This window comes from Nanorana parkeri, unplaced genomic scaffold (genome assembly GCF_000935625.1).
Source record: "Nanorana parkeri isolate BGI_ZX_2015 unplaced genomic scaffold, ASM93562v1 scaffold153, whole genome shotgun sequence".
Taxonomy (NCBI): domain Eukaryota; kingdom Metazoa; phylum Chordata; class Amphibia; order Anura; family Dicroglossidae; genus Nanorana; species Nanorana parkeri.
This window is the reverse complement of record NW_017306421.1, coordinates 903,151-975,239: the sequence shown is the minus strand read 5'-3', so window position 1 is coordinate 975,239 and position 72,089 is coordinate 903,151. Positions and strand designations below refer to the sequence as shown.

General features: G+C 41.0%; 2 protein-coding genes across 2 annotated transcripts in view; both read right to left on the bottom strand.

Moving 5' to 3' along the window:
- The window catches only part of ATG2A (autophagy related 2A), a 100,438-nt gene extending 77,202 nt beyond the window's left edge, over positions 1-23,236 (bottom strand). The window contains exons 1-10 of the mRNA XM_018554315.1: positions 22,960-23,236; positions 16,185-16,347; positions 13,413-13,565; positions 13,138-13,240; positions 12,048-12,170; positions 10,861-10,975; positions 9,520-9,616; positions 9,263-9,424; positions 7,626-7,783; positions 2,492-2,727 (exon numbers count right to left, since the gene is read on the bottom strand). Of these exons, the coding sequence (XP_018409817.1) occupies positions 2,492-2,727; positions 7,626-7,783; positions 9,263-9,424; positions 9,520-9,616; positions 10,861-10,975; positions 12,048-12,170; positions 13,138-13,240; positions 13,413-13,565; positions 16,185-16,347; positions 22,960-23,130 (1,481 nt within the window). The 5' untranslated portion in view covers positions 23,131-23,236. The remainder of the gene's footprint in view (positions 1-2,491; positions 2,728-7,625; positions 7,784-9,262; positions 9,425-9,519; positions 9,617-10,860; positions 10,976-12,047; positions 12,171-13,137; positions 13,241-13,412; positions 13,566-16,184; positions 16,348-22,959) is intronic.
- A 12,301-nt stretch (positions 23,237-35,537) lies between these two features.
- LOC108785280 (solute carrier family 22 member 6-B-like) lies at positions 35,538-67,122 on the bottom strand. The gene is made up of 10 exons (XM_018554335.1): positions 66,493-67,122; positions 63,712-63,815; positions 53,837-53,991; positions 52,198-52,366; positions 50,079-50,199; positions 46,466-46,581; positions 43,136-43,350; positions 41,558-41,666; positions 38,303-38,506; positions 35,538-35,650 (listed from the first exon to the last, which is right to left on the bottom strand). Exons 1-10 carry the CDS (start codon positions 66,784-66,786, stop codon positions 35,590-35,592), a joined length of 1,548 nt encoding a protein of 515 aa, XP_018409837.1. The 5' UTR covers positions 66,787-67,122; the 3' UTR covers positions 35,538-35,589.
- Positions 67,123-72,089: the final 4,967 nt, after the last annotated feature.

Sequence of the window (72,089 nt, the reverse complement as noted above, 5' to 3'; positions counted from 1 at the left end):
TTTACCTTAACATAAAAGCCGTCACTGCTGACCGATTCTTCTGAAAAGGCTACTTATTTGACAATGACCAGGAACAAAGTACATAGTTCAGGAATTGCGACTTCACACCTAAGCTGCATGTCTGTTGCAGGTCTTGCTGTCATGTGGACAATTGATGTGGTTTTAAAAAGGCAAAAGGGTCGGGGGTATTGGTTTTTGGTGGTGGCAGTGGTATTTCATTAAAAAAATAAAGGGTCAGGCTGCAATTGTCACTTCCTTCACAAGTACCATTTTCAGAAGGAGTTCAGCAATGGCAGTCTTCATGTTTCTCTCAGTACAGGTTTGCTTTAACATACTTTCAGTATTCACATTATAAAGCTATGTTGTTATCAGGCCATGCATTCTTGTTGGGCACGAGTCTGTATGTATCATTTAACTAATTTGATAATGCAGTCTGTACATGTACAAGTGGCTTTCACAATCCTAATGCAGTAGTTTTTACTTTTCAGAGTGTTCAGTGATAAGCATATTGGAAATCAAAGAGCTTCTTTTTGGTTTCCACTGGCATTCCTTTAAAAATGAAATCTGTTATTAAAATGAACTTGTTGTTATATCCACCACTGTTTAAACAAATAACATAAAGGTAAGGTGTAGTCATAGTCTCAACTTGGACAGAAGTGGAGGTACTTGGGCTGATTTACTAAAGGAGTGGATAATTTCCACTCAATAAATTGTATGAATAATCACTACATTTATCCAATCATGGGAAAAGTAAATTCCTGTTTACCAGTTTGCTTTTCACATGAATGAATAACTCCCCTGGTCCATTCCCAGAACACCCTTCATTCTGTAAATGAAGGCTTTTTGTGAATGGACAAGGCAGGAGGAGTGTGTGGGTGAACGACTCAATCCATTGCTGTATGAGTGCAGCCATTCTCATAGCCATCGCCTGGAGAGGAGTGCTGTGACTGGCATCCAGCATGAATAAAAGCAAGATTTCTACAGTAAACAGCAGCCATCTGGCTGGATACACATCATAATGGGATTTACCACTATTCCAAAAGATAAAACATTTCTGGAGTTCTGCTTTAATCACACCAAGGGGTCTTTTCCAAAAAAAAAAAATGTTACACAATATTCAACCAACATTCCCACATTTGCTAATTGAAATATGTGTGAATCCTGGGTAAAACAAAATGTGAGAAGCTTGTGTAAAAACATATCCACAAACATTAAAGACTTCTTTTGTGAACCTAGTAACCTAAATTTGTCACAAAAATGTATTTTCTGAAAAAATGATTGAGAAATAAAAATGTTTTACCAGTTTTAGACTGACATTAATTGAATTTATTTGCAATGCTCTGTAAAAGAAGTCATCATGAAAGTCCTAAACATTTTGAGGGTTATATACAGCAGGGTAAAGAGTTTGGAGAAGGCATGAGAAGTGAACAATCTAGGACAACATAGCTGAACTGTAAAGTGAACTGAATTGGAGAACGTTTCCAAATTAGCTATTTTGGCCTAGATTGTTCACTTCCTCAAACTCTTCCCCCTTTTGTGAATAACCGTGTTTGTTACTTTTGTATGTGGAAGTAAAACTGCTTTGAATTTTTTTAGTTTTGGCCTAATTTGCAAGTATGGACAGCACCGTAGGTTAAACGTGTGGCCTTCTCCAGCGTGTCGGATCGACCTTCGCACTGTCCCCCACTGTCACCATTCAAAATTCCTGATGATGTTACCCCCTCCATGGCATCCTGCCAATTCACAGCGTCTTACAGATGCTGTGAATGGGTTGAGTGTGTTCACTGTACAGCGCATGCAAGTGTACAGACAAAAATTTTTTAAACGCTCTTCTTCTTCTTCTCGAGAGAGAAAAATCCTGCCTCCCAGCGTTCTTCTACTTTCTCACTTCACTCCGCTTTAAAAGGATGTGGGTGAAAAAATACGAAACTTGCTGGTCTCACCTGTCATGTTTGATATGTGCTACAGTGTGGTATGTTACACGACCTGTACTTGTTACCTGACAATTCATTTGTATACATTAATGGAGCTCGTGTTGTGTCTAAAGCTGGTGATATGTTATTAGATTTCAAGTCTGACCATTTCCTTTATCCATGCTAAACAGCAAGGGTAGATGAATCTCCTGCTGCCGTTGATTCAGTCATTGAATTTTGACAAGCCAGCATGGACACACACTGTAAGAGTTTCAGCTGATTTCTATGAATCAGCCAAAATGCTAACAGTGTATTGTCGGCCTTAATACTTTTGTTGTACTCTTTTGGTTTGTAACCTATTCAAACTTTCAATAAAAATCAGAAAATCTAAAAAAAAAAAAATGATTAGCAGGAAGTTGCTAAAGGTCTGACAGCCAACAATCAGATGCAAACTTGAACAGAAAGCTTGACAATATGAATCAGCAAAAACGTTTTTTTCCATGTGCAGCTGCATTCTAAATTATCAGTATAATAAAATTAACTTCATACATCCCACCTGATCGCTCCTAGCCTCTTACCTGACATTGCTCAACTGACAAGCTCTTTGGAAATGCTCACGAAGATGCCCAAAGTCTCGTCCACTAAAAGCAGCATCTTTGAAGTACCCCAGTTCCTTAAAAAAATTACTGGCTGCTTCTTGACTGTTCGGGTCCCCCGCAGAACTGGCATTGCTAGGAATGTGGGGCACAGTTATGGTAAGGCCACCCACTGTCAACTTTAGAAGCATCTCTGATTTTAGAGGCTCCAGAGGAGACTGGGAAGACTGTTTTCCTGTCAAAATAAAAGGTAAAATAGTTCACAAAAGTAGACATGTCCATTATATTGTTTTTAAGCAACTCTGTCAAGAAAAAAAAATGGCATCAGATATAAAGTGCTGCTACTACTAAGCGCAAGGCCGTTCTGAGAAACAAAGCTCTGACATGTCCTAGTAGTGTAAAAGTTTGCATGCTCCGTTGCACCTAACAACCATGTAAGCAGCAGCATACTTATTTCATTTTTGTATCCATCTTTTAAGACTTTACAATATAAAGTGGAACCTAGGCTTTCAAACTTACAATAGTTATCAAAATAAGCTGAAATATGTGTTAGTTTCGAATTATATATTTATGCAGGAAATCCCATACCACCCAAATATATATTCATTTGTGTAGTAGTTGTAAGGTTGGGATTGCTTCTTACATCTCCCCAGTAATAAAATATGAATCACAATTCCCAGTTTTTCCTATATGATGGGAAAAAGGGCCAAATTATTGTGTCTGGCCCCTCTAAAAAATCCTCCATTATTGTAATTGTAGATAATGTATAGTATTTCAAATGTTGTAAAATACAGTATGAACATAAAAAGAGATTAGCTGGATGTATATAAGCTTTTCAATAATCCCATACTACCTTGGTACAGGTTTACTTTTATGAAGGTGGTAGAGTAAGCATATATTGGTTTAATATATGAAAGGCAAATAGGCTGTTCATTTTGCAAAGGGATTTTCCCTTAGTTCAATGAATGTGGTGAAAATTCACTTTTCAAAGAATACCCAATTACATGCAAGGAAAAAAAAATATATACATTTTTGCTTCCACTTGTTTGGATAAAGAAAGTCAGCAGAGCTTCACCTCATTCATTAAGCTAAGGGACAATTGACTTGCAAAGTGAACAGTCTATTTGGCTTTAGTAAATCAGTCCCACTCTTTTCTCCCTCTAGTGGCTAATCTACAATATTTATTTAAATGAAATATGCACTCAGGAAATGAAAGGGTATACAAAAACCCAAACAATGAACTTATTTTATTTGCTCCATTTAAATAAAACATAAATAATACATAAATATGGGTTATTTCAAAGTTACATTTGTATACTATTTAAATGAAGCAATAAGAGGAATTAATTGTTAGGCTTTATATACCCTTAACATTTGTCACTGCATGTTTTATTCATACCCTTGAAAGCACTTTGTTAGAACCGTTTGATAAGTGCAAAGGCATACCCGCTGTTTCTGCCAGAAATCTAGTGAGCTTCCTGTGCTCGCTGACTTTTATGTTAGCAGGCTTATCAGTCATGTCCACGACTCTTTGTGGACAGCAGAACATCTCACCCTATGTTATGGAGATAAGGAAAGTGGGAGGTGTTCAGTAGCCCTGAAACACTGCCTGTCCTAGGGTGACAACACTACTCCTCCAAGAATACAGTACGGTAAGTGAACCGTGCTACCTTAGGACAGGAAGGTTGTTACTGGCAGGACCACCAGGTGTAAATAAAGGGAAAAAAGCTTGAAAAAGGAAAAACACAGCCACCCCCATCGAAGGACTAGTAAGCTGCAATATATCACATTTTTTATCTTGGGTATAGATACAGTTTCCCTCTGTAAAATATTGAAGCTAGAGACAGTTAGGCAACTAGCATTTTCAGATAGTTTGAACAAGAGGATAGTCTGAACTCCTAACTTGAATTCTTGTACAGCTTAACCACTTTGATGACCAGGGTGTTTACACCCCCTTCCTGGCCAGGCCATTTTTCAGTATTCAGCGCTGTGGTACTTTGGCTGACGCTTATTCCGTCATGCAACGCTGTACTGAAATGAATTTTATACCATTTTTTGGGGGGACACAGAGCTTTCTTTTGGTGGTATTTAATCCCCACTGGGTTTTTATTTTTTACTATATAACAAAAAAGTACTGAATATTTTTTTCAAAAAATGGTTTTCCCTTTATTATTTTACCCAGTTTTTTGCTAAAATATTAAAGTCGGGGTCACGTCGGGTAAATAGACACCAAACATGTCAAGCCTTAAAATTGCGCGCGCGCAAAATCGCTAAAAGACACTATAGCCAAAATTAGTCAGAGGCGACGCTTCAAAAGATTTTACCACTCATCAGTTTAGTGTTATCAGGGATTGATGGCCCTAAAATTATTGCTCTCATTGCGACATTTGCGGCGATATGCAACATGTGCGGCATAATTGGAGCAATCGTCGTTTTAGCTTGTGGGCGCATCTAACGCATTTTTGCGCATCTATGTGGGGGTGGGGGACTTTAAAAGATTTTCGTGGGTTTTTTTGTTTTGTGTTTTTTTTTACACTTAACTTTATTGTTATCACATAGGGTGCTAAGAAGTGCCCTATGTGATAACAAATTACAGTGACAGGTCCCCTTTATGGAGACATCAGAGGTCTCTAAGACCCCTGTCACCTAGGGACCCCCAGAGAAGCTGATGAAGCACAGATCTGCTTAATCAGCGTCTCTCCGGTTTCAGTACCGGAGAGTGACAGAGGAATGCGGAAGTGACGTAATATACATCACTTCCTGCATTCAGAGACCGGGAGGAGAGCGGAGGGAGATCGGGTCCTGATCTCCCTCTGTTCTCAGTGCACAGAGAGACAACGCCTGGACCAGATGGACGCCCGGGATCGCGGGGACCAGAGGTAAGGAGGGGGGGGGCGCACCCTCACTTGTATCATAAAAGTGATCGGGCGTCTTTACAGACCCCGGACCGCTTGTATGTAAACGGCCATCGCTGGCCGTTTAAAATCGAGGCGGTTTCCCACTTGTGCGCAGCAGGGGGCGCGTGTGAGCGGGCACCCACCCGCATCAAGGAGACTCCTGTCTGGCCGTCTTCCAGCGATCGGCGGACGGGAGGTGGTTAAAGCTTTGAACGTTATAAAAAAAAAAAAAGTACAGGACCTGTTAAATTAAAGATGGTTCTACTAACTGTGTGTGCTTCATGGTAGCTGCACAAAATGTTAATTAAAACAATATTTATTTATTTTTTAAACACTAAAATCAGTATTTGCACACACAAATGCAACTTCATAACTTCTTACTAAATCTAAAAGATAAAACTGTATTGAGTTCACAAATAACAACTATTTAAAAATCTTAAATCTTGCCTTTATGCAAAACTGTGAATAAGCAACTTAAGCTAAAAACCTCAGCGTAGTCTTGACACCTAAGTGTTGTGGTAATGCACCATCACCAATTTGATGAGTGGCAGTGCCATTCTTTTTGGTGCGTGGCGGTGCCATGCATTTTGAATGGCACCCGAACGTACCTTGCCAGCGCTCCTTAATGCGTTTGCTTTTCAGCACATAATGCACAGATGGGAAATATCTGTATTGTGGTGCTCTGGGTTGGGCAAAAAAGGTTCATGTTTGTTTGTAAGTTGTAGTGCACTTGCACCCAATTTAAAATTAATGCGCTGCAAAACACAGTGTACGTTGATGAATGACACACACATTAAGAGACACTGTCACTTTGCCCATACAACTGCTAGAGTAACATGGTTTTTATGGCCTTGCAGGAGAGGGCAGTGACACTAACTTGACTACTGAGGCCCCAACGAATAAAAAGGTGGTGGATATTTCACCCTTCAACTGCCTATAAAAAAAGAAAATATCAGTTTTTGGGTGCAGATTGTCACCATCCATGCTATGCTTCCGTGTTTGATGGTATAGCATAGAGACTGTGTATTTTATGTTCCTCCTCTCAGCATAAGCCTATGGTCAGACCTCAGCCAACCTTTAGCCATAGAGGAAAGGTAAAGAAAACGTACATATGTACAATGCAAAGCTTGTGCGTGCATGTGTGTGTGTGTGTGTGTGTGTGTGTGTGTGTGTGTGTGTGTGTAGCATAACCTAGCAACTGGTACAGAGTTACATTGACAGATTTTTGCTCTTCTCTGCTCAAGCTGAGAGATAATAGGTACTGGGGGATAACTGGTAGCACTGATATCCACATGACTGCCAGTATTACCATCAGAGCACTAGCATATGAGAACACACACTGTATATTGAATGCACAGTATAGTGAGCTGGGTATGGTGTAATAAAAGATATACAGTACATATTCCATAAAATGACTGATCCCCTAATGTTGCTACAGCTTTCTAGACAGGGGGGAAAAAAGACACAATGGTAAAGAAAACTTGAAGCAATTTAGAACTTACCCTGGACCCTGTGAAGGTTTTGAAGTGTGAAAGCTCTATCTGTCCCTGAAAAATGGTATGAAATTCATTTCAGTACAGCGTTGCATGATGGAATAAACATCAGTCAAAGTACCGCAGCGCTGAATACTGAAAAATGGCCTGGCCAGGAAGTGGGTGAAACACCATGGCCTTTAAGTGGTCAAAACAAGAATGCTCAAAGTAAATCGCATTTCCCACCAGGCTCAGCTCACGGTCTTATGCATTTCACCCCACATCAAGGTTTAACCATAGAGGCCAATGAAAAGGGTTTTACACAGGTAAATATTTACTGAAAAACACTAAATAAAAAAATCAGTCTTTCAAGCTGCTTTTTTTTAATCAATATTGTTCTACATCTGGCCACACACTTAACAATCTGATGTACAATCTCCTCTAGAATTACAAACAACCATGTAAAGTAAGAGTCAACCTAATCAATCCATTTGGTTTTAAATGCAATTCCTCACATTAACTGCTTAAAAAAACTAAAGCAGATTGTATATTAAGAAAAGAAAGCATGTGGCCAACATACTGTAGGGAGAATGTATAACTCTAAACTCCATATTTCTTTAGACCACTTTCTTATGGCTGTGGGTGGGAAGAAACCACCAGCTGTTAACATAAAAGTTATCAGATGGTGGAACACTAAATGAAATAAATGATATAGTAGGATCGCATACATAATTATTAATTCATAACTGGTACTATCCTCACCCCAGGAGTAAAGGCTGGACTTTGAAAAGAATGACCACTGTGATCACTATAGACGGAGGAATCAAGGTCCACATCTGACAATTCCGTTGTAGACCGGATAGAAGTAACACTATTTGTCAATGCAGCCATTGAAAAAAACATATCTGCAAAGAGGAAACATACATAATCAAAATTCATCTTTTTACTACCAGCTGACCTGTCCTAAATGTTCATATTATCTCAAATAGCAATATGTGAGCTGCCACTGCTGACTTGTCTTTAAATGGTGTAGGCTGGCTCCACGGCTGTCAAGGTAACCCTGGCTTTACCCAGTAAACAATGTACTGGAACAAGAATGCAGCCAGTGAAGAGTGAAAAGTCTGAACTCTGAATACTTCTTCCAGATTAGTAACCCACTATATAATGAAGTCAGGGTAGGAATGACAGTGCTGGAGCCTGTGCCTTTCTGAAAAACAAATCAGCAGTGGTAGCTCCCACAATGCAGTCTCCGCAGGCATACTTTATAAAAAAAAACAGTGCAAGAACCCATAGACGCTGGATTTTAGTTTACTGTTGTTAGAAACCAGTGAAAAATTACTTGTTACTAAGTATGACTGCACTTTGCACTACCTTGTTAATCCAGTGGGGAGGTTATCACCATACTACCGTAATACACGGGAATTTTTTTTACACCTCTAGCAAATATTACCCTATGTTGAAGTGTCTTGTCTTTTATATCATTGCTCTATGGCAAGCATTCCTAAAATATCAGGCACAAAGGGCCTGATTTACTATGGGCTGGTTCACAGCACAAAGGCTGTGTTCCAGAGCATTCAGCCTCTGGAACGCAAGCTGGCAAGCACTATTTTTGCAAATCACACAGAACCGGAACACAGGCACTAATATGCCTGCGTTCCAGGTCCGGGCGATTGCACTGCGGGCCGGGGGCGTGGCTGAGGTGCCATTGACTTAAATTCACCGCCACGTCCCCTCCCGCCATCATTCTCATGATTCCTGGACATGTTTCCGAAAACAGTTTGCACATACCAATTTATCAGCCAGCGGGACTCCACCGCATACCCAACAGGAGTTCTTCTTGGTGTGTGTGTGGGAAGGCTCAGGCCGAACGCTCTGGAATGCAGCCTTTGTGATGTGAACTGGCCCTAAAGGTGTAGTGCATGTTAACTTTGTAAAGTAAATTTTCACTTAACTACCGTATATAAGGTGATAAGGCGAAGCTAAGTGAAATTCACTTTGCAAAGAATACCCAATCATGTGCATGGAAAATGTAAAAAAAAATTGATTTTGCTCACACATGATAGGATTATTGAGGTCAGCACAACTTCACCTCATTCATTAGGCTAAATGAAAATTCATTTTGCAAACAGAACATGTTCTACTACTTTAATAAACCAACCTCTAATTTCAATCCCTATCCATGTAACAGTACCTATGGGCTGCGGTGATGGTAAGGCAACAAAACGTCAGCCACAAAGGTTCAGAGTATGAAATGGAAGTGGAATACTTCGGTAACATCAGTGCCTCTGAGCACCCTTCCCTTCACAGGTTGACCAACAGAACATTACCACCAAGTCATTGAAACCCAGCTAGTGTGATTGAGGGATTTTATAAAGAAACCTCACCTCCATTCTCTAATGTCTGGAAGGGCACAAGCTCAGGGTCTGGAATGAAGAAAGATCCAGGCCCTGACTGCAGCTGCTGGTTCAAGTCTTGCTCAATCAGCTTTAAATCCTCCATGTCCAAAGGACGACTTTTCAGCAGCTTTTCCCTAATACTGCTTGATTCTGTAAAGCACAACAAAAATGCATTCAAACGATGTGTACACAAAAACAGTTACATGCTGATATTGCTTCTTACAGTGATCATCTTCCAAGCTCACCTGAAAGACTCAAGGCATCCAATAATTGCTGCAAGTTAGCTATCTGGCTTGGATTCAGGAACAAATGCAGAGACCCAAGTTTCCCATCAATATCGAGCTGCAAACAAAAATATTCACTGCAATTAATATTTTAAAGAAAAACTAGACTGATTTTGGGTCAATTTTATGTATTTTAAGATCATACATTTTAAACTGTTATTTTATATTGTTTTGAATATATGCATAATCCTTGTGTTACACATAAACATGTAATACAAGACAAAGGATTCCCAAATCACTAGGAACTAGTAAAAGAGACATCACAAGAAAGGAAGCTTGCTTTGCAACTTTCTTTGTCAGGCAAGCTGAGCCATGTGATAAGACACGAGCCACTGCTTTGACAAACCATAACTAGCTGAAAGTTGAAAAAGCTGCATATGTAAAAAGGAGATGAGGGCTACATCTGCTGGCTGGATAGAAGACGTTAAGATTAAAGTACAACTAATGGCTCCTATACGACAGCCTAAACAAGTACCAAATCCAGTTACAAATGGGAGGACACGGTTCTACTTTATTCATGCAATATTTCATACTTACCTAACACTATACAAAATATATCATGTCCCATTTGTATACTAGCTTCCCACAGCCTCATTTTATATTTTAAGTCTGCTTAAAATATAAAAGCAGCTATTCATCTTCTTAAGCAGAGAGGTATACGAGTTCTATATTGCTAATCTCCATCAAAATCAGAAAAAAAGACCAAAAAACAGAATATTATTTATGTAGATTTTAAAAGATTAGCAAATACTAAATTATATTTTTTTTAAATAATTATATCACTTGTTATTTTTGGAAATTGTTTAGACAGGTATACATTTAGAGAGTACAGCCAAGAAATGGCTATTCTTTAGGGATTGCCTGATAAAAATGACACATATCAGGAGATGCCTGAGAAGTATTTGTGGTTAAAAAAGATGCATTAATTATAATAAAGTTTGAAAACAGTGACCCCAGTTTTGCTGCTGCATGTACTTAAAAGTCTTTTATATTCCACACAAAGCAATGTTGACATGGGCTCTAATTTGTTAAGGATTACTGAATAAATGTTGACTTGTTGCTGCTACGGGTTACAACACTTATCTGATTTCCTTGTGTATTAAACAAAGGGCAGTGTGCATCAAAATATTAAATTACATACTAAGTTAATCTGAAAGTGTGTGTGTGTGTGTTAAGAAACATAGATAGATCACAAGTACACATATGCACATAATTATGCTTTCACTTCTAAAGTGTGACAAAAACAGTCTTTTATACTTTATTATTACAGGCTTCAACATGTTTAAAGACTTGGTAAATCACCTTTGGTCCAGGAAACATATCGTTCTGCTTTAATTTGATGATAAGTTCTGTGCAGCCAGAGCAGCTGCCTATTTGGAGAGTGGGAGAGCTGGGCGGTGTAGGTTGTGTAGGTCCACTGGGGGCCCCTTCAGGATGCAATGGATCTTGCACTGTGTGCTTTGTAGATGGAGGCGGGTCCTAGAAGGAAAAAAAGAGTGAGGAAGCTAATAGAGTTCTCTTTTATCAGGCAATCTTTCTGATAAGTATACATATAATATGCACTAACATATAACAAAACAGCTATTTGATTATATTTTCAAAATTAATCTCACACACATACATATATATATATATTGTATACCATAAATAATTATTATTATGATATTCTCAAATAACGCAAAGCTCTCTAACTGTAAAATTAGCTACTGCATAGGGGAACCCTGGATTGCAATGGTAAATAAATAATAAAGTTAATGCCGTGCCTCATGTATCAAATGGAAGTGCCTCTGTGGTGTCAAAAAGAACAGAGCATCTTTTATTTTATAGCATAGACTTGATAAGGGAAGCAGACATTTTCCTTTTGGATACTTTGCCCATATGAGCAAATCATCTAAAGCTAAACTACAGGCAGAAAGAAATAATAAAACCGATCAGAAGTGGTATTATGCCCTGTTCATGGTGCTGATGCCACTTGACAGGTTACTTTTTTTTATCTTTACCAATTCAAATTGAAAAAAAAAAAAAAATATGTTAAAAGGAAAAACAACTTCAGTTAACCCACAGCATATGATCTACAACCAGTGGTTGCACCATAAGTGGTGTCCCCAACCCATTAGTATAAAGTGAGCTGGGTGACACCCAATACAGCACAACTGTCTCCCCATGCTTCCCCCATAAGTCTAGAAAGTCAGACATTTTGCGCCCGCAGTGCTGTACTCCAAAACATTTAGGATTTCCTGTGTCCCTCAATGGAGGAGAAAGAAAACATTATGACAGCTGTTTGAATGTACTTGACACTTACAGGAATAGCTACAGTATCATAATGGGGTTTAATATGGCCATTCTAGAATTATATAAAGCTTGGTAAGGTTTACATAAAAATTATTTCTAAAGTGTCAGTCTCATTTATTTCTGTGGATATTATGCCGCAATATCACCCTACAGATACCTCAGAGACAGGTGCAGGTGAGCGTTCTCTGTTTATGAACTCTTCATAGTGAAGGGACACACCACTGAGCTGTAGAATCTTCTGGATGAATGCTGGAGGCTGATGGACATCCACAGGGAAACTAGGGCCCGAATCTCTAACTGCCTCATCACAATAATCTAGCCTGAGAGAAACAAGGTACAAGTTACATGCAGAGAATAGGACTGTAGGACTGTAGAACTGCAGTACGTTCACTTCACTGATAAAATACATGAAGGAGTAACACAAGCACCAAATAATACTAAAGGAAAAGCACTGAAAGGGTATACTAAAGCAGAGATACTACCACCAAGTGTATACAAATAACGGCATGTTTGCGCTCAGGGGGAGAGTTACCCTGGTTGCTATATATAGTATGGAACCTGATTGCTACCGGCTTGGCTCCCGCTCTAACGGCTGCGATCACTCCACTGCTGCACTATGGATAGGCGGATTGATCTTATTCCGACAGGAGGAAGAGACGGCTCTGGTCCGGTTGCTGGCAGGCCACGGACCGGTAATAATCCGCGACCCGGGAGTTGGGTACCCCTGTTAAAGCAGACATGTCCCTCCTGGAAATGAGTAGCTCCCTGTGCTAGAGTGACCAACCATTTTGCCTTTCAGCCAACTAGTCTCAACTGTATTGTATGCCTCAATCTGCTCCTGATGAAGTGGACTTCTCCGAGAAACGCGTTGAGCTGAATCCCATCTGAATATCCAGTGTATAACAAGCCACAGACTGGTATAACGTATAACAGTTCTCAGGAAATATTAAATATTGAGTGACAAAATAAATATTGACCACCGGCAGGTTGGAATATTATATTGAGGCCAAGTGGTTGAAGAGAGACAGTTTTTAATATGTTGTTGTTTTTAATGATTGTTGTAATAATTCTGTAATAAAATTTGATCTGATTCCATTTAACAGTCTCAACTGGGTGCCTTAAAAGTCTGTTATTTGTATGCACTTGTTGGTAGTATTGATTATTGGATGTGGCACCATTAATAGGTATTCCACCCTAGTCTTTACTAAAGCAGAGATACTAAGCCAGGTAGGAAAGTAAATACAGCCGCTATGATCAAGATAAAATACACCACCCAAAAAAACTGACCTTTTGATGTGTATTTCAAGAGCTGTTCCTGTGTCAGAGTCTACTGGCATATTCTCAATCCTGATAATAGTATCTAAAAAGGTCACCTTAATCCTCCGCAGCACTAAAAAAGATTGAAGACATGAGGGAACACAGGAGGGGAGGACAAAGTGATGTATTAATCTATCCCTCTCATTCAAAAGAGAGCCACCAAAAAGATAATGCACTATATGTACAGACATAAGGCACAATATACATGCACAGCAAGTCTACAGAACAATACATAAAGGTTTTACCTGTCTCTATGGTTTGTGCAAACATCTCCAGTCCTTCAATAGGCTGCGATGGTTCAGATGGCTCCTCTGCTTGTTCTTTCAGACACTCCTGGGCCAGCTGCATGCTGGTGGTCATACATGAGGACCAGCTGTGAGACTCTGGTCCACCAGAAGCTAGATAATAGAAAATATCACAAAGTACTATAAGAAAATGATGCATGTACTCGACCAAAATTATGTCAGTATACCCAAATGGGAACATCAAATGTTTTATTCTATATTCTTGGTTTTATCATCCGACAGATTAAAAGAACACAGAAAGAACTTTATTAAGCTGGTGATTTTGCAATGGTACTACTTTTAGCAATCGTCTCTTTTAAGTTTTCCTCTGGCTGATTAGAACTTTGTAATATGTGACAGTTAATGTAATTTACTAAAAGGCTTCCAAAAACGAATGCTAGCAAGCTATCACACTGTAGGCTCAATTCTAAAAGCTTGGGTGGTGATGGCTGGGGGAAAGTCATAACAAGAGAAGATTTTGGACAGGGGCAGAGCAGATTATAGTTATAGCTGAGGAGGAGGGAGGGGATCATATAGTGTGCAGATGCACTATTGTTTTGGGTAAAGGGTGCACCTATGTTTTTTTGCAGAGCATTCTGGCCTTTTCAAAGTGAAATTATAGTACAAAAAAGTGTTGTTTTTAAAGATGAACTCCGGGCAAAACTTTTATCAACTGTTGCAGTGGGGCTACCCCCACACTGAATGGGTCAACTGCTTCTTTTGGTCTAGGTGCTAAAATAAAAAACCCGAACCTCGGAGATGGCTGGCTGTCACAGTGCTCCCTCCAGCCTGTCTCCTTCTACCCTGCAGCGATGATATTTCTCTTGGCGTCATTACATCCAATGCACACTGTGATGACTCGAGGATCCTTGGACCGCTGCAGCGGAGGGGAAGCGAGGCTCCAGTGACTGGTCTAAGAGTAAGCCGACTCTGAGCATCAGGTGAATATAACTTTTATATTTCAGCACATAGACGAAAACGAGCCGTTAACCCTTGCAGTGCGGGAGTAGCCCCACTGCAAGGGTCAATAAACATTTTGCCCAGCGTTCTTCTTTAAGGCACCAACATTTCAGAAACATTTGAAATTCCATAAATCATAACATTTTATTCATTTTATCATATAAAAGCGTACACATCAACATTACAACAAGCAGGGAATCACCAGCACTCAATAATGAAAGCAAAATATGTCCCTTTAATGGACAAAAGCGTCATAGAATGCAAAAAAAGATCTTTTTTTTGCATTCTATGACGCTTCTGTCCATTAAAGGGACATATTTTGCTTTCATTATTGAGCGCTGGTGATTCCCTGCTTGTTCTATGTCTGGACGGCGCCATCCGTGAACCAATATCACTGCGAGCACCATCTTCTCTTGTCTGGCCGGGACTGCTGTGAGGAGTGCGGAGGGCTCCCCCAACGACCTACACATCAACATTACCACATTAACACTTTAAAAACATTCAAGTTTGAGGGTGAATACTACCTCCATTGACCACCTAAACGTCTACATCACACTTTTTATAATCATTACATTTGCTACAAATAACATCAGCCAAGATGTCTTCAACATAGTAATTCATGTTCATGGAGATTAATTTTGTTCATAGTGGAACAATTTAATCAACCGAACAGCCGACTCTATGCTGATTGGCTGGGAAGCGGGCTTTCCAGCCAATCAGTATCAAGCCGGCTTACCGGCTAATCAGGAAGCTGGGAGGCGGGTCATTACTCGCCGCCAGGCTTCCTGATAGGCCGGGAAGCCAGCTCGATGCTGATTGGATGGGAAGCAGGTTTCCCGACAAAGCACAATCAAGCCGGCCAAACAACGTGGAACTGGCTTCTAGGGCAATCAGATTGCCCGGGAAGCCATATCCATGCCAACGGAAGCACTGGTATCGGTACTCAGTATCGACAAATACCGAAAGCAAAGTATCAGTACTCATACTCGATGCCGAAAAAACAGTATCAGTGCATCCCTAATAATATTGGTATTGAATCCCCCACCCAAATTACTCCACTATGCATCCAGCGCGCTGGGGACAAGAGGCAGAAAGACGCATAATGGAGTGATTTGGGGAATGGGATATGAAATATTAAATGGTTCTAAAGTGTTGATGCCTTAAAACCCCCCACTTTTTTCTAATCTCTAATTCGGGGTGCATCACAAAAGTGTTGTCCCAACTCAACCCACATGTTTGTTATTGTATCATTTCAAAGGAAAAGCCTGGCACTGGCTCCCAACATTATGAAACGGTCTAACTTAAAATTCCAAACAGTGCCCCAAGTGAAGAGCAGAGGGTGTACTTTTTTGGACTCATTTGTGTGAGCGTCTACTATTAAAGTTTGTTAACAGCCTAGTGAAGAAAGGGTAAAACATCTTACAGCCTCACAAGCTGGCTTTGGCCATTATATAGGAGCCTACACTATTCCAGGTAACAGTCATCTTGAAAACATTCTATGATTAAGTGTCTGAATGTTAAACAACTTATTAGTAAGGTGTGGGAGGCTGAAACTGGTGAGCAAGCTTTGACACTGGCAGGGAGTGCCAGAGCTTTGCCCATCAGAATTGCTGGCGTTAAAACATTACAGTGGGGGCTTGGAAACGGGTTCAGGTATTTACTCAAACATCAAGGTGTCTGCACTTTACACCTGACAGCAGAGTTTCCTTTAATTTTTTGCAGTGAAAGATCATTCAGAGAAGAAACCAAAATGTAGGCACTGATGGCTCTTACCAGCTCGGTATTTTGGACGACAAGTAACCTGCAGTTGAGATACTTCCAAAGTACAGTTTTCGGTGACAAGGGCCGACCATGGGATTGTAACGGAGATACTGCCGATGAATCCATCAATAATCTCCAGTGGGGCCCCTGCTGAGTCCAGGAGTTCATTCACAGACTGAGGACATAGAAAAAAATAGAGACAAACTTGAATAATGAGAACCAGAGAAGGAGCAGTAATGATTAATAGTGTATGACAGACAGCAGAAGAAGAAAGAGATCAGAGGCAAGAAAAGCTAAACAGCAAGGACCTGAAACACTCATACAACACAATCAGAAAAGGTCATATGTAGACAAAGGACTACAAACACTATACAGGTGGCCCACGGTTTACAAAATATGACCCTTTTCTGGGAGTGTTGTAAATTATTATTATTATTATTACATATTATTATATTATTATTATTACATAGTAAATTAAAACTAAATATATAATGTATGTCAATGGAACGTGAGGGAGTTAGGTTCCAGGCCTCTCTCAAATCAAGCAATGGTTCTAAATGGGATCTGGTTTAAACTGAAACCCAGTAAATAATGGAATTCAGTGGAAAGTGAGGAAGTTAGGTTCCAAGCCTCACTCAGACATAACATAATACAGGCACATTTTATTTAAAGCTCCTTGTGTGAGCGCATGCAGCAGCTTTAACTATAATGTACCTGCATTTTATTACTTATGTCAATTTGGAGAAAGGTCTGGAACATAACTCCCTCTCCTCCCATTAGTTTACATTATATACTGGGTTTCCATTTACAGCGGTTTCTATTTACAACCATTCCCTCAGGAACCCAACCCCAGCGTAAATTGAGTGCTACCTGTATTTGGACCTGTGATTGAAGTGCATATATTGTTAGTCATACATAAATAATATAATCCAAATGATAGGCGACAACCTCCTAGCTTTCCATCTACTCACTGGAGAAGAATGTGTGTAGTCCAGCAACCTATTGGCCACAGCCATGGCATTTAGAAATTCAGGACTGTCCATTATATGTCTGTGTCAAAACAATTCTATCAAACATATTCCGGTAGAGGAAACTCCCTCAACTCTACCATAGTGCATAGAACGCAGAATCTGCAGGTTCTATGCAGCTCTACAGTAATAAAAACGCAAACGTTTAGCAAGCTGGTCACTAAATAGAAAAGGTGACACGGTCTGTCATTGTTCAGATGATGCAAAAAAAATGTATTATGTAGACGGGTTATACATTCCAGTGGAACTCCAGACTTAGCTTTTTCACCTAATTTTCACGAGTGGGGAATGGTTAGAACCTCCGACAGGTTTTAATCCCTGTGTGTCTAAACTCCAATTGAGGGAAATGTACCTTCACTTACCATACATACTTATATACAGTTAACCCACTTCAAGGTTCACTCAAAACCTTTTTTAAGAAGGATACTGTGAGTGCAAACATGGCTTCGCATGAATTTAGAACTTCTGAAAAGACAACTGGGGCCAAACCTTTTATGGCCAAATATTTTGGGTTACAGGAGGACATTTACTAATGTCCTCCTGTGACCCAGAACTCAGCATATAGCAGACTAGTGCCTGCTATATGCTGACAGAGCAGAGCCGTGCTGCAGTCGGGAAAGATTCCAACAATATTGTCAGGATCCACCCCATTGTCTGACTGACAGCTGGCTCTGCTTCCCCTCTCTGCCCGTCCCTCCTCCAGTCAGCGCTGGAGAAACGGAGAATGGAGGGGGGAATCCATGCGGGGAACGATGACTGACAGTCTCTGCAGGAGAAGATCGTGAACAGAGCGGTCAGCGGTATCTGATCGCTCACTTCCCGATCAATAGACCCGACGTGTGACAGCTGCGGTGTCACACGGTGGCTTTAACTATCGGCATGAGTACATTTCACTCTCCCCATAGTTCTCGCCATAAGTGTATAGAATTTATGCAGGAATCAGCCAAAATATGAGCTGTGGGTGGCCTTGCTGGCACCACCCACTTCAACGTAAGTCGATTTTTCAATCCACTTTTGTTGAATGAGCCAGGTGGAAAATTGTCAGGCAAACAGTAACTGAAGCTGATAAGCTGCAGTCACTGTTTGGTTATACAGAGAGCCGGCTGTCAGATTACAATAGCCTGACAGGGCAGATTGATGAGAGAGACTGTAAAGTGTATAGGTGCCCATACACCTTACGATTATCGAACAAAACTTTTCGTCCGACGATCGAATAGTTGTACGATTTTCGTACGGCAGCCCCATCCTGCCCCGATGATCGCAAGATTAATTTAGCCGTAATTAACAAAAAGCACCTGGACGAAATGCGGTAATGGATTTGCCGTATTTTCGTTAGCGCAAGCGCAGTGTATATCGTACGACTTTTGACGGACGGAAACGACAGCAACCTTACAAAAATCGTACGATCGAGCAAAGTTTTCAAACATGCTTGACCGTCAAAAGTCGTACGATTGTACAGTAATGTCGGCCGGACACTGCAATGCACACATACGGTTATCGGACGAAAAGTCGATAGCATGCGAAAATCGTCCGATAATCGTAAGGTGTATGGGCACCTTAAGGCCAGCTTCAAAGACACAAGACAAGGTTAAAGGAAATATCTCCAAAGTGAAACTAAATCCCATTGTACACAGCTGACACACAAACAGGTGTCCTCACAGGGAGATTTTATATCTACTCCACTTTGCTGACAACTGTAAAATTTTAGATTCCAAATGGAGACACAGACAGCAATGCAAAGCTTACAATGGTTGGAATCCCTTCCAGCTCTACCCAAAGCCAGAAACTTGAATTACTTTAATAATATATAACTATGTGCAGCATCCAGGCACAAAGCTCTAGCTCCATTCAGCAATGTGTCACAATGTAGATAAAAGCTGTAAAATGTCGATTTTCTATTGCTTTGTCCTGAGCAGTGGCAGCATACAATTTATTAGTAAAACCAATTTCTGCAGTGTGCCAATCTGCTCCACCGCAGTGGAATCTTTGCTCTCAGATTTTATATATGAGCATACCAACAAGGAAAGCAAATAAGGAAACAACTATTTGAATAGTAATACAATAATGTAATTGTATATAAGTGTCACCCAATCTGAAGGAGTTTAAAGAAGTGTGAGCATTGTAAAAAAAAAAAAGGGAGATAAGTTCTCTTGTTTTTATTTTCAAGGCAGAGAACCAAAAATGTGAGTTTGTCCTGGGCCCAGCACCAAGTTTTAGGAAGGGAGGGGACAGGGAATGATATTGTGTACAGCATAGCTGACTACGTGTTTCGTTTTCTACGCAGTGCTATTTGTCTTTAGATTGCACTGATCAAGTGATGTATTGTGCTCAGGACAACAGTCAGTCTCCTTATCAGAACATGTAACGTCAGCACTTGCTAAATAAAAAAATAAAAAAGTGATTTTTTTTTGTAGGTGAAATTGGTGGTTAAAGTGACACTAAACTCAGGCGTTAAATCTTAAAAATACATTTGAGCGCCTTAAAAGAGAATTATGGGGTAAGTGTTTTTCCCCATAGTTCTCTTAAGGGTCACGGGAGGACATATACTAGCGTCCTCCCGTGACCCAAAGCTCAGTATATATCGCAAGCTACAGCCCGCGGTAAACTGAGACCGCCGCAGCCGGGACAGATCCCAACATTACTATCGAGATCCACCAGCTTTGTGAGTGACAGCTGGCTCTGCCAATCTAGAGACAGAGCCCGCTGCTGTATCTGCCCCCCCTCCCCCGTCCGTTCGTTTCTCCAGTCAGCACTGGATCGGCGCGGGGAGGGGGGGACTCCCTGCGGGGAGCCCTGACTGACAGTCACCACTCTCTGCAGGGAGATGATCAAGAAGTGAGCGAGCGACAGTATGTGTTCACTCACTTCCCGATCTATTGAGCCGACGTGTGACAGTTTCATTGTCACACGTCGGCTCAAACTATGAGGATGAGTGATTTTCACTCACCTCATAGTTCTCCTTTAACTATTAACAAAAATGTATCTTATTTGTGTATCACTCGGCTGTATATCCTCAAATCATCTCTGAATGGTGCTGACACTGTCCATCCTCCTGGAGGGTTCCCCATGGTCCCTGTGTGTGTTGTAACGTAGTCACCGCTGCAAGGTCGCTCCTGTGATGGACTACAATCTCAATACAAATTAGTAAACTAATTGTGAGATTGTAGTCCATCACAGGAGCGATCTTGGATCGGTGACTACTTTACAACGCACACAGGGCTCATGGGGAACAAAAGTAGTCACCCTCCAGAAGGAAGAACAGTGTCAGCACCAATTCAGAGATGATTTGAGGATCTACAGCCGAGTGATACACAAATAAGATTAATTGTGAATACTTAAGGTACTTGAATGCATTTTTAAGATTAACTCCCGAGTCTAGTGTCACTTTAAGCAGTTGGTTGTCTTGATAAGCAGATCATAAGCAATGGTGCCCTTTGGATAGTGTACACAAATCATTTTCCGAGTTTATAGGGGAAAACTGACGAGGGAATGCACAGCACATTCTGTCCTCTGAATAGTGGATTAAGAGTGACAGCTGAGGATTTCCTGGATCTCGGTCAAGACTTTCAGGAGTAAATGAAATATTTTACTCAGAAGTCACCAGGACACTGGGCACGTTACTATCCTGATGTCATAACAGACATTCACTTCCACAAATGAGAAGAGTTATGCAAGCCACAGTGATGTAGCAAGAGGAAAAAAAATAGAAACATTCATGGGAACGACCAAGTTTACAATGTAAAATCAGAAACTTCTGTAGACATGACAGATTGAGATTAATAAAATAAAGGTCTTGAATCTTTTTAGCACAGTTTTGACATTCTATTAACAATTAATATACCCTTTTAGAGATTATATGAAAGCTAAACAAAAAAAAACTGTCAAAAATTTGCTTTCACAAACAAATATAGAAGTGACAGCCATAAGTAACAGGCATATTCATAATGCAGCGTGATTCACTGCAGGTGAATCAAATACTGTAATTTAAGAGATAAATGCGCTTAAGAACAGAGTATACTTATTCTTTTGGCCCTTTTAAGCTGAGCTGAGTGATCCCTCCCTGCCCCTGCACAGATACATACTTACCTAGATCCAACGGGTAGATCTGTGGTTTGTTGACATCTTGCTGCAAAAGGCTCCCTCTCCTAGCAGAGTATGGGGTTCGTCTTCCTCCGCCTTTCGGCAAGGAGTCGGCCCCCCAAAGAACTAGTATGCAGATAAGATGTTCTGACTTTTTTTTTATTTCCTGCTCTGCTTGGTTGTTTCAGGGCAGAAACTCAGAGGGTAAGCAACCCAGCTGGGCAACTAGCATGCTCAGAAGGCAGTCATGACAGGTTTCCTTTAAAGAAACTAGACAGATTTCTCTTGTGCCCGTCTTTCTCGTCTGTCAAGAGGTCCAAATGGTCTCTTGACAGCTGTTTCAATGCTAGAATTGACAGGAGGTCCTCTCTTCTTTACTGGAATGTGCCTGGCTGCCTGTGTTATTCCCAACAGCTGTTTAGAGGAAAGACAGGCCATAGCAAAACTGAAGAACGAGAAGAGTATCATGGGGGCAGCTGTCTAGGAATTGACCTTTTATATAAGTGGCAAATGAAATCTGCAGACCAGTGTGCTGTTCTCTAACGTTCACTGAAAGTGCCTTCAAAACACAGTCATCAGAGGCGCCTACAGTATCTCTGTCTGGGCCGATGATTATGCTGAAAGTTCTAAATTATTTAAATACTCGAACGAAGCCGAAGGCTGAAATCTATTTTGTGCAATGACCACACTGTCAGTACAAGGGCTCATGCACATGGCCGCCTGTGGATATACAGCGTGAATTCCAATGTATTTCCCCCCGCCAGGGAAGCGCAGGTGCTGAGGACAGCCTCCCATAGGAGTCAATGGCTCAGTGGCTGTTTGGGGCTACAAGCCAGCCCTGCATAAACAACACATGCGTAAGGGCGCAGACAGTCTGCATTGGAGTTTGTGCGCCCATACTCATATGCATATTTACTAATGATAATGAGTAGTGTGGGGGCTTGGTGCAGACCCAGGTGTCGCCCTTTGTGATGTGTAGTTACGGGCCGGGGATGCCTCATGCGCATATGATTGGGCCAGGAGGGGGGGGGGGGGGGGTCACAGTTTTGCAAGGGCATACGCAAACTCAGACAAACTGTTTTTACACTAAGTCCCCTTTCATCACTAATGTTTAAGTCCCTCTGGGGAGGTGTCAGTTACAGTTCTGTGCGAGTGTGGGTAAACTAAGGTGAACTGGCTACACACCAGGACCCCCACATTAATAAATATGCACATGCGTATGGGTGCACAAACCCCAACACTGACTGCACCTGTATGCATGGTGTTGTTTACGTGGGTACAGCGCATACCCACGTCCACTCATTGACTTTTCCCGCCCTCCAGCTGTGATGAAACTGCAAATCCCATAATGCATCTGCCTTCGGGAGTCATGCCTGTGGCTGTGAGAATCTCACAATGCCTTATGGGATTTGTAGTTCCACAACAGCTGGAGTTTGGCCACCCCCTGCTGTGCGCACTACCTGTGGGTCCCTGGCAGGTGAAGAACACCGGAATATATGTAGTAAGGCCACAGGCGGCCAGGCGCCCTATCCGAGGATTAAAACATCATCTCCTGGAAAGAAATGTTCTATCGTATGGTAACAAAAGACAACAAGACAAAAACAATCACTGGACATGTAGATTTTACGGTTGGCACCTTCCTTTCTGTTTGCACTAACGAAGCACTAGAGGAAAATTACCCAGATATCTAGATGTATATCGGTGAGACGTCCGCTTCCATTGTAGAGGTCCAGGCTCAGTTGCTCCAGGCTCAGCCTCTCCTCCAGGTAGTGGCCCAGGTAATGCTGTAGAAGGTACCTGCAGGCCCGCGTCTTGATGGAGCTGGACCATGGAAAAAGCCAGCGAGACATGCTGGGAAGAGAGCTGGGGCAGGGGATAGGGTGGGAGAGATTGGGGAAGGGACAAGGGAGCCACTCTCACCTCATAACCTAGTGAGTGATGGGGGCTATCTGTCACCAACCCTGCCTGACACTGTGTCCCCAGGCTGTCAGGTATGAGAAGAATGTCAATCAGGTAAAGCTACACCTCTGATGATTTAGGCTATTATTGTAGACATAGCAGGAAGTGACATCCCTATTAGCTGCCACTACATCAGCGTGGACTGTTTATCACATGACCCCCCTACACACAGCTGTCACACACTGCCCTCCGTGTCGCCTTTTGTCTTGTGACTGAATTGCTGTCATGTAGCCACCAGCAGCCCCTTGTCGCTGGTCAGATCCCGGTGTGCCCCCTAATGGTGTCTATACGTCCTCTGGGATGGGAGCTCTCCCTGCACCGAGTCTCCGTAAGCTTCGGGCTTTCCTTCGCTTTAATTGGGTCACCGAATTCCAGCCCAGGCACTCCGCGACGCCCGGTTCCGGGTCACTATCTGTTTTGCTTCTCTACAGAGCACCGCCCCTTCGTGCTGCGCATTGACGGCAGGGCAACCCGCAGCCAATCACATCGCGTAAACAAGTTCGTCATGAAGGAGGGCGGGGACTAGTGGGGGCGGCCATATTGGTACACCCAGAGTGTCAATGATAGCAAAAGTATACTGTGTTATGTTAAAACTGTGTTGGTTTATTTAAAGGAAATGTGTACTGACAGGGATATGTAGGCTATCACTGCTGATATACTTTTGAAAGTGCTAGTTGCTTGACTGTCAATACGTTTTAGGAGTTTGACCCAGGTCCTGTATGCAGAAGTCAGATAGGGTTGCCACCTTTTTGTCCATCCAAACACTCTAGCGACGCATAGAATTGTTTTTGGGAGATAGAGTCGCGGCTTATTCATATGTAAATAACGCCACCCATACATATGTAAATATCACAGTCGAGACTATTTTCCGTAAGGAGCAAGTGGCCCCTATCTTAATTTTGGTTGCCCCTGTGCCATTAGTATTTAAGCACTTCCCCGGCGTGCACCACGCCGGGAAACCTAGTGATTGGCTAGTGATTGGCTGGAGAAACATAGACACTCCCAATGTTCTCCCACTGGCCACCCCACTCTGTGGCAGGGTCACACCCAACCATAGGTAGATGCAGACAATAGCAGAACACCTAGGAATGACCAAATAATCGCAGACTACAACTACTACCTAAGCTTGGTTCGAAGAGCTCTATTTAGCTTCCTTTGTTCCAGGACGGTTGAGTGTTCCAGGCAGAGACTGTCACCCCTTTGGGTGTACCTGGAATGGGCCAGTTGTACTGTAAAAAAGAGGCGCTTATCCAGAGACATAAACACCACTATAATTCCCCCTTTACCTTACAAATAAGGTTACAGTTGGCTATACTCAACAATCTATAACTATATACGATATGCACAAAAGAAAATTGAAATCTATCTATCAAATCTATCTTTCTACTCCACAACTCACCCCCTCTGTGTCCGTGCGTGCCACTAATCGACTAACTGACATATCAGTCTGGATGTCACTTCTTAAAACTCAACCTTTCAAAAACTTAGTTGATGATTAATCCCCCCGTGCACCTTCCCCAAACTTTTCCCTTGAGATTATTAACACAAATATCCACCCCTCCCCTCATGCCAAGGTCTTAGGTGTCATCCTTGACTCTGATCCTCACCTTTCTTTCCCCACATCCAATCACTATCTAAATCCTGCCGCCTTCACCTTCGTAACATCTCCAAAATATGCACCTTCCTCACCAAAGAAACTGCAAAATTACTCATCCACTCACTTGTTATATTTCGTCTTGACTATTGCAACTCCCTCCTCATTGGACTACCACTACACAGGCTATCCCCCCTTCAGTCTATCATGAATGCAGCTGCTAGACTCATTCACCTAACCAACCGCTCAGTGTCTGCAACCCCCCTCTGTCAATCCCTACACTGGCTTCCACTCGCCCAAAGGATACAATTATAATATAAATTATAAATTAAAAATATTAACAATCACTTACAAAGTCATCCACAACTCTGCCCCCAGCTATATCTCAAACCTGGTCTCAAAAATATCACCCTAACCGTCCCCTCCGCTCTTCAAAAGACCTCCTGCTTTCCAGCTCCCTCGTCAACTCCTTCCATGCTCACCTCCAGGACTTTACTAGAGCCTCTCCCATCCTATGGAACTCTCTACCCCAACCTGTCCATCTATATCCCACTCTGACTGCCTTTAGGCGATCCTTTAAGACTCATCTCTTCAGGGAAGCCTATCCCACCTCAACCTAACCACTGAACTATCACTTTCTCAAACAATTCATCCCCACACAGCTACCTCCTCGTGTATCACTTGCCCCTCCCTTTTAGAATGTAAGCCCTCACTGGCAGGGCCCTCCTTACCATCTTGTCTTGAATTGTATTGTGATTGTAATGTCTTCCTTATATTGTAAAGCGCTGCACAAACTGTTGGCGCTATATAAATCCTATATAATAATAATAATTCTAGTCCTAGAGAGGACTCAGATCACAGTAGTCATAAAGGATTGGAGAAGCCAAAGCAGATATCCAAAAATAATTACATTTATTAGTCAATACAAAATCATGTGCATGAATAAAACCAATGCAGAGCCAAAGGAAATCTCACAGCTACAATTCCTTAGCCACCATCAGGACTCCCCAGGTGCTGGTCCAATGGGTGCGTCTCCACCTTGGAATGTAGTAGTATAAGAACGGACCGTACTATCCAGAGAATTCCAATACTTCAGATTTTATTGAAATTCATAGTAAATTCAGTATAACAGTGAATAAAAGTGTATAAAGCAACAAATGCCAGCACTGCATACCCCCAACCAGCTACAACCTCTCACATGTTTCACCCATAGGCTGACGAAGCCCCGGAAAAGTGGGAGGGCCGAAACGCGTTAACGCAATGCCTTGGGCTTATGACTGATTGCATGTCTGTCGACAAGTAACATGCTGGAGGAAGGAGACATACTTCACCCATGGAGGTCAAGCATCCATTCATTCTGACCATCATCAAAGAAACAAAGTAATCTACGCGTGCAGCAACACAGCTATCCCGTGATATACAGGGCTATTGTGTGGAGGAGACTGACAGTGATTCAGTATGCTCAGGCACTTGGCAGGGAACCCGTGTGAACCACAACTGTGAGTATCGATCCACTTGGTTCCAGGTTATCCTTGGAAATGTGCTGCCCAGTCATCTAAATAGAAAGTGTTTCTTTCTGTCAGAACTTCATGTTGAAAGGAACAAATTGTTTCATTTATCCCATGGGATTCTTCAAGAGGTTTACTTTTTGGGTTTGAGCAGTACTGGACAATGAATTTCTTGTCTGTATGAAGCAACAGTGCACGTTGCGCTTCAACAATTGACTTACTGAATCCATTCATTCCTCTAAGAGCTCCACCGGCAATTAATCAGGAATCTTATCAGCCTGCCCGTATGCATGATTGGTATGTGTGAGTTAAACAACGTTGTCTATTTTCATTGTTTTTAGATATTCGTACATGGGTGGGGAAAAGGTGCAACTTGGTTTTATTCATGCTCATGATTTTGTATTGACTAATAAATTTAATTATTTGGGGGTATTTGCTTTGGCTTCTCCAATCCTTGTGATCTGAGTCCTCTCTGGGACCAGAATCAATTTTCTTTTGTGCCAGTTGTACTGTGCAGGCTTGGGATGTGCATGTCTCCCTGCACATCTTGATGCTTGGATGTGTCCCTGTATGAAGTCCTAAGGAGGCGACACTGGGTGGCGGTCACATGATGATGTCTATTTAAATGGACATGAGATCAGTTAAAAGTCACTCGCACTCCAATATAACGTCCAGTCAATCTATTTATTGACTACATGGTGCAGCATTTCCATGCAACGTTTCGGAACCATGAACACTTTCTGTTTGCCTGATGAAGGGACCCCATGGTTCCGAAACGTTGCATGGAAATGCTGCACCATGTAGTCAATAAATAGATTGACTGGACGTTATATTGGAGTGCGAGTGACTTTTAACTGATCTCAAGTTATCTGCAAAGGCATCTGCTGTTGCTACTGCACCCACCCTGCAAGTTGGGTCTTCTCCGGTCAGGAGTGCGATGGGTTATCTTGGATTTCTATTTAAATGGACAGGTGCCAGTGTGACATGGGTCATATTCTGGTGCTAGAAAAATAGAGGCTTGTTTTAACAAAATACATTGCTGTCCCAGGAGCTAAATATTTACAAACTCTGTATTAAAAGCTGCATTTATGTTTTTATTTTTCTTAAAGGTTGCTTTCCAGCACATTTGGGGAGTTTCCAAAACCTCCTTCTTCAGGGCTTTAACATTTTGCTTAGAGAAGCTGCTGAAAAGAATAACTCTGCATTGCTTCCTGGTGACTGCTGGCAATTATAACACACGGCCGACACCAGGCTGCTGCTTCTCCAAACTATCTCTGCGCGGTGTCTGAATCTGCCAAGAACACTGTTTATGTTTACAGCTCCTTCTCTAGGCAGAATGTTATTATCTGAAGCAGTAGTATATTACAGTGCATTGCATTGTGCGCTGCAACACAGATGTGTTTCCTTGAGTCCAGCTGTGGTCGTGTGTAGGCCATCACAGCCTGTGTGATTACTGTACATGCGAACACTCCAGCCAGTGGCAGCTGTCAGTGTATTGTACAGCAGCTCCCACCCGCAAGCAGATTGCATGAGTGTCACAGAGGAATTTATGAGACACATATGACACAGGTATGTATGGGGCCCAAAGAGGAAAATATGAGGTCATATTTCAAATCCAAGGATCGTAATTCTGATATATCCCAATTACAAGTTTTCATTATCCCTTTTGGGTAAAAAATACACCAAAGAACCAAATGTATAGGGTTAGGAGAAAAACTTTTTTTTTTAATGAATCTGATTAATTTGAATCAAGTCTGATAATAGGGAATATGGTAAGAAGATATTGGACAGAGCCAAGAAACAGAAACAGTGAGTCAAGTCATCAAAACAAATGAAAGTAAAGAGAAGAGATTCCAAAAGAAAATGAGGGAATAGCTTATGGTCATAAATTTGCATTTATTACAGAGTTCTGTTAAGAAAAGATTTCCAAGAAACATTGACACATTTAAAGGGGGGATGACAAGCTGGTAAAGGGTTCCTAAAGAAATGTATGAATGAAGAAAGGGATATTTAACAGGGTTTCCACTGTAAAAGATAAGTTGGTGTACAGCTATATCACATGGATGTCTGTAGCCCCATTTTAGTAGCCACTCCACTTAAGGTGGTAGGGGCTACAGCCCTGTTACCTGAATTTAACAAACCCCTACCACCTTAAGTGAAGTGGCTACTAAAATTTAGTTGCAATCGTGTGTAAAATCCGTGCTTTTGGTGTTTCCTTTCAATATAATGTGTCAGCAACAGTGAAAACAAGTGAATCTTAAAGTCACTCTATAAAATCTCAAGACAAAGTCTAAAAAATTATGTGTCTATATATGTATATAGCAAAAAGTTTTCCTGGCACACTCACAAGCTAGCATGTAAAAAAACTTGTCTCACCACTAAGGTTAAAAACCTTTAGGTTTAGATACACAGATCTACAGATCTTCTGCAGAAAATGTGAAAGCCGAACAGCCGCTCCAAGGCACCTCTATATAGTGCGGTCCTAACTCTAAACTATGAGAGTCTCCATCTTGGAGCACATGGGGCAGAAGATAAAATTGGGTGCAGGTTTGTCAGGAGGAAGCCCATGTATGTATATATACGCATCTATGGCTATATATGTACATTTTATTTTATTTTTTTTTGTGTTAAAGTTTAAAATTAGATATGGGCTTATATGCTATTGATGGATTGAGGGGCAGATACTGTACATCTCAGCCTTGGAAAGACCCAATCACTCAGAAGCCATCTAGTGGTGAGGTGAGATTCAGCTGGTGTAGTCTATATAAAAAGGGATTGATGTCAGTGTGATCACTACCTTTTAAAAAACGAAATATATCAAGGAGGAGTTAACACGCTGATGTCATCACGCTAATCACTGGGAGAGAAGCTATATGCTAGTGAAGGAATTATACAGCTCTGCCTATTAAGCCTTGAATGTACGTTTTTAAAGAATTTATGATTAAAAGTCTTAAGGATTTTATATTGTGTGGCATCTACAATTTTTTTCCATGGGGCACTGAATGAGTTACAAGAAGAAATGTGCGGAGGAGGTTAATATTGGCCATTTAGAAGGTGGATTGACCAAAAAAACCCCCAGCAAACTGAAAGGAGATATTGGTTACAACGGAGGTCGCCAACAGCTGTCTTGGGAGAGAGGCTCGCTAAGGATTGTAATCTGAGTGCAGTTTGACCATTTAACAGTGGTCAAAGGAGTCTGGTGAGTGTATTGATTGCACAGAAACACTGAAGCTGGCCATACACCTTACAATTATCTGCAGATTTTCTGTGGTCAGATGGAAAAGGTGCAACAGATTCCTCTATCTACACTTAACTGTGTGAATGGAGTAATCTCCACCTGGGCCAAAGCTGTTGCACTTTTTCCATCTGACCACAGAAAATCTGCAGATAATTATAAGGTGTATAGGCACCTTAAGGATATCACACTAAAGGTGCCCATACACTGCCCGATTCTCGTACGAGAATCGGGCAGTGTATGGAAGGCGTGCGACCGTTTTTACTGTGCGGTCGCACGTCTTTTGTCTAAGGAGCATGTTCGAAAACCAGCCCAAAATCTTTTTCGGCTGGTTTGTGGCATGCTCGGGAGACAAATGCCGAGCGGGCCGGTGTGCGCACGCGCACACTGCCCGTTCAGCAATGCGGTCAGCATTGCGGAAGTGTATGGCCACCTTTAGAAATACCTTTTTGGAATGGAGAATAATTGCACTTTATATATTGCCGACATAACCTCTTAAGGTGGCCATACACTTTACAACCATCGCAAGACCTAGGTCTTGCGATGGTTGTAAAGTAATTTTAAAAACGTACGATCTGCCCATCTTGAACAGGCAGATCGTACTTGCGATCATCGCAAGCTCGCCCCGCTGAGGGCGGATGCGTACAGCAGAGGACGCCGCGGGATCGCAGGGACAAGGTGAGTGTCACTTTTCTCTGCAACCCCGAGTCTGGCTCGGGGTTACCGCTCCTAGCATGGAAAATTCACCCCGAGCCAGACTCGGGATTACCACCAGGGAGGTTAAAGAGACTTTTTTTTGTGTGATTGTTTTATAGAGACTAATTTGGGGAGTTGCACATGTGATCTGGATCACAACACATTGCACATGCAGTTTTGAGATTGTATTGAATGTAATTATTGGGGAGGTTACATATTGTGTTGGGACAATCACTAGGCACTTTTTTGTTTATGTATAAGCTGCAAGTTTTTTTTGTTTTTTTTTAGCGCAGTGACTTTGTCTTGACATACTAAAATGTAGTGTTGCTAGCACTGTAATCAGTCTAGCTGATTTGCAGTTTGACATTATCTGGTTAATTCCAGGTGTTCTGCTATTGGTTGCATATACCTGTGAGTAGCGTGTGACCCTGCTACAGAGTGGGGCAGCCAATAGAGAAACATTAGGAGTGTCTATGCCTCACCAGCCAATCACTAGGAGTTTCATGGCCAGTGGTACATGCTGGGAGAGTGCATATATACTCATGGATAGCGATGTGCTCAGGGCTTTTTTGATCGCATGCCCCTTCCCTGGCTAAGGATCTAGCCCTGAAAGTAAATGTCAACCCTCCAATCCTTTTTGGGGTTCCACCTTAGACCTTAGTTGTAGACAAAGAAAGATGAGCATGTGACCAGAATCAACCTGCAGGGTTCTTACTAAGGGACAGGAAGTGGGAGGGGAGAGAAGAGCAACAGGAGGGAACACAGCAGACTTTCTGAAGGGATTGAAATAGTAAGACTTTATTTTAAAACATAAATAAATGTGACTTTGGAGAATGTTCATTGTGTAGATGTGTATAAGGAGAAGAAAAAAAAGCTGTTTTGTGTTGCTTTAACCCCTTAAAGCAACACAAAACAGGGATTTATCCAGGCTATAAAATAGCTTTTCATTTTTCTTCTCAGCAAAAATAAAACTTAAAAATGCAAATGTTTATTTACTTGTTTTACCTTGTAGGTTTATAATGGTAAATAATGCATAAATATGGAGCATTAAAGGCTAATTTGGTTAAAGCTTGAGCTCATTTGTTTTGATAACCTAACAGTGACAAGTTAAATTCCTATACTGAATATTTATGCACATGACTGCTTGAGGGGTTTGCTGTAAAATCCCTGGTGGTTAATCTTAAACCTAAATATGGGTCTGGGCAACAAAATGTTTTTCTTATGAGGTCTGATTAGAACTCATTGAGGGGAATTTATCAAAACTGGAGCAGATAAAATCTGGAGCAGCTGTGCATGGCAACCAATCAGCTTCTCTCTTTCTTTCATTTTCAAATCTTAACTGAACAATCTGAAGAAAGAAGCTGATGGGTTGCCATGGGCAACTGCTGCAGATTTCATGTGCTCCTGTTTTGATTCCCCCCATTGTATTAAAGCATGATTTTGAAAACCTGCATTTGCAATAGCTGTCAGGTATTGGTCTTGAAGCCTAAACTCGCATATAAGCCAAAAAAGCATATTAAATATAAATAAGTCACTTGTTAAAGCTGAACTTGCAAGATCAACAAATATTGTCTAAATACCAGAGCCATGTGAGGGCTCTGGTATTTAGTCATAAAGACCCCTCACTGCTGCTTTCTCTTTATGCATCGTGAGTGGTCTTGTCTCCGCCCCTCCTGTAGTTTTCTGTAGAGGGTGGACCTGTTGGGTCCCTCATACAGCTCTGCTTTCTGTGTAGATTATGCGTCATTGCTGCTTTTACAAGGTAAATGAGTTTGTAAAGGCAGGTGGCGCACAGCAGTAAATTTATATAATTTGAGGTTATTAAGAAATGTATTTAAAGCAACATTTTTGTGCTCAGAGTTCATCTTTAGGCTCGGGAGTCACCCAACTTTCAGGGTTCTCTCCTTACCTATTGACTGTTAAAGTGTTGTGCATTCTTGAGACTTGCATAATCTGGCCTCAAAATGATGGAACCTGTGCCTATATCATGCACTACTGCTGCCAAACAAATCCCATTTTCTGTGAGGATAGGATACCCCTTACTGTGAGGATAGGAGGCTGGTAGTGTGTGTGTGGTCCTGCGGGTGCCTGGACTGCTCTACAATGTGATCATTTTTTAGCTGGATACTCACACCCCTTCTAAGCCCTTCCTCGCTCGCTTTGCACCTCCCTTACCTCCTATTTCTCCCACCATGATCCAGCAGACTCCTCTTATATGCTCAATGTCTACACTGCTATTAAAGTGACATTAAACCCTCAGATTTTTGAACATAAAACAATAGTGTAATGTGCGCCTTACTGTAATCCATGGTAGTTTCCCTTCTCTTTGCTGCTCTTCCTTTTAAATCTGTATCTGTTATAATGCTCTGCAGAACTTCTGTTTTGCAGCAGACTGCCTTGTCTCAGGAATGGATACATGGTGTCTGTGTATAGGTTTGTATAGGCTTGTAATCTGAGCCAGCACTACAGGAAGAGGCCCTGAGCTGAAAAGGGAAGTTCTCCCCATGCATTTCTGGGCAACAAAATGTTTTTCTTATGAGGTCTGATTAGAACTCATTGAGGGGAATTTATCAAAACTGGAGCAGATAAAATCTGGAGCAGCTGTGCATGGCAACCAATCAGCTTCTCTCTTTCTTTCATTTTCAAATCTTAACTGAACAATCTGAAGAAAGAAGCTGATGGGTTGCCATGGGCAACTGCTGCAGATTTCATGTGCTCCTGTTTTGATTCCCCCCATTGTATTAAAGCATGATTTTGAAAACCTGCATTTGCAATAGCTGTCAGGTATTGGTCTTGAAGCCTAAACTCGCATATAAGCCAAAAAAGCATATTAAATATAAATAAGTCACTTGTTAAAGCTGAACTTGCAAGATCAACAAATATTGTCTAAATACCAGAGCCATGTGAGGGCTCTGGTATTTAGTCATAAAGACCCCTCACTGCTGCTTTCTCTTTATGCATCGTGAGTGGTCTTGTCTCCGCCCCTCCTGTAGTTTTCTGTAGAGGGTGGACCTGTTGGGTCCCTCATACAGCTCTGCTTTCTGTGTAGATTATGCGTCATTGCTGCTTTTACAAGGTAAATGAGTTTGTAAAGGCAGGTGGCGCACAGCAGTAAATTTATATAATTTGAGGTTATTAAGAAATGTATTTAAAGCAACATTTTTGTGCTCAGAGTTCATCTTTAGGCTCGGGAGTCACCCAACTTTCAGGGTTCTCTCCTTACCTATTGACTGTTAAAGTGTTGTGCATTCTTGAGACTTGCATAATCTGGCCTCAAAATGATGGAACCTGTGCCTATATCATGCACTACTGCTGCCAAACAAATCCCATTTTCTGTGAGGATAGGATACCCCTTACTGTGAGGATAGGAGGCTGGTAGTGTGTGTGTGGTCCTGCGGGTGCCTGGACTGCTCTACAATGTGATCATTTTTTAGCTGGATACTCACACCCCTTCTAAGCCCTTCCTCGCTCGCTTTGCACCTCCCTTACCTCCTATTTCTCCCACCATGATCCAGCAGACTCCTCTTATATGCTCAATGTCTACACTGCTATTAAAGTGACATTAAACCCTCAGATTTTTGAACATAAAACAATAGTGTAATGTGCGCCTTACTGTAATCCATGGTAGTTTCCCTTCTCTTTGCTGCTCTTCCTTTTAAATCTGTATCTGTTATAATGCTCTGCAGAACTTCTGTTTTGCAGCAGACTGCCTTGTCTCAGGAATGGATACATGGTGTCTGTGTATAGGTTTGTATAGGCTTGTAATCTGAGCCAGCACTACAGGAAGAGGCCCTGAGCTGAAAAGGGAAGTTCTCCCCATGCATGAGAAGACATGAGGATTTAAAAGGAAGAACAGCAAAGAGAAGGGAAACAACCATGGATTACAGTAAGGCACACATTACAGTATTGGTTTATGTTAAAAAATCTGAGGGTTTAATGTCACTTTAAGTACATGGTTTCTTTTAAAGACACTCTGCCACAGCCGCTTCATCTCCTGGAACCTAAATGGGGGATGGAGAGCCAAAAAAAAGTGGATCACTCTGTGTCAAAGGCCCAGTTGATGAAGTGTCATGTTCTAAGTAGTCATTTTCTAAGAGCAGTAAATTGGTACTTGGTTATTATAAGGGGCTAGGACTGTAGATATCAAGCTCTTTAGTTCCGCTCAGCAAATGATGAAGACATCATCCAACGCACAGCCTTGGGCAGCTGACTCATTGTCATGGGAAAGGTATGTAACACTAGCATTAGAGGTCAGCAATGACTCCTGCATTTTTGTCTTATGACAGTTGCTTGGTCATAATGCGATAGCTTTACAAAAGACTATATTAAAAAAGGCAGATTATTCTACCATCATGTAGGTCAGCGTTTCTCAACCTTTTTCCAGCCATGGCAACCTTTAAAAATATTCACAATCTCGAGGCACCCCAGTCTAAAATGTTATCAAACGTGAATGTAAAAAACTATGCATGGTCCCTCCAAAATACATAACAGAACATCATCTGAGATAGGGATCTGGTATCGATTTTAAGGGGCAAAAACACAAAAAATTGGGGTCCCCTTTTACATTAGGGTCACCCTTCTCATCAGAGCCCCCTTTCACATCAGAGTCCTCCTTCAAATCAAGAGCCCCCTCCTTTCATATTAGAATCTTCCTCTTTGACATTACAGTGCCCCTTTACTTCAAGAGCCCCCTCCTTTCATACCAGAATCTTTCTCTTTGACATCACAGTCCCCCTTTACATCAAGAGCCTCCTTCTATCATACCAGAAACCTTCTCTTTGACATCAGAGTCCCCCACTTTCACATCAGGAGCCCTGCACGTTCACATCAGAGGCATGAAGCTGTGTGAAAATTCAAGGCAGCCCTGAGGAAGCCAGGAGGCACCCCGGGCTGCCACGGCACCCTGGTTGAGAAAGGCCAATGTAGGCGACCCATCCAATAAAAAAGGTACCTAGAAGTTTGAGAAACATTAACATGATCATGTAAATAAAAAAAGCAAATATTTTGCCAGAAACAACCCATTTTCTTCTGATGGTCTTCTGTTGCGGTTCTGAACAGGAAATACACCAATTTCTATATTGTTGAGAATACACTTTTAATGGCTTCTCTCAGAAATGACGACAGATGAAAGAAACTTGGAAGGCTGAATTAGTCAGTAGGTCTGAAATCTTACATAGCTTAGTGTCTATTGACATAAATCTTGACATGACACGAATCTTCAACCATGAAAGTAAAAAGGATGTGGAATACGGAAGTAACGAACCCTCTGCTGCTTCATTATACAGTTTTTAAAATTGTGATATCAAATAAATGTCATCTAGAGCTTAGTGCCAAACACAGATTCTTTTTCTTTGGTTTTACAGGTAGCATTCTTGCCTCTAAAGAGAAATAAAAGCAGATATAACATACGTTTAATGGAGATGTATAGGCATGGCATGAAAACTACTTTTACTTGATTGGTAATAAAGTCTATGAAGCTGTGTGTGTTTTTCTCAGCATTGTCTCTAAAATCCCTGTGTTATTTGCTGCCTGAGGTGATTTCCTTCCGGTTACTGCGAAGGTCACTGGTGCACTTGTTGAGAAGGAGGGGGTCTGTGACAGGGGCAGCAGCAGATGCAGGACCGTGTTGTGTAAACCCATGCATGAGTGTGAGCGTACAGCCCTGGACACAGCTAGTCTGCATTCAAGGGCATACGGCTTTACACATGTTTAGGTTTAAAGGAGAACTATGAGGTGAGTGAAAAGTTTTCACTCGCCTCATAGTTCTAGCCGACCTGTGACAATGAGACTGTCACAGGTCGGCTCAGTAGATCGGGAGGTGAGCGAACATATACCGGCGTTCGCTCACCTCTCGATCCTGTCACGGCTCTCTGCCGTGATAGGGGAGGGGCTGGATTCCCCCCTCCCCGCTCCGCCAGCGCTGACTGGCGGAATGGACGGGGGAGGGGGCTGGTACAGCTAGCTCTGCCTCTAGATAGGCAGAGCCAGCTGTCACTCACACAGCTGGGCGGATCTCGACATCGATGTCGGGATCCGCTCTGGCTGCGGCGTCTCCAGTATATCGCGAGCTGTAGCTCGCGGTATACTGATCTTAGGGTAACGGGAGGACGCTAGTTTGTGTCCTCCCGTTACCCTAAGGAGAACTATGGAGAAAAGCCCTGAACCCATAGTTCTCCTTTAAGCAAGCAGCGGCCTAAACCCACGTACAGCTGTCTCTTCCCATTCTCTACTATGGGCGGCTTTAGGCCGCAGCTGTGTATCATGGGTACGGAACTATGCCCACAATTTATTTATACGGCCTCATGTGTCCATGCATGGGGCCTAAAAAGGATATTAATTTAATCTCATGTAATCAACAGTTTAGTCTCTTCTTGGAAAAATTGCTTAAAATGGGTTTGTATTCCCATTTTATATTCATCTGAATTTTTTGTTACTAATATTGTAGTTTGATCATGACTATTGCTCTATCGTTCAGACAATTGTAACTTTAAGATTTGTAAGCAATCTTTCCTAGAATATCCAACACCGACTGCCAGTTTCAAGCAGCAAATCTCGGTTTGATGGCACGGTAGCAACAAACCACATTTCCTTTACTAAATACTTATGTATATGACTGCTTGAGGGGAGGCTATGACACCTCACAAGGTAAATTTACCTTTAATAGGGGCAGAGAAAATATTTAAAAAGCTCCAAAATCTTGAAAATCCAAGATTATTGATCTTAAAGTTGAACTCCATCCTTACTTTCAGTCTTGCACAGTTGTACAGACAGCTCTCCTGTAATTGCTGAAATTGCTTACTCCGATTTCACTGCACACTGTGAGCTTTTCATACTGTGCATTAGAAGCTGCAACAATTCAGATGGAAACCTCCTAATTTCCTGGCTGAAGGACGTCCAATAAAATCTAGTTCTTTCCTTACCAGCCTGACTATCCCTGGCTGGCCCCTTTAACTCATTGGATTTGACTTCTTTTAACCATAAGGGCTCAACCTCACATGCGGGCGTTATCTAGAGCAGTTTGCATGCAAATGCAGCCTGCCTAGGAACACCCACTCCTCTAGGCCGACATACACCTATCAAGACATTTTGACTTTGGCCATGGCTGCTCTGGATAACTGCTCCAGATACTGTCTGCTGCAGTATTGATTAATTCCACGCCATAGCATTTTGCGAATGAAGAAAGGGATAGCAGTGCAGATAAATGACACAGCAGTTTCTGTGTATGTGAACTGCAAGTGTCATAGCTGCAACAGGCCGGCAGTATAGTGTGAGCTATACCATTCAGCCTGAATGGAACTGTAATTATTTTTTTTAAATGACACAATATTTAAAGTGGTAAACCCCTGAAGACAACTTTTTTACACTTCCAAATTTGAAATAAAAAAAATGTGCCTAGAGTTCTACTGTAACTGAGCACTGCACTCTGTATGCTGGGTTGTACATGACATACTCCTGACCACTGCACTTGAAGTACATTATATAATCCTGACCCCCTGCACTCTAAGTACATTATATACACCTGACCCCTGTTCTCTTTATATTGCACAGCAGTTGTTGGTTGCTAAGTAGTCTCAGACTATGTCAATGACGTTCTTCTTCAAGGTAGGCCGTGTGCAGAAAAGCATATGTAATGGAAGAGTTTATTTGTTCAGTTTATTGTGCTGAGGTTTGTATGTGCCTGCTTCTCCAGTGGCACATAACAAGTTTTTCTATGCTCCTGTGACTTCTAGTTATGCCCCTTGCAGAGCCTGCTGTGGAGAAGAAGGCGCTGCTGCACAGATCACTGTCAGTGATCTGAACAGCAGCGCCTTCTTCTCCACAGCCGCCAGTGAAAGGCACCAGCATAAGATGCCATAGTGACCCAGGCAGCCCGCACGGCATCTGGCCGGGCCCCCGTGCCCCAAGCCCCAAAGCGGCCGCCTGGGTCGCTATGGCGATTGTTACACCACTGATTGCGGGATATAAAGGGACATGACTGTATTGGTCACTATTTTACAAGGGTCCCAGAGATATCACCCATGTGTACTCACCTGGCTTCTACTTCGTCCACTGTATCCAGCAGAGGACAATCAAGAGTTTCTGGTAGCCATAAAATTGGCAATCCACAGACAATGGGCACTGCTCCAAAAATAACAAGAGGAAGAAATGGCACATATGCTTTAGTCATCATAACCAAGGGGGCAACCACCGCACCCAATCTCATCATCATGTTGGTGAATCCTAGTCCAGTTTGCCTGCAAAATATCCAAGTTTGTGCATTTTATTACTTTGCAGAATATTTTTCCACCAAATGATGCGCTCTAGAATCTTTTTTTTCTGAACTGTTCTTCTATGGACTGCAAATAAAAAGTTGTACATTTTCTTTAGCCTCTTAGCAACATCTTTTAATTGATGGATGAGTTGAAAGTCTGTTCCAGCCATCAGGATATGATGATTATAGTTGATGGTAGTGGCATCGCTAGTTAATGCAATTCTTATAAACCAATAGCTGTAAGAGAAGCATTTGTCATGTGTCCCTCCTTGCTTATGCTTAAAGCAAGCTTGTGTTGTGCTTTATCTATGTAGAACAAAGCAATAGGTTTGCATTCACGGGGGTCACGCCAGATAATTATACTTGCCCTCCCTTCGATTCCCCTTTCCTTCTGGGTATAGGAATCATGTGACTAATTCCCCTTCCCATGCACTGATAATTGCCATTGAAGCCCTCCACACTACCACATGGAGTCATGACTCGGAGCTTACACTTGGCTTCGCTCTTCACACCCAGCAGCTAAGCAGAGGCTCAAAGACAAAAGTAAAAGCAAAAGGAAGTAAATGTACACAGTTGGAGGGGCCATCATTAAAGTGAACTTGGTGCTTTGCCCTGAATGGGCCCCACACAAAGAATAGCATCTATTCTAAGTGATTTCATCAGCATTTGAAAAAAACCTTTTCATTTTAATATCACTTTAAATGAAACTTTTGGTGTTTCCCCATAGCAGTAAATCATTCACCTAAACTGGAAAATTAGTTCACAGTTATAAATCTTACAACTAGCTCTTTCCTATAATGTATCTTTTTTGGTGTTTAACTGTATTTAAGGTCACTGCTTAACAGGGGTTTTCAAATCTCCGAATGGGTGATATTTTGTAAAGCTCATCAGAGGATCACTGGTACATGTGTTTGCTTGATGTATTCTTGGAAAACACTGCGTAGTATTTTTTATAACAGCCAAGGCAATTGAAAGGTTAATGATCTTACATTCAAATATTACTAAGCATCAAGCATATATCAGTTTGAAAATTTTTTTTTTGTCATAATGGTATGCGATAATGCTTCCACCAGAGAGAGAGAGTCTGATGTTTATTAGTAAAGGAGGCTGTTCTTTGCTTTGCCTGAACAATTTACATTATTTATCAGGACATCATGTACATGATCTCATTTGGGAGTATCATTAACAGACTTTACTGCAGTTTGGATTGATTTATGAATTAAATGGTACAGTTTTCCTTGTCCTCATGGTAACTTTTTTCTTTTGTGTGTAGTTGGATGTGGAGGAGAGATAATGGTGACTATCCCCAGGTCTGAAAGTGATGAGAAATTAGAAAATGTATGATGGGCAGAAGAGCAGGAAAAGAGGGGAAATCTTCCTGTGGGGTGACAAATGTCTTTGATGGGTTTTCCTATTCAATTCCTGCTAACAATTTTCATTCAAGAGTTTTGGCTATAGATACACCTTACATGATGTAAACCCAAACTGAATTACATTTAGGGGTTATTCACTATGGAGCCGAAAGATACAGCCGTAGCTTCGGCAGATCCTTCGGCTCTTTTCGGCCGCCTCTGCCCTTAAGTTCAGTTGCACCGAAGGGCTGCTGTACGGGTTATTCACAATAGCCCGTACAATAGCCGAAGGCAGCCGAGGGGCTCAGCCACACCGAAAGCACATGCTTCGGCTCAACTGAGCTGAAGTGACAGCCGAAGCATGGAGAAAAGTCGGCTGTACCACTGCTAGCTCGGCCCATTTTTTAAAAGAAATTATTTTTCTTAATTTTGTAATTTTCCTATTTTTTATAATTTATTATCATTTTGCAACTTTTTTTTAACATTCTTTACACTTCTTTTCTTTTCTGCTCGGTACCTTGGAGGTACCGAGCGGAATAGCTGAGCCGAATGCCGCTATTCACTCACTGCCGTTCAGCCCCTATGACAATAGGGGCGAATGGCAGCGAGTGAGCTGCTGGAGCTTCAGCTCAGCCGATCCAGATGATGGATCGGCTGAGTCGAAGTCCTTCTGCACTTCGGCTGACCGGAGGCAGCTGATGTACGACTGATTTTAGCCGATGTACGTAGCCAGAAGTGAACAGCCGAACAGTGTTCGACTCACTTCATTTCGGCTGGGTCATTCACTCAGCTGCCTTCGGCAGCTTTGTGAATAACCCCCTTAGTTTACTAAAGCATAGACAGTAATGGCTGCATGTCACCCTATAACAGAAAATGGCTGAGCAAGAACCTTCATGGCAGGATCACCAGATATTTGAATGAAAGATTCAGTTTGAAATGAGATTTAAGAAATTGCGTTTACATGTTCAACTCACTGGATTCAGTTCCCATTTTAGCAGTAAATTCCCCATTCAGCAGTAAATTTGTGATTGGCTCAGCGCGGTATACTGTATGTAGCCGAAGCTACCGTACACACAGTATTACGGCACATCCTGCGGGCTGACAGATTTGCCTCCCTGGCGGTCTGATTATTTTATTTATTTTTTCCTTTTTTTGTTCTATGTTTTTTTTTCCGTTTATTTTTAACTTTTTTAATTCCTGCCGGTTCCGCTCCCCCTGCGGCGCGGACGCTCGCAAGGGACGGAACCCGGAAGACGGAGGACACAGCGGGGATCGTGGACAAGGTAAGAGACACTACGCTGTAATCCCGAGTGTGGCTCGGGGTTACCGCTTAAGGTACTGAAAATTAACACCGAGCCACACTCGGGAATACCGCCAAGGAGGTTAGTGGGTGTATTTAAACATTATTTTGGGCTGTACTCGTCTTATACGAGTATAGCCCAAAACCTATGTTTTAACAGAAAAATGAGGGCGTCGTCTTATACGCCTAGTCGCCTTATACGCCGGCAAATACGGTATATTGCAAAGTGGTAGTGTGGGCTCATTTGGTTGATTTGGTTTAATATAGTTTTTATTGTTTTTCACATAAACACATTTATACATATCTAAAAAAAAGTAGAGATCATTTGGTTGATTTGAAACCAGCAGTGTGTCTGCTAGGTCTTCCTAATTGATTTGCTTACCTGAGCACTGTGGGGAAGACTTCAGCTGTATAAAGATAGGCACAGACAATGGAAGAGCCAAGAAATCCCTTAGATAGCACAGTGAGAGAGAGCTGCAATATAATTAAGTCTGAAATAAATTATAAAACTATAAATATATGGTCATTCACCGGCAGCGGATATAACATGACAGGAGAAAAATTGTATTAATGGACATTTTTAATGATTTTGATTAATATTTTAGTAATTTTTTTTGCGCACTGCCAATTGAAAAAATAATTCTGACTGTAGATAAACTATATGCAAACGCCTACATGTTTGCTTGCTTACTTACCAACCATTTGTGATTCAGTTGAGTCAATATTGTGATTTCCGTACAACTGACAATTGTCAGTTGTATGACAGTTGTCAGTCTGCATCTGATGTTTTACATTCATGCAGCTTTACGCTGCACCTGGAGCTCCCTGACGGGGAATACGTTGGCATTTATGGTGTACGGGTATGAGTACGTGTGCAAGAGCCCTAACATTTCAGATGCACACAGTCTGCATCTGATGTTTTACATTTGTGTATACCCGCTGACAACAGTGTACAGCCATTGACCTTTATGTGAGGCTATACCCTCTTTGTGTAGCAATTATTTTAATTATATGCATTTTGTAACACACAGTATTAATACAAATTTACCCTTGAGATTTGTTTTCAGGTCCAGGCTACCCAAAAGTGATATTTTAGTTGTATGAAGGTGGAGCCTGGTTGGCTAAGTCCTCTCTCGGCTTCTTATATGTCTCCAACAGTGAGATCTCCCTGCCCCATCAGGGTTTTTGCACCTACATTTGTGTATTCCAGCACCACCTATTGCATTCTCCAGAATATAAAACAACTGTGAAAACCCTACAGTCAGAGTGGGACTTCCTCATAATGGCCAGATCAGGTGTGCAGGATTAAGAACTTAAAGTGGACCTTTACCCCCTTTGACTAAAAATCACATCAGCATACAGCTCTGCATGCTGGAATGAAATCATCTTACATTCATTAACTAAAACATTTTTATTTTACTCACAATGTTTTTCCATTTCCTGGTCCTCTTTGGCACAAATTATGTAATTGTGCCCAAGCATTGCATCCTGCGAAGGTTACATCAGCAGAGCATTGCTGAAAAATCTCATCTTGAGATCTCAGGGAAAGGCATTTTCCTCCCCCGAGATGATGTGCACAGTCACATGTCCTAGTCACATGTCTAGTCACATGTGCCAGAGTTCCAGGAAGTAAAGGGAGATATATTAATCTGCCCTTAGTAAAAATGGCCACTGTGAGAAGAATCTGTTTGCATTTACTAAATCTGTCTGTCGTTACTAAACATTTTATGTTTTTGTTGTTATTTTGAAGATATGGGTAGAGTTCCTCTTTAAGTGCAGGTATGTCACCAATAGAGTCCTTGAAAACGTAAAAATGTTGATTTTTTTTGTTTTTCACAGATTGTCAAGATTTACCTACTGTAGCCAAATCCCCCAAAATTGGTCATGCTTTATTTTGTTTACTCATATTTTGTATTGGGGAATGATTATCATTGAATATATGAATTTTGCTTGAACCCACCTTTAGGAACTGCCAGACTACATAGTATAAGGATTCCAGGCAGAATAAGGAAAACGGAAACTGCAAATCGTCTGCCAATGTAAGCAGATATAACTGTACTCAAGACTCTAAGGGGGAGCTCTACACATCCAAAAACCACCTGTACAAGATAAATACTGAGACCAAACTTCTGAATATCCATTGCCAGAGCAAAGAAGCAGAAACTACTGGAGAACCTGATGTGAAAGAAAAGTGAAAGAGTGGTTAAGTATCATCACAGGTTATAAAGAATAGGTAAAACAAGGAAGTGTATTCAAACTGTTTCAACATTTTAAGTTAAAAATAGAACTTTTTGATGTGTTTTATTTGCATATATATGTATTACATATGCCCCGTCAAGGCACCTCTGCAAATTGTGGTCCCTAACTCTAAACTAACTGAGCCCCCATATTGGGTCACATATATAGCATTAAAAAAATTAAGAGCAGGTATGTCATGTAGGTAGGCCCATTCTCAAAGGTACAGCCACATAAATGCCCAACTTTGTTCTAGGCAGCTAAAGACCCTCGCTGTATTTAATCTGTACTAAATCCAACAAGGCAAAAATGGCAACTGTTTGGATCAATGTATAAATAGCACCGGAAAGGTACACATGGCCAGGGCAATTAACAGAACAAAAGGAAAACTATTGCTATCGTTCTGTAAACTCCCCTGACCATGTGCACCTTTCCTGTGCTACGTTTAAATTGATTTGAGCGGTTGCCATTTTTGCTTTGTTAGCTAAAACTAAATCAGTTCAGCCTAGATGACAGAAAACACTTTTAAGCCTCATTCTATAGGTTGTGACCTGAACCCTTTTACCATTGGGTCTTGAAAAAGTACACTGAGCCAGAAAAATGCAACCTATGGGCCTCAATAGATCAACTCAGCCTATTGCTCTATATTGATTGAAAAGTCTGCCTTTAATAACACAGGAGTTTCTTATGCATTCAGAGTATGCATGATCATAACCTTAAAGAAAACCTCTCCAGATAAACATGGAGGCTTCCATTTCAGACTTTTCATTCTGCAAGGACTAGATTCCTGGCTACTGCTGAACGTCTGGGGGGGATGAAGGAAAGGTTGATATATGCTGCTGGCGATGGGGTAATAAAGAAATGACCCTGCATGGAAAAATTACAGGTTTGCTTAAAGAATTATAATTATATCAGTTATACTACAGATTTGTAAAGATGGAGTTCCACTTTAAAAGACGGTTTAACATTATATAATGTATAAAGCTTGGTTGCTACTAATCAAATCACATAATTGACTTGTTAGGCTATATAGAGTCAGTTCACCTACCTCTCAGCGGCTCTAATGGTGAGATGAGTGGGAATACCTAAGACTTCCAGGTGGACTAGAACAGAGTCAGGGCAGGGACTATTGCAGCTTTGCTTTTAAGTCTGCCCTTTCCTTTCCCAATGCTGCTGTGCACAAGATCAAAGTTGGTTGGTAATGAAAAATTTCAAATACACGTATTTCTTGTTTTAAAAAATAAATGTAATGATTTTTCATGGAATACATGGTAGGCATGCCCAACGTTGTGTCGGTTGTGTCAGTTTTGGCTTTCTGAGAAAAGGATTTCGGGGGGGGTGTCTAGCATTGGAATTGATAAATTAAGAATAAAGAAAACCTGTTATTTTTGCCTAATATTGGCAAAGTACAGGCTCATATTATAGACATCATGCTGTATCATTTTTTACCACCAGGGGGTGTTATAGCAGTGCTGATCATTACTTTGCTTTAGGTTAGAGGATAATCTCTGTGCTAGCAGTGAACCTGTTGTATCCCCTGGTTGTCATTATAAATGACATAGCAGTATTTGTGAAAATATTTCTTTTAGAATCATATGAATGTCTGTTTAAGCTAGTAATATTTGCATCAATAGTATTGGTCTTTTGGAACTAGTGTTTTTTTTGGGGGATATATGTTTTATGGACACACATGTTTCATGTCCTCTTTTTCCAGTCATTTTAATAAAGTTTGATTTGGGTAATTGTTAGTTGTCATGCTATAATATATTAAATTAAAAAATAAAATTTGCTCAATAATACCACACAATCTATAAAACAATTTTATTTACCCTAAAAAATGTATTTCAAGTGATAAAAATATACTCAGAATAAATAAATCATTATTGACCACCCAGGCTGAAGTGTTTACACACCAGTAAAAGATTGACATGTATGGATAAAGCAAATCTGTGCTTTTCCCATTCAAGTCCCCCTGGCAGGGAAAAAAGACCATACTTACCTTTCTCACAGCCCGTATTGCAGAGATACCACTGCTGAAGAATCTTCAGCTTCCACCACACCTTACTACCGTCACTGTTTTGTAGCAATGTAGGGGTTTGTGGGAGGAACCACAGAAAGCAGAGGGGAACCATGAATGCGACACTCCATGAAGTGTCGGATTCTAAAGATTCTTCAAGGAGCTGTATCTTTGCAATAAGGGCAGATCAGCAGCACAGCTAATGAGAGAGGTAAGCATGAACTCTCTTCTTTGCAGGGGCACTTTATATCTCATATATATTCTAGTGGCACAATCACTTTAATCTTCAGTTCCTCCTCAGAATATACTTATCTTTCCTTAACTCCCTGGCATACTATTCAGTGCTGGCAACCAAAGGAAACTCCTGGTACTCGCTGGTATGGAGGAGTATGTGACTCTCTCCATGTGACCACACTGAGCCAATTAGCCAACAGCCCTGTGTAAGCTGCGTCTCTCATAATTTGTAGTTCGTAAACAAATTTCCTTTGCTCCTGGCAGCTGAATGGAGTAGCAGGTAAGAGAAAGGAAGGTAAGCATGGGTGCTGGGGATGTGGGAATAAAGTAAAAATGTTGCTTTGCATGGGCAAAGCACAGATTCACCCTAAAGGTGAAGTTTACTCAAACATTACATTCTAGCTATAGGTAAAACCCGTAGGGCTAATTCCACCCCTGGCTTCTCATATGTCTTAATTACTCCAACTGCAAGAGCCCTTTGCCATAATCCCCAATTCTTGTCCTGTCCACCTGAGAGTTTTTGGGTGTTCTTATTCACTGCTGCCTCTTTCTGCACCCCCATAATATAAGGTAGAGGAAATTCAATGGGGGGGGGGGGCACCTCATAATGGTGGCAGTAGGTTTACAAAGCCAAGTACCCAAGTGCAGATATCTCACTTACAGAGTCCCTAAGAGATATAGGAAAATGTCAGGATTTACTCTCCAGTATCTACCAAAATTAATTTATGAGTAGTAAAGTCATCATTTTTTAATAGGAGTGTAATTGTGAAATAGTTTTTAATTAAATAAGAACACATTCATCACCAAGACATAGAAAGGAAGATGGTCATTTTTCGCATTGTTGGGGTGCGAAATAGATCAATAGGGGTCATTCTGGAAGTCAATGCGGTGGAATCGTTCTGAGTTTCAGGTCTCAGCATCTGAAGAGACAAATAAACATTGGCAGTCTTAATTGCTGTGGATCTCTACACCACTAGGTTCCAATGCACAATGAGAAAACATAATTGGCTGGGGTTAGGGTAACATATGTAATTGGCTGGGGTATGTAACATATCTAAAACGGAGGGGTGGGCAGATGCGGTTCAATGTTAAAAATGAAAAATCCTGCACTCGAGAGCAAAACATATGAATGCAAGATACTTATAAGGAGGTGCTCCTCTGGAGAGATCAGGGATGGAGAAAGATCTGGGGTTCCTGGTAGACCACAGACTCAGCAATAGCATGCATTGCCAAGCTGCAGCTAGCAAACCCAACAAGATACCATCATGCATTAACACATATATTTCCTCAGAGATAAAACTGTTTTCTAGCAAAATGCAAAACACAAGTTCGTCCTCATCTTGAGTCTGCAGTTCAGTTCACAAGGATGTCCTTCAATGGCAGAAAGGCGTAACAAAATTAAAAAGGGGGTGGAGGACCTAAATTATGAAGAACAACTACAGAAATTAAATTTTCTAATTGGAGAAGAAGTGCTTAAAAGAGAACTATGGGGTAACCTTTTTATCCCATAGTTCTCTTAAGGGTCACAGGAGGACATATACTAGCGTCCTCCCGTGACCCCCCTCCTTAGTCCGTTCCTCCAGTCAGCGCTGGAGGATCGGAGCGGGGGTGGGATCTCTTTGGGGAGAGGTGACTGACAGTGACTGACACCTCTCTCTGCAAGGAGATGATCGGAAAGTGAGTGGTCGACGGTATGCGTTTGCTCACTTCTCGATCTATAGAGCCGGCATGTGACAGTTTCATTGTCACACGTCGGCTCGAACTATGGGGTTGAGTGAAAATCAATCACCTCATAGTTCTCCTTTAAAAAGGGATATGATTGCAACATACAAATCTCTCAATGGGGACTGCAGTATTGGGAATAAACTGTTTAACCTAAAAACTCAGGAGGACACGTGGCCACAACATGAAGTTGAACGAGAAATGGTTTAATCTGAAAATGCCTAAGGAGTCTTTTTACTGTCAGAGCAGTAAAAATGTGGAACTCACAGTTAGTGGTATGAGCTGACAGTATAGATAATTTCCAAAAACATTTAGATGAGTTTCCCAGTTCACAATATATACAGGGCTATGGACGTTCATAACGACATGTACACAGACAGACAAACACACACATACATATTTAGGTTGAACTAGATGGACCGGTGTCTTTTTTCAACCTTGCAACTTATGCACAGTAACTATGTAACATGTACAGATACACTGCACAGTGCACACCGTTCCATATGTTGCTTGTTATTTTGAAAATTGTCTTGCTGTTTTAGTGTTTGTGTATAGAATAATTTGAACATGAAATAATTCCATGTTGATAGGCTGAAATAAAAAGCATGTAGAGGACGGTGTTTCATCTTGTCTCTGTAAGCAGATACACCCTGCACATTTTGCTATTCACACAATAGAGAAAGCAAATTTAAAGTGGCTTCATGTAGTCACAGCGATTGGCACCTTGTGGTGTAGTTTATATCTAACAAAGGTGTACCAGCTCTCAATGCTCAAAACAGACATAAGCAGCAGTAAAATAAAAGGGTTCTAAAAGTGAAAATCACTTAAGTGGAGTTTCACTTGCAGAGTAAGTCCAATCTGATGTTTGCAAGAGTCAATGTCCCTCAGAAATGACCCTTACCAGTAGAATATCTTAACAGTTGTAATGGTAAGACAAAAGCTCCAGCTGCCAAATGCAGCAGCCAGAGAGGGTGTCGCAGAGCTAAGTTCACCCAATCAAAGGGTCTGATGGGGTGTTTTGGATGGATGCTAAACAGTATGTTGCTTTTACTTAGGTTAGGGTTTCTTGGCTTCATAAGGGTCAACATTTCTACTTGCTTCTCTTTCTTTTGTAATGTTAGGAAGGGCTGTGAGGGGTGAGAGGCCTTTCCATTATATGTTAATGAAGTTAATGAGAGAAACAGAATCCTTGATATTCAGTTCTAAGCCTTTCTGTAAGGACAGACGGATCCCTGTAAAGGTGCTGAGAAAAACCTGGATTCAGCCATCTTGTCTGCTGCAACAAAACATGCAAAAGGTATGAAATATGTTTTCAAAAGTTATTTTTCGGTATGCTGTGTGAATGGGAACACATAACAAACATATAGTGGGGATTTCTCAAATTTGACTGCAAAAGTGGAAATACAATTTAATGCCTAGTATCCTGGGCACATCTATATTTCCATTTGACAAGGCTTTACAATCTACAAACCAACATATTATTTAACAGAACTAAATAACCATTCATTAGAATCTAAATATGTTATAGATAGCAAGTAACAAATAGCCAAACTCTCTGCATGTCTTTTTATCTTACTTCTGTGCATATTCTGCACTGTTCCATATTTTTGGAATATTAAATATAAATTAATAAATTGGCCTTCTTTGTACCAAGCAAAGAGTGCATAACGCCTGAAGAGATTTTTGTGTTGCATTGTATATACCAGCATACAGTCCATTAACCCATTGCACTCAAAACCGCTGTTCCATATAAAAGATGGGTCCTGCGGCAGTCGATGGATGGCAATCGTCTATAATCACAGAATAACATAGACACCGACACTCCAAGTGGTGAATCAATGGCGTCTGTACATTGACACATGAGACAAAGCACAATGCATCAAAAAGCAACGTTTAAGGGTCTCACAAGATCCCCTCCATCAGACAAAATGAGTGCCTCTCATTTTGCCTGATGGAGGGGATCTTGTGCCGGTGTCTATGTTATTCTGGCATTGTATATACCAGTACCTGTAATCTCGGTTGTAAGGTTGCTGTTAATCAGTGTGAGATTACATTGTGTGGCTGCGCTCTTGTGATCTCTGTCAGCTGACAGAGAATGAGATGACCAATTTTGTTAATACTCTATTTAACACTGTGAGCAACCCCCTACCCTAGTATATAGAAGAGAATGAGATGACCAATGCGAATGCAGGCAGATTAATGTCAGTGTGTGGAATCCATCTTATCTGCTATAGGCATTGCCAGCAATAGGGATCTGTGTATATGGAATCACCTAGCTTGCTACACAACCCTTAGAGTGCACCAGATTGTATGCAAGATTTGCATCTGCCTTTGTGCTCAGCCAGCTAGATTTTAATAGAGTCACCCTCTAGTGGAATTGTTCTACCTTCCCAAGGGATTATCTCTCCTCATCCCCCTCCCCTCCCCCCAAACAAGAATCTCATAGCATGAGTTCATGACATCTGGTGGCAGTGGTGGGATATAAGTGTGTCTGTGCTGGTTATGGTTGCACCCAGTGTCCAGATTGGGGAACTTTGAGTTCTTGTGGTAATTTGCCAATGTGCCTGACAATTTCCAAAGATGGCTATACTTGTCCATCATCTGGCCTCCCTTGTCCTTGTACCCTCTGTATCCTGATCTTTGAAACTCATTTCAGGACTGTAAGATAGATATTTTCAAGTAGAGCAAATTTTACCTCAAGAGTAACAGGGCTTCTATGTTTGTCTCCATTAACTCTTGCTACTCGATTCAGATTATAAAGAGCTTGCTGAGAGCGATTTGCAAGGACAAGCCAGCGAGATGACTCTGGGACCCAACTATAAATAGTAACACGGGGAAAAAAAATGGAAAAGGCAGTTAACAGATATTCAAAAGAAATGCAAGTTATGTAAAGCATTTGTTTTGGACAGGCAGTGTATATTCCGTATAAAAGAAGACCAGATTAAAGAAGACCAGGTTAAAAGACGACCTCAAGGCTAGTAGCTAAATAGACAGTTGAAGTGCATAAATGTGAACTGTCTCACCTGACTTTTAATACAGTTCATTCAGTTCTGTAATCCAGACATTCTGTCAGATATTTCAGCCAGGTCTCTGACTTCCCTGCATTACCCTTAATTGTACAATGAGTAGCTGCATACTCATAACATACTATTAGTTTTCAGCACTGAGATATTGGCTTAGGAACCTAAGCTATTGGCTAATAGTTCCAAAGCCTGATACAGTCAGTGTGTAACTGTAGGGGTTGAATTACAGTAGTGCCATGCACAGTTCACATCTGTGCGTTTAATTGTGGTGCATTCTGCATTTTTGGTGCAAATTTCTAGCCATAGGCTCTTACATAGAGTTCTATAATAATAACCAAATATTGAATAATACCAAATGTAAAATGCAAAAATGCATATTTTAAAAATGCACTGCAATAAATGATAAATACAGAGGCATGAATGGGCTCTTTGGCATTAGGTAAAGGTTAGGGTGAAGGATTAGAGGTTCAAAGACAACATGTAGTCCCCAAACATTGGGCAAAGTACATCTCTGCTTCATATCGCAGACCTCCAGGCCCCTGCATGTCTCTTCAGATCTTTGGGTGACTCTGTTATTGAACAGTTTTCATGGTTATCCTGTCTCTTTGTTATTGGTCCATCATTGTGACCGATGTCCTCTTGAACCAATTAAACTAACTTACTATGCTAATTAGGTTCTAATTTTGTTTATTTCTCCTGTAAGTATGTTGATAGTGTTAGACTGGCAGCAATGTGCAAAGCAGTAGAATGCTGATTGGCCCAAAGTGCTGTCACTCCCTTTTCCACTGTAATTGTTGCTGTTCAGTAGGTTAAGCAGGCTGATATCAGTAATATGTAAAATAAATGGTATTATATTTAAATATAATGTAGGTGTTTAGCTTTCAAAATGATATTTAAGTTCAAATATACATGTAAAATATTTTTGGTATATTTATTCTGCTATACTGTAAATTATATGTAGCCACCTTGCCCTAAGTGGGGTGACTACTTACATTTAGTTTGCTGAGACTGCATTTAGTCTGGCTGATTGTATAGTCTGTACTCATTTGGGTTTCCTTAAAGGATTCTGTTATTGATTGCATCTGCCTGCTGCTGGGTGTAGCCTTTCCACAGAGCAGAGCAACCAATAGTGGAATGCTTCGGATATCTACTGTATGTCTCTTCAGCCAATCACTAGGAGTTTCATGGCCAGTGGTGCATCCTGGGAGAGGACATAAATATCCGGGTCTGACCATGTGAGAGTCTCTTTCTCCCCCGGGCCTCCTCATGTGTGTGCTATCTGACCGGGCCTGAAACCTACAGGTGGTCAGGTGTGGACCCAGTCAGGGTCAGGAATTATTCCTGGGATGGAGAGCCAGGGAGGAAATTAATCTGCTGGAGGTACCGCAGAAGCCATGATGGGCTTGGACCCTTGGAGAAAAGTCTGGTGTCTCACCCAGGGGAGATCTCTAAATGTCTACCAACCAGCTATGGTTCTTTAACACAGTTTCACTGCATTTTCGGTTTAAAGGCCCTCTACACCATGAAGCTGGAAAGCATTCTGTGAGTCTGGAGTTCTGTGTTCCTCAGATATCTGCAGCCCTAACCTTCTCTCCCAATTTTTTGCTGTTCATTTAATAAAGCATCACAAAACTTTAAAGTGACTGGCGCTCCATTTCACTTGCACATCCCAAATTCCAGCTAAGGATCCATTCCTAAGGTGAAATGACAGCTCCCCCTGCCCCTAAAACCCAGAGGGGCACTATATTTTTACTCTTATTTGCTAAAATATGCTTCTTAGTGTCAACCTACCAGGTAAGTATAAAAAAGAAGAAGTAGGGTACAGAAAGTGCCAGCTGCAGCCAATTCCAGTCTCTTATGACATATGCCACTCCTGCCAGGATAATCTGACCAATAGTGAGACAGGTACCTTGAAAAATTGAAACTGTGGGACGATATCTCATTGGTGTCCACTCCATTGCTGCCAAAAATAAACAAATAACATCTTATTATATTATGGTGTCTGTTGAATGATAATATATGCCCTTCCTATCACCCTCTACCACAAAATGACTCTCCTTTCCTTGCCAAAGTATGATTAAGTCAAATTAACTTTACATCGCATATAAGCATAATGTCAAAATGCTTTCTTTATTCTGTTGCTGCTTGCCATTATGATGTGTGCATTGGTGCATGATCACGGGGGCTTTAAAGAAAACCTGTCATAAGAAAAATTAGAAATGAGGTGAAACAAAAGGAATGTGAATGCTCTTCTTTGTGGAATGTAATGTAAGATACAACAGCAAACCACAGTGTATACAGTTAGAATTTTTATAGAATTTCAGAAAAGCCAACACGTTTTGGGATTTACAATAACGTATTCAAAGCTAAAGGTGGTCCAATGAAATATAAGAGTGTGTGACTTTTTGTTTTGGACAGGCAGTGTATATTCCGTATAAAATTTGCTATAGTATAGTACACTCCTTTAAACTCAAGTAATGCCCATTCTGATGGAGTAGATAGCTCCTTTTGTTTCACCTCATGTAGATACATGTGGGACACTGTGATATCTCTCCACTAGTAAATGAGCAGCCTATTGCTTCTATTCAATACAGACTATAGCAGTACCCATAAGCACCTAACTTTACCCATAAACAAAATTAGAAGGCAGCCATTTCTGACCTCTTTCTGACAGCAATAGATGACACTGGCCCACATGTTTCAATACTTTCTGAGCCACTGACCAAGAACAAGTAGATCTGGAAAGTCAGGTATCCTTATTTACATACTTGTTCTAAGTAATTATTAAAGTATTAAACCATATTGTTACATGCCAGCCATGCATCTCAGTATAGGTTTCCTCTATGGTTAACTATTGCCAAAACTTTTTTTAGAGCTTTCAAAAGGGTAGGGAATGGTTATAGCCACTGTCAGGTTTTTAATTGCAGTCTGTTCCCCAAAAGGTCACACTACTTGCTCTGGTGACCAATGTCCCCAGGACGCAAAGTCATGGGAATTCTAAAATGTTACAATTGTCACCAGAACAAGGGGTGAGTTTACCGGGATCCACCTTGAACTCTGTACAATTCAGCCAACATGTTCACACAATGTTGGCCTCTTTCCTCTTTGTACATGAAAAGGGGAAGTTTGTGCTCCCTTTGTCAATTTGTTAATTGGTAGAAAAAGTACTTTTGAGGTCAAAGTACTTCTTATCATGCCATAGGGAAGCCTTACATACACTCACCTACTCATTACATTGGCCTAGAATCATGTATAACCCTCCTAAGGCTGGTCTTACTCACAATAGTAGTGAATAAATCTCAGCCAGTCTTTTTTAGCTGAGGTCTTTCCCTTCCTTATAAATTCAGATGCTATATACAGTATACCATCATACTTAATTTATGTACTGTACCATATAGATACTATATCCCACTTCCCTCAATAGACTTACTTAGTCCAAGGTCATTGATGATGAAACCACAGATCCCCATGCCAGTCATGAATCGAAAGAAGCAGTAAAGGGAGAAATAAGGAGCAAAGGCAGCCCCAGTTCCCATTGAAGCTGTCTGCAGAAGACACCATAAGATGACTACTCTGCGTCCAAACCTACAGGGTATGAAAATATCGGGCATGAGCATGGTCTTTTTAGTTATAACATGAGAACATAGCCTAATTTTGCAATTATCCAAAACATGCTGTTACATACATTGACAACTTCAAGGCTTCTGTGTGTGGGCTTCAGATTTAGAAATACGGTAAATGCAATATGTATTTGTATTGCTTTGAATCATGTTTAAGTTGCATTGAACTGCTTTTGACTTGCTTCTGCGGTATTTATGATTGCTTTAGACTGCTTCTGAGTTGCTCTGAGCAGCCTTAAATAGCTTAGGATGTGATTTTGAATTCACATTGATATGTTTGAGAAAAGAATGCAATTCAGAAGCAGATACTGTACATTATGATGTATAAAAGCTCCGAAGGCTCTGAACAGGCTTAATCTTTCTTTCCCAGAACAATCTCTCTCTATCCCCCAAAATCCTTGTTACTGCTGATGTCTAGTATCTTGCAGACCAAAATATGATGTACAGATACTAAAAGACACTGTCACCTTGCCCATGTCACACAGTACCTGATACTTCTGGGTATGGGGGAACATGTAACCTGCTCCCTTGTGACAGTGTTTGGAACAATCACTAGGCATGATAACTATCACTTGACCAAAGAAGTGACATCTCCAGCTATAACAGAGAAAGGAGCAGTGAGGAAGTGCTGGAAAGGTGAGTATAAGGGGTTGGGGGGGGACTTGCTCTGTGTAGGCAAGTGACATTTTTGTTTGTGAAAATGATCATTAAGTAGGTACAATAATAAAAGCAGGTAAAGTAACTTATCCATCTTAGTGAAAGGACTAAAACATTTTTGTACAAATGTGTCCCTGCTCCATTTTGTATGATTTTAATATATATTTGTCACTTATCTTCATGTTGCAGAAGGAAGTATAGCTGACGTATTTGTGTGTGGGTGGTGGGGTCATGATCAAATTGTGCACAGGGTTCCAAGTAACTGAAGGCCATCCCCGCATTCGTATTAGTATGCTGAGAGATGGTTTGTAATGTACAGCACACCTGAGCTGTCACTGACAACATGCTGACACAGGAAGCCGAGAGAGGAGAGCTGAATTCATTAAGTGAAGACGGGCATGGTGTAGAATGCAAAATACAATGAAATACTGTGCAAATGGTGGCTTTTGAGGATGAAGGAATGTAGAAGAATGTAGTGAAATATATTTATCGGGGTTTCTATCACATTATTTTCTTCATAGTGCATTTTACATTACAGAACACCTCTATATTTTAGATGTAATATGTTCTAACTGAATTATTGTTCCGATGGTAAGCACATGTTTGCAGTCCACAGCTGACAGACATGTCAAGTTTGGAATCCGCTTATTTTTTCATTTGACCTTTTCTTTTTAACGCTCAGATTTTTGCTGTAATGTGTACATTATTGTATACATATTGTTATATTGTGCACCGGTTTCAGTAAAGACACTATATAGCAGGAGTTTAAAGGCTAAGTGTATCATATTCAGGGTGTAACATAAAACATCACAACCCTGACACCCCCCACAGACACACGCGCACACATTTTGAATCGCAGGGTTCTTCTCCCTCCAGGCTGCTACTCTTTTTTTAATTTGGTGTAGCTGTATCTGGTTCTGCCCACACAGTCGAGTCATTCATGCACAAATCCTTTGACAGAGAAACTGCCAGTCCCACCAACCAGAGGGACTTGTTGTCTAGCGTGGTGACATCACCACACATGTAGTCCATTCATACCTCCTCTTGTCCTTGCTACTGTATGTCTGTACCTCGGTACGGACAGAGACAGGAGGAAGAATCTACAGGAGCGAGAGCATTGCAACTGCGATCCTCTGATCCTGCTGGCAATGCTTTACTGGCTTCAATGCAAAAAAATAGTAAATGCATTTTTTTATTTTATGAACATGTGTGCATGTATAGTTTTTTTCAAAAAAGTGGATTTTACCTTTAAAGTAGAACTCCAATCACAGTTTTGATGTCAATTTATTTTCTATAGTCCTATATATTTATCTGGTTTTTATTCTCCTATTTTCATAGTATACTGTATTTGCATTATAGTACCTTCCCACATCTTTCTCAGTGCCATCCACTGCTATAGCTGAAACATTTTTCAATCAGTTTGTGTTTAGCACCATGTTTCAGATCTATTTGTTGGTCTTATTTTAGCTCTATGATGTTTTATCTTCAAAGTTTTGAACATGGCATTAGATTTTATTATGGAGTACTTTCTAAAGTAACATCTATTTCCTGCTTTTATTCTAGCTTAAATTTCCCTGCTTACTTTGATTTTCTCTGTAGAAAAAGATGTTAAATATTTCTTTCTGAAATTCATAGTTTCTTTTTTTCTCTTAATTGATTTGAAGCCCTATCATTTTTTAAAATCTTTTTTCCTATTTAAAGAAACTAAATCTTAAAGCCGGGCTCAAAATTTCAACTCGCCCCCTCGCAATTGGCGAGTGAAAATTGTGTGGGGGCGAGTGGAAATTTGGGGAGGAGGCACTACTGGCAGGACCATGGGGGGAAATGACCGCTTCAACAGTGGCGATCGCTTGTTCAGTTCTCTCTCTCTTCTCCTCCTCGCCTGCTGCTGCTGCAGAGCAGCTGAGGAGGAGAAGAATCAGTTTGACTGTGTTTCTTTCACTTTGGCTCCTCGGGCCACCTGCAACTTCCTCCACCCACCTCATCTGCCATAGGCTGGGAGGAAAACTGCAGAGCTACTATTGGGCTGGCTGGAAATTTATGCAGCACGGGACCTGAAGAGAGGTTTCATGGAGGATACATCTCTGAAGCACCCCCCCCCCCCCCCCCACCCCCACCACTACCAGGAGAGGAAGAGGGCACCTGAATCAGATCAGCTGTGTGCACTGTAAGTCCCTGTTCTTTCTGCCTTACACTGCTGACCTCTGCACTATGCATTACATTACTGACCTCTGTACTGCTGACCTCTCTACTGTAAGTTACATTACTGACCTCTGTACTGCTGACCTCTGTACTGTACATTACATTACTGATATCTGTACTGCTGACCTCTGTACTGTGTGTTACATTACTGACCTCTGTACTGTATGTTACATTACTGACCTCTATACTGCTGACCTCTGTACTGTGCATTACATTGCTGACCTCTGTACTGCTGACCTCTGTACTGTGCATCACACCGCTGGCCTCTGCACTGTGTGCCATACTGCTGATCTCTGTACTGTGCATTATACCGCTGGCCTCTTTACTCTGCATTACACCGCTGACCTGGCAGAGTTAAGGCTGGGGCAGGGTAGGGGTTAGGTGGCACAACTGGTGACGAGTAACCCCTAAGGCCTGGCTAGTAGCTCAGGAATTAAATTATGAGCCCTGCCTTAAATGACAATGTAACTTTTAGTAAAAAGTACACTAGCTCACTCTCTCTAACCTCTGGACCCCGAACATAGAAACCCCTTAACTAAGAGTATTTTTACCTCAGAATGAGAGCTATGATCTACTCCAATGTTTTGCTCCTGAATGCCTAAATCTTCATTGCCATTTCTGCCTGTAAAGTAGGCCCTCATAGACTTGTATAGGGCTGCACTCTATGAATACAGACATTCAGAGTACAGCCCTATTCAAATCTGTGGGGACTCACTACATAGACATAGCAAGTAGAAGTAAATCAAATGGTGAGTAGTACTTAGAACTGTGTTGCCCATCCATCTGCTGTGTGCTTGGACTGTATTGAGAGGTATTTAGAAACGGGTTTTGTTCCTACCTGGAGATCCGACTGATTATAATCACCCTCCTTGTATTTGCACAACTGCCTATGTGGTCCGATCCGTGACCATATTGATTCGTACAAAGAAAAGGATTAACTCGTCACAGAATAACGGGTTAGCAGTGGTCAATTCAGGGATCCGGACAAGCCAGTTAGTTGCATGAAAAAATTTTTTTTATTGAAAAAGACATATAAGATAACACATTTGACTAACTATCCCACCATAAAAACTTTAAAAATATGTATTGAGAGGTATCCCTGCTGCTACTGTATGTTGACATCCAGAGAGACTGTGACTGCTGTGAGTGGGGCTGATACCCTGTTCATCTACGAGGTCTGTCAGGAGAAATGCTTAATGCTGGCTCAACATTTTCGCCAGCCTTTGTGGGATCACCTGAGATTCCGGTATCATCTACTGTGGTAAGAGGTTTCTAAACAATCGACTTTTTATTACCTATTTTGTGAGAAAAGAAATGATGCCCCAGTGAGAAACCTCTTTCTTTGGGAACCTTTCATCACCTTATGACTTCTTTAAAGCTTTGTTTAGAGAGCTAAACAAGGGCCCCAACAGCGGCAGAACTTTATATAGCGCTACTGGCCAGTAATCTAGAAAAGGGTATCTGGTTGCCATTAGTGGGGTAGCTTATCTTTTACATTATAGTTAACTTTGCATACATATAGAATTTTACATTCTGTTATTCAGTTGCTGTCGTTCATGGGTACTGATTAAGAACATATTTGCTATACCATATCGCCAATTGTTCTTTGATACAAAGTGCTTTTGCCTTACATTAAAGCCCATTATATCCCGCAATGTGTGTTGGTGTGTCGTGCGTCAGGTCTGGACAGAAAAGAAAAGTAATTCCTTGCTGCACTCCTTACCGGGATTCCCATGCAAATCTGCAAGTGGGTGCTTGAAGTGACTGCGGATGGTGCCGCCAACGTATAGATATTTGAAGATATTTGAAGAATGTCACCAGATTGTCTGGACAGTTCACCTCTGGAACGGGACAGAAGAAACTGAATGTATCAGTGGCTCCTTTGGGGGTTAGCGCTGCATAAGCAAGCAGTTGGGTTGGTGGTTTTATGTTGGGAGGGTTGGGGAGGATTGATGCACTTTTTTTTAGCAAACCTTTTGTCAGATAATTGGAATCCTGCCTATCTTTACATCTCCTTTTAAAAATTCTAGCTGCCTGGCTGTCATACTGATTGAATGGCTACAGTACTTTTTTATAAGGTGCACCAAAATGACAATGACAACAAAAACAAAACCGAAAATAAAAAAAAGTCAGGCCGAAACTGAAAATGTTTTTTTTTTAAATACTTTTACATTTTTTTTAAATATTTTTTATTTATTTATTTATTTTTATTAAATATTGTAATTTTTTTAACTGTTGTTGGCTTCGGGGAAATATCAGGGGGCTAAACAGACCCCTGATATTTCCCTTTTAAAATAGAAAAAGAGATTGAGGACACAGAGTCCTCAATCTCTTATTCTGAAGCCCCTGTTAAAAAATTAACAGGAATACTTTATACTGAGGGTTCCTGTTCATTTATAACTTGTGGAGATAGTATGTTTACCATGTCCACAATCATGAATGAACAGGAAGTGATGTAGATCACTTCCCATTCATTCATAATTGGGGACACAGTAAACATACTCTGTCCTCTATTTTTTACAAACACCCGCTCGCACCCGCTCTCCATCCTGACTCGCTGTCACAGGAGGCTGAGCGAGCGGTAGGAGAGCTCGGTCTCTTGTGACAGCTGACTCCTCCCCGCACCGCCGGCCCAGCCTCCTGTGACAGTTGACAGATGTCTTTGCCCCCACACCGCTTTCCTGATCTGTCCCAGGTGGCTGAACGGGGCAGTGCAGGAGGAGAGCCTGGCCTCCTGTGACACGCCAGCCACGCACATTGCTCCCCCGCACCGCTCAGCCATTTTTAGGGCTAATAGGCAAACTACTGTCAAAAAGGCATGGTAAACTGGGCGCTGCCATGGGGAACTTGTACTGATGCAAAAAAAATGACATACAGCAGCGAGAGGGTCTTTTCATGCAGCTTCGAGGGCAACATTGAGAATACACACATCCCTAAGTTGTACATGATGTTACAGAACAGTATGATGGACAGTCTCAGCGACAGAGTATACTGAAAGTGCATATTTGGCTGTGGAATTGTGTTTTTTCTTTTACAATTAGCTTGGCTTAGATACAGCAGCAGTACTCCAATTTGATTTATTTCAGTTTGGAAAAAAAATCTTTCAGGTAGGCTTAAGCAGTGACACATACTTTTTTATCCAAATGCTAATAGCTATTGGCCAGGAGTTTGTTGTCCTATCCTTATTTTTGCTGATGCATAAATGTCCTGCTGCTAGAGCATTTGTATCAAGCTCTCATTAAGAATTAAGAGACTGCAGATGATACAACAGTGTAAAATTGGCCTAGCAGCAGGACATTTTTAATAAGGGAGAATTGGATAAAACGCACTAAAGAAAAGAAGTACTGGCAGGTATTTTACTCCAATAATTAAGAGACCACAGACATAGCAGTGTACAATTGGCTAGTGGTAGGATCATTTTAAATAGAAAGGCTAGGCCCAAATTTACTAAGGTTTTCACCACAAAAATTTAGATGCTGCAAAGGATGCCGCAGTGTAACATTGGCCAGCAGCAGGACAGTTTTAATTAGGGATAAAAGGCCTAACTACTGTATGCCTACCTTTTATTTTATCTATAGGGATGGGAAGTGCGTTCAATGTGACTGATAAAATGTGAGGTGGTTTAAGTGAACACTGTTCTAGCATTTAGTTTTTTGTTTTTTTTGTTCACTTAAACAAAAAAGCAAACAGATGGACAGTTAATGTTCCACTTTAGGCACCCCCAAACCTGAAATAAGGTCCTGAAACAAAAGTAAACTTTAAAAAAAGGAAGATTTGCAGAAAAACAAAAAAGTTTAACTTAAAATATAGGCCCTCTAAATATCAAATAAAAAAAATACCCTAAAAATAAACGAGCACCTCAAATACTACCCCCTGAAACAAAAGTCTATAATTTTTAAAGGAAAGCCTAACAGCACAAGAAAAAGTTTGCTATGCATGGGACAACAGCTAAAAGTGACAGCTGACCTCAAATCAACTACAAAATACAATGAGATACAAAAAGCCCTCAATAACAAGAACAAAAAAGCAGCAAAGGGGCTGGATGCCCAAAGATCTACCAATCAGAATTAAAGTACAGTTTCCTAACTGATCCTAATCTATCCCTACGCAGTTTGTCAGCTCTCCCTATGCTTTCCTTACAATAGCTTTTAATTCACTGACACTAAGCACCCCCCCCCCCCCCTTTTTATAGTGAGGGGGCTGGCTTATCCAAAAGCCCCCTTGTAGGTCCTTGTAAGCCTGCTTGCCATAGTTCAAAGGCCATCCAGTGCATTATGGTTTAAAAAATGTTTCCAGGAATCTGCACAAAAAGATCACAAATCTCAAACCCATGGCAACAGGGAACGTGAACCACATCCCTAATCTGCAAGATATTTTAGGGTTCTATTAAAGATTGTAGCACTTTCTTTAATCATCAGTATTTTATCACTTTTTATATCTGTATCTGTTTTGTCTTCAGTTGCAAGTTTAGTAAGGATTTTAAAATATCTGTAGTGTCTGTATTTAATAAACACATGGTTCCTATCTCATTTTTTAAAACTCTCATCTTTGCTTTCCTTATATAGGACATTTAGCAGGGTGATACCACAATAATCCAATGTTTTCTTCAGGATTAGGCAAATGATTCCCATGTTCTATTCATCTGGCATTGATTTCTCCTTCAAAACCTCACGTATTACTTCATGTATGTATATGTTTCCTTTAAGTCAGCTCTACTTGTTTTATCAATTATGACCTTGTACCATACTCTCCCGGTGCGTTACTGCTTTTCAGTTTTTTGATGACTATCCCTACTTCTTGGTACAATGAGACTTTAATTTAAAATCCTAGGCCTTAAAGGAGAACTATGGGGTTAAGTCTTTTCCCCATAGTTCTCCTTAGGGTAACGGGAGGACACAAACTAGCGTCCTCCCGTCACCCTAGGCTCAGTATTCCGCAAGCTGTAGCTCGCGGTATACTGAGACGCCGCAGTATACCACGAGCTGCTGAAGCGACAAGTATGCCTGGACCCGCCCAGCTGCGTGACTGACAGCTTGCTCTGCCTATCTAGAGGCAGAGCCAGCTGTACCCGCCCCCTCCCCCGTCCGTTCCGCCAGTCAGTGCAGGCGGATCGGAGAGGGGGAATCCAGCCCCTCCCCTGTCACGCAGAGAGCCGTGACAGGATCGAGAGGTGAGCGAACACCGCTATGTGTTCGCTCACCTCCCGATCTACTGAGCCGACCTGTGACAGTCTCATTGTCACAGGTTGGCTAGAACTATGAGGTGAGTGAAAAGCACTCACATCATAGTTCTCCTTTAAAATAAAAAAAATCTTCATGTATGTTTCTTCCTAATTGCTCTTCAAAGTATTCAGCCTGGCATTCTAATATGTTATCTTCTTTCCCAATGAAGTATCCATGTTTTTTCTATAAACTGTCATTCTCTATTGAAACCCTTTCTTTACTACACTTATCTCTGTCAACAAATTTCTACCTTCCTTCATTTCAAACAGTTCTTCTATTCTCTGGAGCTTTTTCCCATTTTCTTCCTCCTGCATATTTTATGTATCATTCTTTTTTTTTCGGTAAATTCGTCTATATTTGTGCTTGTTTTTCTCTCTAGGCTTGGCCTTAATTCTTCCTTTTACTGATTTTTTACATTCCTTGTCAAATCTTAATTTCTTTGTACAGATTGATAACCAAGAACTTTTTACAGTTTCTATTATTACGTTTTTTTACTTTGTCACCTTTCCTCTATTTCTTGCTCATTATCTACATCTTCTTTTCACATTCTGAATGATTTCTTACAGATATGTATACTTTATGCTTCCATTTGTATTCTGCTCTCATTTGCGTAAAATGTCTTCTTTCTCTTTTTTTATCTGCTTTTGATCAGTCCCAGAAAAAAATAACCAAAGCACAATCTGCTTTTCTTGTGCTTTGTCCCTTTGCTTTATTTTTTTGTAAATGTACCCCATCTTCTTCCTTTCGGGGCTCTCCTCTCCATGGTGAACATTTACCTAAAATATTTAACTTTACTGCACAGCACCAGTGAACTTCAATGTGTGGGCTCCCAGTACCAAACAACATTTTCTTCAAAATCTACACAGTCATCCACTGTTCCCCTTGAACATTAATTCATGACAATGTCATGTCCTTTTTCTACTGTCATGTCTTTTTCTACTGTAAAGATGGTTTTGACAAATAGCAGTCATCCACACCCAATTCTTCACTTTTTACTGGACATTAAGCTGTTTATTTATTTGGTCATTGTAGTACTATGTCACGTGAGTCCCATCACCAGAGGTTTAGGACTGATGAAAACATAATTGATCATGAAAGTCTATTATAGCCTCACGGTCGTATTGCACATCAAGGTTTTCTGGTAAAGAAGCACCCTTAGACAATGGTATGGATCCTTTGGGCTACTATACAAGCAGAGCACACAAAGGTAGAGGAATAGAGGAATCTCTCTCTCTCTCTCTCTCTCTCTCTCTCTCTCTCTCTCTCTCTCCCTCTCTCTCTTTAAAGTTTTCAAACCATTTAAAGTTTCCAAACCATATATTAAAGTTTATCTCTAGGTAAAAGAAAAACTACCCTCACGTTGCAAGAGTTAGCAGTCTGCAATGTCATGTCTCCCCTCTTCTCCAGCTTGTGGACTATCCCCACCTTCTATAACCACCATATGCTTCCATTAACCTTCAATCTATTTTCCTCTTCATATCAAAGCTTATTCATAAAGATGTGCGATGTGCTTTAAATTGGAAACTAAACATCAGTTAAGGTGGTTTAGTCATTTAAGTGCTGCCCTGCGGGTATTCACAGTATTCAAGGTCCACAAGGCTTACCTGTCTGCAAGTGATCCATAAACTATTGCCCCTACCAGCACTCCAGACATGTAGACAGACTGTGCCAGTTCCTTCATCCACTCTCTTTCACATACCAAATCCCACTGTGACAGAGAGATTAACATAAGATGTTAGGGTCAGTGGAACAAACTACAATATGCTGAAGTAGACAATAAAATATATATTTTTCACTAAATGTACACGAAATGTTGCAGATATCAATTTTCATGTAATGTGTAAGCTGTCAGTAAGTAGGAGGATTTGTTTTTAGTACCGAGAATCCCAGTTCTGCTGAAATGATTATGAAAACAAGGGGTTGTGCTTACTTAAGAGAACGTTTATGCTGGCCACACATTACAAAGTGATTGTACAATCTTTATTCAATCTCCCTTAGATCTACCAAAATTATGTTGTAAAAGCTGTACCCACACAATCCATTCCATTTGTATCCAGTCATGTAAATTCTTGCACTACATGGTTGTTGACAGATCTAAAGGAAATTGTACAATCGGATTGTAAGGTGTATAGGAAGCCAGTGTTTCTCAACCTTTTTTTTCACTCACGGCTCCCTTTAAAAGTATGCAAAATCTTGGGGCACCCAGTCTAAAATAAAAAAAAACATAAATATAAAAAATGTTGTGTGGTCCCTCCAAAATCCATGTCAGACCCTTATCCAAGATAAAGGACCAGGTATGGTTTTTAAGGGGGAACCCGAAGCAAAAAAAAAATGTTGGGTTCACATTCTGCTTAATTTCAGAGTCCCCCCTTTTACATCAGAATCCCCCTTTACATCAAGAGCCTACCTTCTTATTAGGAGCCCCTCTTCACACTAGAAGCCCAACCCCCTTCTTCTCATTGGAGGCATGATGATGTGAAAATTTCGAGGCACCCCTGAGGAAGTGTTAGGGAACCAAGAAACCATACAGAAACTTAAAGTGCAAGTTTAAAAAATGAAAGGAGTTTATTGAAAACAACAATAAACATGAATGCCAAAAACAATGGAGATAATCCAGGACGTTGCCAGTGCCAAGCCAGAGGTCAGAAGTCAAAGCGGGTGGTACCCGAACCAGGTCAGGAAACACTGAGACCAGTATGAATGGAAACAAAGCCAGACTCAGGAACCAGGAGATCAGTTAGCCAGAGCCATACACAGGGAACAGGAACAACAGCAGCACACTTGGTTGATCAGAACAAAGAACAAACGCAAGGGCGGAGACTGAATGTACAAGCAGACGGTTAAATAGTGAGCTGGAGTTTGCATCATCACTCTGAGACAGCAATTTTTCAGAAATTGTGTCAGTAGTTGCAGAATGATGATGTTTACAGGCTTGGTCATAAAAGGGCGCCAAAGAGGAACAGAAGTGTCAGACATATTGCAAAGCAAGTCATGCACAGAGGACTAGAGGAGGAAGGGTAAGAAACCCTGACAAGAAAGCCAGAAGGCACACCAGGGTGCCGTGGCACTCTGGCTGAGAAAGGCTGTGGTAAGCTTTAGGGTACAGAAACAGTTAATGTGGTGGGGTCCTAGGGAAGTAGATGGCTGTCTACGCTGAGAGATCTGAACTGTAAATCCCCAGAGCTGATCTCTTGGCTCTGAAAGGTAATATATCATCATGTATACTAGTACTGTATATACAAAACTTAAAAACCACGTTGACCTTGGCATCACAAATACTGTTAGGATTCCAGTAGTCCATGAAATTGTAAAGCGGTATCTAAAAAGTTAATAAGATAATGTACTGTATTAAGTAAAGTGTTTTTTACAATAACATTATGAAATATGTATGAATGATTGAAATTAACAGACTATATATTTTAACTTAATCTAGATCGGTGCTCAACTCACTTGATATAGGGAGCCTCAAGCACAGCCACTGGCATCACCACCACCATAATATTCAGTGGGGGGAATTTATCAAAACTGGAGCAGACAGAATCTGGAGCAATTGCCCATGGCAACCAATCAGCTTCTCTGTTCAGTTTGATCAGTTAAGATTTTAAAATAAAAGAGAGAAGCTGATTGGTTATCATGCACAGCTGCTCCAGAATTTGTATGCTCCAGTTTTGATAAATGCCCCTCAGTGTATGTTATGCTACCAAAAATGGTCATAAACTGGACATGCTATAGTAGATGGGTAAAGACATTGGGCATGTTACAGGAGATGGCCAAAGACTACAAATATGCTACAGGCGTGGTTGGAGACTTGGGACATGCTCTAAGACAGCCTAACTTAACCAGAGTGCCGTGGCTTCCTCAGGGATGCCTCAAAAATGTTTTGATTGTGGCACTGTGATGTGATGGGGGGAATGAAGACTGAGGTGAAGGGGGCTCCTGATGTAAAGGTGGAACTCTGATATGAAAGAGGGGTTTCTGATGTGAAAGGGGGGATATTGAAGGGGACACTTCAATGTAAAGGAGAAACCCACTTTTTGTTGTGTTTTTGCGTGGGGTCACCCTTAAAATCTATGACATTTTAGACTGGGGTGCCTTGAGATTTTGCACACTTTTGTGCCATCACTGAAAAAGGTTGAACAGCACTGATCTAGGAGACTGTCAAAGACAGGGGAAATGTTATAAGAAACTGTTGGAGATCACTGCCATTACAGTTAGCCCTCCCAACAGACCCCTTAAAAATGTAATGGTGCCTTAAAAATATATTGCTATTCCTTTCAGCAAGACTTGTCATAGAAAACTGTCATAGAAAACAAGTAAGGAAATCTGAAAGTAATAAACCAACAGCTTATTCTATAAACATAAGTATTTTCAGGAACATCACTTACCTTACTAATGATAGTGGAAGTGTATGTACTTAGGTCATATTTCCAGTCCCCTGGCTTGCAAGGTTCTGTGGCATTGGACAGCGAAGAGATGTAACGGTTGCAGGAATCGTTTGGCTGACTGAATTGTTCCCATGTAAGGTTGGATTGGCAGTGATGTGGTGGAACTGCAGCTGTAAAAATCTGCATGAGGTTATGCGTGGCAACAAATAGAAGAGGTGCAGAGAGAACCGACACCAAAATAGAATGGAAGGGAGAGAACAGTCTTTCTTTCTCCAGTACATCTTTCAGTGCCATTAATGAAGAATACTTATACCTTTGGGAAATTGCTTTTTAGGTATCTTTTATGGAAACGTTTCTGCAGTGACTAAAATTGCTTTTACTGGCTTGAGCTGACTTCTGAAAGAGGATACTGGCCTCAGGAAGGATGGTGATTTTATGATGGAAATTCTAAAGTGAATTATCCTGGTGTCTAATGATGATTACTGCTAACCAGTGATTTAAAATGACGGCTAATGATGGAAATTTGTCTATGATGAATGGTTCCATAAATCAACACTGTCTTTCAGTAATTTAAAACTAGCTTTTAACAGTGGATACTGATGAGATATACTTTTTTGAAAAAAAGAAAACCACACTTGACTAAGCAGGGGGATTGTATAAAGGAGATGTTTTCCAGTGTATATTATTGAATGTTCTCCAGCAAATGACAAAGACAAGCCAATCCCCAAGTCACTGAACAAATCCAGAGTTCCAATGTATGCGACTTCTGCAGATGTTTCTTGTTCCAGTGAATAAGTTTCTTCAGTAAATGAGGTCAATTTGTATGCAAGCTATTCTCCAGTATAAGCAAATGATTTCTTCGAATGTTGGTTAGACTTCCAGTAATTAAGACCCACTTCTTCTTAAGACCCACTACCTACAAGTTTGAATTTATTTTAGGCTTTAGCCTGCCAGTTGATATGATAGGACTAGCACTCCTGTAATTAAAAGTGACCTGATAACAGAAGCTTTCCTCCAGCCAGTGATCGTGACTTGGGAGTGAAATGCTAAGGACAGAGTCCCTTTAGAAACTAAGGATGTCTTCTTCAGGCTGCCGTTTAATAAAAACTTCCTTTAACTCTGTGAGTCATTCAATAAAGGTACAATGACTTGGCATTTGTTAGAAATGTTAAATATTTACATTTTCCTAACTAGAAATACATTAAACTAAAAAGAACAGTGTTAATATTAAACATTTTCAAATTAAGGATGATTGCATCACAAGTTTTTAGACATAAGCATGAGCTAGCTCCACAGCACGTGGGAAAGAATAAGAGGATTCCTGTTTGAACCGAATGAACAATAATAATAATAATTCATGTTTGTTAAATAAAACAAACCTCAGGAAGAATGACCATGCATGGGCAAAATGTTAAAGGAGAACTATGAGGTGAGCGATTTTCACTCACCTCATAGTTCTAGCCGACCTGTGACAATGAGACTGTCACAGGTCGGCTCAGTATATCGGGAGGTGAGCGAACATATACCGGCGTTCGCTCACCTCTCGATCCTGTCACGGCTCTCTGCCGTGACAGTGGAGGGGCTGGATTCCCCCCTCCCCGATCCGCCAGCGCTGACTGGCGGAACGGACGGGGAGGGGGCGGGTACAGCTGGCTCTGCCTCTAGATAGGCAGAGCCAGCTGTCACTCACGCAGCTGGGCGGATCTCAACATGGATGTTGGGATCCGCTTAGGGTTACGGAAGGACGCTAGTTTGTGTCCTCCCGTTACCCTAAGGAGAACTATGGGGAAAAGCCCTGGCCCCATAGTTCTCCTTTAATTCAAAATAATGGAAAATCTACAATTTAAAGTATATCTAAACTAAAGTATATCTAAAATATTTTACTTTGGCTTGGGACATTGTAGGGAATAATTAAAACTAATTTTTTCAGTCCGCACCCCACACTAGAGGTTTTTGTCACATCCTATCCTGGCAAAAGATGTGCCCTGGAGTAAGTGAGCGTTCAACATAGATCCAGGTGAACTCTCCTCCTTTTCTGGTAACAAACCAAAAATGTTTGAATTTTTGTCACTTTCTGTCCCAGTGATCACCAAGACAATTAGCCCCATTCACACTGAGCGTTTTATCGCGCGGTAATCCAATGAATGTCAATGGGACTCTGTTTGTCGCTGTCGCGCGTCGCTACAACAGGACCCTTTTTTGCCGCGGATGTTGCGCGATTGCACTCAGTCCAATGCAACCATTTGCGCGATATCGCGCGCCAAACGCACGATTTGCATGTCCCCTAGTGTGAATGGGGCCTTAGGGTGAATTTGCCCAGCAGAAATAGACAGCAATAAAGCCTGGCAGGAGGAAATGGAGAATACTGTTGCCATGTCACAGTGAACATGGTGCTACGAAAAACCTTTATAAACTGCTTTGACAGCAGAATTATTAGTGTTTTTCAAAGTAATGTAATTCCAGTTGTCAACTTTGAATCCCAATTTAACAAGAATGTTTTTATGGCTAATCTATTGTATTTCTATTGTATTTCACAAAATGTTGGCTGTGAAAGTTACTTTTCCATCACATCACAAAACTTGAAGACTTTCATTCCCATGAGGCCACTTTTCTTATTTTGCTTTCGTGGCCTAACATTCTCTTTCTTGTATACAGTTATAGAGTATATCAGGAATCTGCTATTTACCAAAAGGTCCACTTTAAAAAAAAAAACCTTGACAAACACTACTCCACAGAATACATGTCAGAATAGTAGACATTGATTTGGCCACTTGTTGTGACAACTATGTCTTTATCTCTGCATGTCTGCATGTTTTTAGTAGTGCACACTAGAAATAAGGTCTTTAAGCTGCATTAAAAACCCTACTTCCACTGAAATGTATTTTTTTTTAATGTTTTAAAAAAAATGTTTTTGCATTGGTACATGTGCCCCATGACGGTGTCAAGCTATTCCTCCCTTTTTTAACAAAAGCTTGCAAATTCTTTAAGTTTTCTGTATGCTTATCACTAGACATGTGCGATTCGGTTCGTTCCGAAATTCGTCTCGGACGAATTTTCGGAAATTCGGAGATTCGGATGCATCCGAATTCCGAATTACAGCTAAGATGAATGCAAACAAATCCGAAATTCCCGATTTCCCGAAATTCGTTATTGGACGAATTTCGTTGCAGCAAAATGACATTAGGAAAAAAAAATGACAACATTTTCCCTCTACAACACATCTATGGTTAAAGGTTCAGAGTCAATAGTGTAGTGTTCTAACCCAGGGCCGATAATTATTATTTTTTTCCTTTGCTTTTGAATTGGCATTGTCCTAACATTCCTACCAGACCTAAAGGGTCTGGTATGAATTGGGGGGGAACCTCAGGCTTTTTTTTTTTTTCATCTTCTGCAGACTGTAAAAAAAAAATGTCTTTTTTTCCCCCCTAATGTCATTTTTCTGCAATGAAATGTGAATGAGTAAGGAGTACTTGTACCCCTACTTATTCACTAAAGGGTTAAATCAAATAGTTAGTAAAAAGTCCAGACTTTTGACAAAATCCTTTAATTGAAAAAAAAAAAAACAGTCAACTTTTGAATATTCCTTTAATAAAAAGTTTTTTTTAAAAATGGCTCCTCTGCCCATTTGACATTCTCAGCTGTCAAATGCTACATATTGCATTCATATATATCAACTCCTACTGTGGTAAAAAGTTCAGAGTCAATAGTGTAGTGGTTAGCGAACAGACTTGTCAAGGTCGCAGGTTCTAGCCCAGGGCCGGGAGAGTAATAGACAACATTTTTTTTTCTTCTTTTTTTGCGTTTGAATTGGCATTCTCCTAACATTCCTACCAGACCTAAAGGGTCTGGTATGAATTGGGGGGAACCTCAGGCTTTTTTTTTTTTCATCTTCTGCAGAAAAATGTCATTTTTTTTTACCCGAATGTCATTTTGCTGCAACGAAATTCGTCCAATAACGAATTTCGTCCATAATCCGAATCCGAAAAACGAAACTAAACGAAACAAATTTTTTTTTGTTTCAAAACGAAACTAAACAAATTTTTTGCTGGTGCACATGTCTACTTATCACTAGTTCATGTAAGTGGTATACTATTTGCATAGGGAAAGGCCTCGTAAACTGTAATTTTAAAGGCCTCATATGTTAGCAATGTGAATTTATATTCTCCTGCTGGACAGCTATGAAGTAAAGAGTAGTTCTGAAAAGATTGTGGTATCTTCAACACTACAAAAACATAGAAAATACATTAAAGCTAAGATGTCAAATGAGAAGAAGATTAGAACTACTAAGATTAGCACTGGCTGCACTTTTAGTCAATTTTTTTGAGTTATAAATCAGATCTGAGATTCAAATAAAGAAACAACTCTTAAACTAGTTAAAAAGAGTCTAGAATGGAAATGGAAGGCAAGTGTAGTAAATAAATTACACTGCCCTAAAAGTAATGGCCCTCACATTTAAGACCTAGAAGGCCTATTCTTGTAATATTGTGTAGCACCCTGTAGGGAGGAGTGCTATTAAATGTAGTTATTGTCAGATTGTAATCAGTATGATGCTGATTTGTAGTCTGTGTTCATTTGGTTTCCCCTAACCAATCTGTCCTTGTTTGCATCTATCAACTGCTGGGTGTACCCTGGCCACAGAACAGAGCAACCAATGAGAGATTGCTATGAGCAGGTATGTCTTCCCAGCCAATCACTGTGAGGTTATTGGCCAGTGGTGCATGCTGGTTGTCACGTCTTGCAGTGAACGAGTATGAACCACAACTGCGGAGGAAGGGGTGGCAGTAGTAAGGAGTGTATTTATCAAAGTATGGCACTCAGTACTGAACTCCAGGCGTCACTCTTAATCTTAAGCGAAGAGTTTGGAGTTCATTACATCATCTGCCCGAATAGAAGGGGATCTTTTTATAATGCAGGCAGGGAAGGTATTACCTCATACCCCCTATCTGTAGATAACTTAAAGACACCTCCTAGTAGTGTAGGTGTAATCACTGTGTAACAAAGGCGTCTTTTAGATTCACATCTAATTATCTTAAGAGTCCCTGGGGAACTTTCCTGTACAGGGTTAACTTAAAGACATATGCAAGTAATAAATGCTTCCATGGTATTATCTCAAGTATGAAGGTAAATCAAAGTCACATGTAAGTAATAAATGCATCCCTGGTATAATCTTCAATATGAAGGTAAAATAAAGTCAAAATCAAGTAATAAATGCATCCGTGGTAATATATCCAATATGGAGGTAAATTAAAGTCAAAGGCAGATAGTATAAGGCCGCAAGGTACTTATCCGGATCCTGGGGGTTGCGTCCTGGCACAGCTCCAATGGTTGTTGGGGTCCGGATCAGGGGGTCTCCCAGGAGCTGCAGGCTGGCCGTGTCACTTCATCCATATGGGGATAGTGGTTAGAGTTTAGCTGGGGGTTTGCAGGCGTTAAGACTGCAATAAGGGAACGCCGTGCATTTCCCCCAAGCCGGTTTTTAAATGTTTGAGGAAGTGCGGGTGGGAGGAGCCGCACGCTCCTCTCGGCACTTCTGCGTTCCAGCGTGGAACGCAGCGGCGCCACACATCCGCGTCATCATGCCGTCGCCGAGTGCTCTC

Coding starts and splice junctions, on each gene's coding strand:
- LOC108785280 (XM_018554335.1), bottom strand. CDS start 66,786: ATGGCACTGAAAGATGTACTGGAGAAAGAAAGACTGTTCTCTCCCTTC. Junction 63,816..66,492: donor CTTCCACTATCATTAGTAAG/GTAAGTGATGTT, acceptor TCTCTGTCACAG/TGGGATTTGGTATGTGAAAG. Junction 46,582..50,078: donor GAAGCCCTGTTACTCTTGAG/GTAAAATTTGCT, acceptor TTGTCTCTTCAG/ATGCTGAGACCTGAAACTCA.